This window comes from Chiloscyllium plagiosum, unplaced genomic scaffold, assembly GCF_037043375.1.
Source record: "Chiloscyllium plagiosum isolate Xiang-an unplaced genomic scaffold, Cpla_swu_hap1 HiC_scaffold_1, whole genome shotgun sequence".
Lineage (NCBI taxonomy): Eukaryota > Metazoa > Chordata > Chondrichthyes > Orectolobiformes > Hemiscylliidae > Chiloscyllium > Chiloscyllium plagiosum.
In genome coordinates this window covers 150,257,566-150,318,812 of record NW_028270139.1, presented here as the reverse complement: position 1 = coordinate 150,318,812, position 61,247 = coordinate 150,257,566, and the positions used below count along the sequence as shown (strand labels likewise).

The following is a 61,247-nucleotide window of genomic DNA, read 5'->3' as shown; positions in this document are numbered from 1 at the left end:
GGGATTGGTCAGTCATTCTCAGTGGGCGGGCTCTCTGCCCTGGGGTCCTGATACCGTTGTTGCTAGCCTCAACAAAGTCCAGTTGCTTTGGGTTCGGTGGGTTTTCCCAATAAGTTAGCAGCATGGATCTCTCACCTACTCATCAACCAATGGGGAGATACCCAAAATCCCAAGATACTGCCTACATCAGCCCCAATCCTTTATCAAAACTATTCATAATTTTGATTATGTCAATTAAAATGTTTAATCCTTTATTGGTGAACAATGTTGTGTTGGCTACTTAAAAGCCAAATCATGTGTGGCACGTTACTGTAGTGTAATGGTTATTGCGTTCGCCTAACACGCGAAAGGTCCCCAGTTCAGAAACAGCTTTGTTCTGGATGGCAGTTGCATGGGTTGATGTAAGTGGAGCTTTCTTTTTTTTAGGGAACTGACTCTGTGCTGGCTAGTGTTATAGTCAGTATGTTACTGTTAGTTTCTGCTTCCCTTTTTTTGGAAGAGGAAACTTGATTCCTGAACTGGCTGAATTATTTAGCCAGTTTGTTAACTGGCATTCCTTTTAGTGAGGACTGATTGTTACACTCCTGATGCACATAATGTGTTTCAGGTGTAAGTCAGTTCTCATTAGGGGGTTGTTGTTTCACTGGCTGGTTACAGCCTGTGTGTTACTCTCTTCTCTTTTTTTTTGAGAAAAGGATAATGTTAATTTTAGTGGTAGAGCTTAGCCCTTGGACTCTAGTTTCCTTTGTTTTTTTGTATGTGTCTTCACTTTTTTATTGGTGTTTGGACTGAGCTCTTGTGGAAGACATACATTTTACCAGAGGGGTTGTTCCAGTGGGGAGGCCTAGCCATGGGACTGGGCCTCTGAAGATTGAGCACCTGTGCGTGTGCTGGGAGGTGAGCACTTGCTGTATCCTGGAGTTTGGGAGAAGACCTTTGTTTCCGGAGTGGATCAAACCCCTGTGAGTTAACTGCACCTGTACAATGTACTATGTTCCTGTGAGTGGGCCTGGTTTTCCAAGGCTGGGCCAGGGCTCCATGGAGACTGAACACCTGTGTGCTGTGGGATGTGCATTTGCTGCCTTCAGGAGTAGTCTCTAGTTTGGAGTGGACTCCATTTTGGACAATGCACCTCAAAACCTGGAGTGGACTCCATTTCTGGGAATGGACTCTATATTTGAAGACTCTATTTGGACTGTGTACCAGAAAGGACTCTCTTTTTTTGGTAATTAACTGTATGTGATTTTTGTTGGGTCTATCACTTGCACTGTCTTGCGTGTCCCTGGGTCTGGCAGGCCTTACTGTGAGCTGGGAGGCTCATGGGTCGTCCTGAAAGCTGTCACCCCAAGAGCCGGAGGGTGGGTAGACCATCCTGTGAACCTGAAGGTTGGTAGGCTGTCCTGAAAGCCAGAGGGTGGGTAGGCCACCCTGATGCCAGTCGGCCCGAGAGCCAGATGGTGGGTAGGCCGTTCTGAGCGCTGTCGCCCTGAGAAGGGGTAATCGGGACGGGCCATCCTAGAGGTGGTCGAAAGTTGTCAGCGCAGCTGAGAGCCAGAAGGTGCGTAGGGGCAGTGTGAGATCTGGAAAGCTTGTGGGCTACCCTGCACGCTGTCATCCCAGGGAAGGGGACAGGCTGCTCTGGAGGTGGCCGGAAGGTGTGCCAGGATAGCCCACTAGCTGGAGGTGCATCGGGATGGGTGAGAGCCAATGGTATGTAGGGGCAGACCGAGAGCCAGAAGGCGGGTAGCCATCCTCAGCGCTGTCACCCCAGGCGAGTACCGGGGCGGGCTGTCCCAGAGGTGGTCGAAAGGTGCTGAGGGTGGTTAGTGAAGCTGGAAGGTGGGTAGCCTGTCCTGACTGCTGTCACCCCTGGTGGGTACCGGGCACCGGGCCGGGCTGTCCTAGAGGTGGTCAAAAGGTTTGTCAGGGCGGACCGAGAACTGGAAGGGGCATGGGGTGGACCGAGAGCTGGAAGGTGTGTAGGGGCGAGCTGCCTTAGACTGGTCGGAAGGTGGGAGGGACGGGGGCTTGCTGGGTCTGTATTGTCTGCACTTTTGTATGTAAGTTTTGTCTCATGTACAAATGTCATTGTCGCTATCTTTTATATGTAGAACTGGGATTTGAGGTTTGTCTTCATGTCCCTGTAAATTGGTTGAACGGTAGGGTTTGGGACCTGGCTTTGCTGCTCCTCTCCCTTGTCAAATTGCTGTTGTATACAGCTGTAAATGTTAACTCTTTTTTGTAAACTGTATATTTTATTAAACAAATTACAAAACATAAACAGGAAAAAAACATAAAAGCCAAATCTTCCCTGTGCTCACTGGGATATCTGACGTCTCCTGAAATAGATGGAATATACTTTTGAGGTAAAAACAATGACTGACTGCAGATGCTGGAAACCAGATTCTGGATTAGTGGTGCTGGAAGAGCACAGCAGTTCAGGCAGCATCCGAGGAGCTTCGAAATCGACGTTTCGGGCAAAAGCCCTTCATCAGGAATACACGCCGTGACGTGATTCCTGATGAAGGGCTTTTGCCCGAAACGTTGATTTCGCTGCTCCTTGGATGCTGCCTGAACTGCTGTGCTCTTCCAGCACCACTAATCCGGAATCTACTTTTGAATGAATGGGCTGCGGCCTTACCAGATGAGTGGGAACTCCATTTACTTCTGAATGCTTCAGTGTGGACATTCTCCATTGCTGAGTTAGATTTCACCCTCTGTCAAGTGCCAAGCTGAGCTAAGCAGAATAAACCAGTTAAAATCAGGTGCCAGCAATCTTTGACCCTGTAGTTTATATCCTGCTGAAACAGCTTGCCTTATCAATCAGTTTCCAACCGACTATCAGTTGGACATTGCCTCTGTGTCTTTTACAAACAGTTCAATGACCAATAACTGAAGGCACTACTGCACAATTATCATCCTGATTACTAGATCAAATGATTCTGCACGGAATGGTAAAAAACCTGGACCTGACCAATTCACTGATTAATTCCTATACTTATGAAGTCCCAAAAGGAGATTTTTAAAAAGAGTTGTCTTTATACTATTAAAAATAAAGATGCTTCATAAATATTTCATCTCCTTTTATGATCTCCAGGCTATCCCAAAGTGCTTTACAGCCAATTGAATACATTTTCAATTGCAGTGGGTGATGAATTTCCACAGGAGAAAGTGAGGACTGAGATAAGAGTCAAAAAGTGTGGTGCTGGAAAAGCACAGCTGCTCAGGTAGCATCCAATATGCAGGAGAGTCAACATTTCGGACATAAGCCATTGATCAGGAATTCCTGATGAAGAAGTTATTGAATTGAATTGAATCGAATTTATTGTCACGTGTACCGAGGCACAGTGAAAAGCTTTGTCTTGCGAGCAATACAGGCAGATCACAGAGTTAAGTAGCACAGATAAGTAAATAATAGGTAAACAGCAGCAAAAACAAAAACACAGGTACAGGCGAATGTTAAGTGTTTGTGAGTCCATTCAGTATTCTAACAACAGTAGGATATAAATTGTTTCGAAACCGGCTGGTTCGCGTGTTCAGGCTTCTGTACCTTCTCCCCGATGGTAGAGGTTGTAGAAAAACATTGCCAGGGTGGGATGAATCTTTGAGAATGTTGGTGGCCTTTCCTTGACAGCGGGCCTGGTAGATCGATTCTATAGATGGGAGGTTGACCTTTGTGATTGTCCAGGCCGAGTTCGCCACTCTCTGTAACCGTCTCCGATCTTGAATGGTACGGTTGGCATACCAGGTAGTGATACATCCAGACAGAATGCTCTCAATGGCACACCTATAAAAGTTGGCAAGGGTATTCACCGTCATGCTAAAGTTTCTCAGCTGCCTGAGGAAGAAGAGACGTGGTTGGGCCTTTGTAACTGGTGCATCCACGTGAAGGGTCCAAGAAAGCTTGTTGTGGATGACCACTCCCAGGAGCTTGACGCCCTCCACTCGTTCCACCTCAGTGCTGTTAATGTGTAGGAGGGCATGAGTAACATCCTGAGGAAAATCTATAATGAGTTCCTTGGTTGTGCCAGCATTGAGAGCTAAGTTGCTCTCAATGCACCATTTTTTCCAGGACTTCCACCTCCCATCTGTAGTCTGTTTCGTCACCAACTGAGATTTGACCGACTATGGTGGTGTCATCAATGAACTTGTAAATGGCAATCACCTGGTATTTGGCGACGCAATCATAGGTATACAGTGAGTACAGTAGGGGGCTGAGTATGCACCCATGAGGGGCTCCAGTGTTGAGTGTTAGTGAGGATGAAATATTGTCCCCATTCTTCACTGTGACCTATGGATCAGGAAACTGAGGATGCAGTTGCAGAGAGTGGGGCTTAGTCCGAGATCACTAAGTTTAGTAATCAGTCTTGAGGGGATAATAGTGTTGAAGGCTGAACTGTAGTCAATGAGTAGGATTCTTAAGTAGCTGTTCTTGGCGTCAAGGTCTTCTAGGGAAGAGTGAGGGGCAAGTGATAGGGCACCTGACGTAGATCTGTTGGTCTGATACGCAAATTAGAGTGGGTCAAGTGCAGTAGGGAGGCTGGAGTTCATTAATGCCATGACCAGGAGGAAGTGGGTACTGCAGATGCTGGAGATTAGAGTCTAGATTAGAGTGGTGCTGGAAAAGCACAGCAGGTCAGGCAGCATCCGAGGAGCAGGAAAAATCAACATTTCAGGCAAAAGCCATTCCTGATTAAAGGCTTTTGCCCGAAACAATGATTTTTCCTACTCCTCGGATGCTGCCTGACCTGCTGTACTTTTCCAGCACCACTCTAATCTTGACACTAATGCCATGACCAGCCTTTCAAAGCACTTCATGACCACTGAAGTTAGGGTCACTGGGCGGTAGTCATTGAGACATGCTGCATGAGCCTCCTTAGGCACAGGGATGATGTTGGCCCTCCCGAAACAGGCAGGGACTGTGGTCTGCTGCAGGGAGAGAGTGAAGATGTCCGAGAAGACCTCTGCCAGTTGATGTGCACATGCTCTGAGTGCACGGTCTGGTACTCTGTCTGGTCCTGTTGCTTTCCTGGGATTCACATGAAGGAAACCTGATTTGACCTCAGATGCAGTGACTGTTGGGATAGGTTCATCAGAACTTGTCGGAATAGGTGTTACCTCTCCGCCGAAATTCTGCTCAAAGCGAGCATAGAAGACGCTGAAACGATCTGGGAGGGAAGTGTCATCGTCTGCTATCTTGCCCTGTATCTTTTTAGATTCTGTGATGTCATTCAGTCCTTTCCATTGTCGCTGGGTGTCTGTCTGTGTCTCTAGTTTAGATCGGTATTGGTCCTTGGCTGTCTTAATGGCTCTGTGAGGGTCATACTCGGATTCCTTATATTTGAGTGGGTCTCCTGATCTGAAGGCCTCATGCCTGGTTTTTAGCAGGTTCTTTATGTCCTGATTCATTGAGGGTTTCCTGTTAGGGAACACCCGGATTGACTTCCTCGGTATGCAATCCTCCACACACTTGCTGATGAAGCCTGTGACGGTGGTGGCGTACCCGTCCAAGGTATCTGCGGACTGTTTGAACATGGCCCCAATCAGCCGATTCCACACAGCACCGGAGTTGATCCTCTCCTTCCTCCGACCAGCACTGGACCTGTATCCACGAGGGGGTCTCCTGTTTGAGCTTTTGCCTGTAAGTCGGGAGAAGATGCATGGCATTGTGGCTGGAGTTCTCGAAATGAGGGTGGGGGATGGAGCGGGAGGCATCCTTCACAGTGGTGTAGCAGTGGTCTGAAATGTTCAGGCCCCTGGTGGGGCAGGTAATGTTCTGGTGGTACTTGGGCAAGATTATGCTTGAAACGTTGACTCTCCTGCTCCTCAGATGCTGCCTGACTGGCTGTGTTTTTCCAGCACCACACTTTTTGACACTGACAATGAATTTCTGCAGCAAGCCATTCAGCCCATCATGTCTATTCTGTTATTAAATAAGGTCATGGCTGTTCTGATAGCCAGCAACTCCACTTTTCTGCCACTGGGAGAAGAATTACATTGACAAACAAATTTGGATTGTCAGTCAGGCTCGCATTATGGTGAATTGGTATATACTAGAAGTTACACATATGCATACACAGGGCATTGATCTTTGCAGTTAAAAAGAACATGTACACTCACGACGTCAGTTTTAGCTCAATAAAATAGCTGGCAGCCTTTCTTTGATTTATTTCACAGGGCAATGTCCTGACCAATCAGAGTCAACTTGCTTTTCTTTTAAGATTTAAACAAAACGTGGCAGTTTGCTGTCAGTCACAATTAACCCGTGCCTTCTCCATGGCAACAATCCTGCCAATCAGAGTCCACTTAGAGACAAAAAAAACCCTGCAGATGCTGGAATCCAAGGTGGACAAGCAGAAGGCTGGGAGAACACAGCCAGCCAGGCAGCATCTGGAGGTGGAGAAGTCGACGTTGCTGGGCCTTTGTAAGGAGGTGGAGAAATATTGACTTCTCCACCTCCTGATGTTGCCTGGCTTGCTGTGTTCTCTCAGCCTCCTGCTTGCCCACAACCAGAGTCCACTAGCCAACCAATTAGCACACTCCTCTCATACAGTATAACTGTGGCTGACCATTTACTTTGCCTATTATAAAATGTCCTGACGAGTGCAGAGTGAAAAGCTTCAAGATTTGTCTTTTTTTAAGCAATACTCCAGCTTAAAAGAATGACAGGTGGCCTTATTGAGATATATTAGATCCTGAGAGAACTTGACAGGTTGTTATGCAGAAAGGATATTTTCCAGTTCTGGAGCAGACTAGAACTAGGGACACAGTTAAATCTATTTAAGATTGCATGAGGAAAATGATTTCTCTCACAGGGACACGTGTCTTTGGAATGTGTCTCAAAGAATGTTGGAGTCACTGTTATTGAATAGTTTTAAGGCAGAGTTTGTGCACTCTTGACTAACAAGATTATTGGAGATAGATAGGAATGTAGAGTTGAGACCACAATTAAAATTTATTGAATGGGTTCCATGAACCAAATTCTTATGGTTATGTGTTTGCAATTCTACAGAGAATGACTCATCTCCAGAATCCTGAAAGCCTGTCCATCAGGGTGGTCTGGTGATTAGTACTGTTGCCAGGGACCTAGGTTCAATTTCACCCTCGGATAACTTGTGGAGTTTGCAAGTTCTCCCTGTGTCTGCGTCCGTTTTCTGTGGGTACTCTGGTTTCCTATCGCAGTCACAAAGACGTGCAGGTTAGGTAGATTGGTCATGCTAAATTACTCATGGCGGTCAGAGATGTGTGGATTAGTCATGGGAAATGCAGGGTTATAGAGGTAGGGATAGGATGGGATGCTCTTCAGAGGGTCAGTGTAGACTCGATGGGCTGAATGGCCTGCTTCCACACTGTAGAGGATTCTATGATTCATCATCTGCAAGGCCCAAGTCAGGAGAGTGACATAATACTCCTCTCTTGCCTAGTTGAATGTGCTTTAACAAAATTGAAGAAACACACATTTAGAAAAAAGCAGCTCACTTGAACAATATCCAATCCAAAATATTCAACATTTGCTCTCTCCACCAACTAACAGAAGTGTTTAGCATCAACAACTTCTTAAAAAATGCAATGAATGACCTGAGCACATGAGAACACAACATTAAGCAGGAGGACAAAAGGTGATATTATTGGAATTTTGACAAACCTAGCTCTCACGACAGTTGCAACAAAAATATTTTAATTGAAATAATTTAGAATCTCGCAGGTTAGGACCAACTATCCCACTTGCCCAAAAAATGCAGGTACGTAATCACACAAAATAAGCAGTATTCAGGCTCACCTGTCAATTTATTGATGGATGAACACCTTCATGTATGACTGAGACAAATAGATCTGAAGTCTGTAGATTTGATTCCTTAGCTGATTTTGAGAGCAGCTAATTGGTCGGCTTGAAGTTTTTTTTTGTTATTTATTCAGGGGATATGGGTTTCGCTGGATAAGTCATATTGTACAACCCCAGTTGATGTGATGGCGATGAGATGCACATTTCTGTGGGTCTGGAGTCACATGTAAGCCAGACCAGGTATGGATGGCAGATTTCTTTCAGTAAAGGACATTACAGAAGCAGGTAGACTCTTTTTTTTTTTCTCTCAAAAAATTAGGCTAGTTTTTAGTTCCAGACATTTATTGAACTCAAATGTAATCGTCTGACAAAGCCATGCCCTAGAGCATTAGTTTGGGACTCTGGATTGCTTGTCCTGTGACAATGCTATGACGCTGCCACCTCCTCTCACAGATTACTGCCCTATGGTGGAAATTGTCCATCTGTGAAAATGGCACAATGAAACTTGGTTGCAAAGCTACCTTTGGTAAAATGATCTGTCCATACACATTGTCGAGGTATATGCAATGGGAGAGCTGCAAAAGGGTTATTTTTTTTTTCTTTTTTTATTTTTTTTTTTAACCCCCACACTACCGCCTAAGTGCGGTAGTGCTTATTTTATCCCCAGCACCCATGGTGTGTGTGTGTGCAGGTGGGAGACACAGTGAAAGACACAAAGTGCACCAATCTTTATTCAAACTCCACCACCAGGAAGATAGGAAAACACCCGGGTGGCCAGTGACAAACACTGCCCTTCACATCAGAGGGCAGTGCTGTGTGCAAAAGGGTTATAAGTGAACAAGCTTAATTTAATTTATTCACCATTCAATAGCTTGTTCATTGCGCTTTTAAGTATCATATGTCAGTTTATTTATTATTTTCTTACTTGGGAAGACAATGGCCCTTGTGGTACTTTCACTGGACTGTTAATCTATAGACTGAAGTAATATTCTGGGGACCTAGGTATGAATCCCATCACAGACAGATGGTGGAATTGAATTCAAACAAAAATCTGGAATTAAGAGTCTAATGATAGCCCTGAAACCATTGCTGATTTATTGTGAAAACACAACCAGTTCATTAATGCACTTTAGGGAAGGAAATTGCCATCCTTACTGTCGAGACTACATGTGACTCCAGACCCAGAGCAATGTGGTCGGCTTTTAACTGGCCTCTGAACAATTGGGGATGGGTAATAAATGCTGGCCAGGACATCAATGCCTTCATCCTGCAAATGAATAAAAAAATTGATATTTATATGAGGACTTCAATCCAGTAACTGATAAAGCAGCAAATGGATCAAATCAGCCTCATTGAGATGTGTTTCATTCACTGTTTAGAAAGAGGTGATATCTCTCAGAACAAGTTAGCTTTCTGTGGAATAAATTGACAAAGCAAATGCTGCATCACAACATGGAATATATTTTAAATAAACTTTGGTTTATCATTATTTGGGCATATAGATTAGCTAAAGAATCACTGACCTTGCCAAAGAACTAAATTTAATATTCTGGTTATCTGATGCAAAAACCGATACTATGTCTGGATCAGCATCAGGTGACTGAAGTATTTTATGGTTACTGCAGGAGGTCAGTGTGATTTCTTTTGCCTATTTGTGGCTCAGAGTCACTAGGGGTTGCTAATCAAGAATTGTTGTCATTATCATAAAAGTGAAGAGCATGTCTGTCAGTCCAATTCTGGATCCACATTTTTTTGGACAGAGAGGACTATAAGTGCCTTTAAGAAAGGGAATGCATGATCCCTCTCTTCTGTTTTCATTACTTCTCTAAAATGCGGCATGGTGGCTCAGTGGTTAGCACTGCTGCCTCACAGCACCAGAGACCCGGGTTTGATTCCAGCCTTGGGCAACTGTCTATGTAGAGTTTGTATATTCTCGCTGCGTCTGTGTGGGTTTCCTCCACAGTCCAAAGATGTGCAGGTCAGGTGAATTGGTCATGCTGAATTGCCCGTAGTGTTAGGTGCATTAGTCAGAGGGAAATAGGTCTGGGTGGGTTACTCTTCGGAGGGTCGGTGTGAACGTTTTGGGCCGAAGGGCCTGTTTTCACACTGTAGTGAATCTAATCTAATAAAAATGCAATCAGTTTCTGACTATGTTAGAGCTCATAGGATAAGACACCACCAAATGGCATGGTTAATGGCAAGACTCTCTGACACGACAATGGCAATTTGTCTGTCCCCTTTGTCAGTTGAGAAATCCATGAGAAATGTTGCAAACAATGCCAGAGCTCTACATGACCTTTACTGAACCGAGTCTCAATGAATGCACAGTCCCTTGAGGATGGTCTTTCAGAAACCTGGATGTTGAGAAAAATCTGTTCCTTTCTTGAGTCTCTTGAGTGATGTTATGACATAACTGTCATTTGGAATGGAATAGTCCCCAATTCGATGTCTGCAGTTAGTCAGTGAGTTGCTCCCAGCTTTGAATCAACAGGTTGAGTGCTAAAGATCCCTTTCTTGAGACATGAACACCAAATCTAGGCTGAAGGAATGCTGCACACTCAGAGGTACTGTTGTTCAGGTGGGACTTAAAACTAAGGTTCTGCCTGCTGGATAGGAATGATGACTCGATTTTATTTTGAAAAGCTAGTGACCTCCGTCCAGTTTCCCAATTAATATGCATTTCGTAATCAAAAGAGGAGACCCGGTTTCATTTTTGGAAGCTTACTGCACATATACATACTGGTACTTTCCTACATTATGACACTTAAAAGGGATTTCATTGATTGTGTAGTGCTTTGAGTTATCCCAAGGCTGTGAAGATGTTATGTAAAAGCAACATTTTTTTCCCAACAATACTTCAGTACAACATAGAATGATCCAAATGATTGGAAAGGTTTTGATAAGATCTTGCCTGAAAAATTACAGTGTTAGTGATGTGTGGCAGTATGAATTTGTAAATCGGATATTGAGATTAGGAGACGTTTACACAATGGGTTGTGATTCTCCAGAACTCTCTGGTTGATTTGTAACCCTCTGTTACTTCATATAAACAACAATGCACCCCTTAATTTCCCAGTAATGTTGAAGAATTTTCTGGATTTGCACATTAATTGCCATATAAATTACTTGTGGAAAATTAGGGTTGGTGATTGCTAGCATAACTAGCTTTTAAAATGCACAAAAGTTGTTTTTAAATGCCTGTCCACCTCATTGAACTAGAAAGTGAGAATGGACTGTTGCTCTGTCAGGTCATGAATTGTCCTCCGAGATATTCAAAATATAAAAGTTCCGTCTTTCTTCCTTTCCATTTTTGTTCTCCAGAATCTTAAATAATTTTTCTTCCCATAATTTCTTTCTCTTTCTGTTCTTAATTTGACTCCATTTCAATCTATTTCCTTTCCTGTCATTCCTCTATTGAATTTTCAATCTTTAAATCTCATTTTTTAAGGACTCAACTGCTCACTAAGGTTACAGACTCACTATGGTAACTGCCCTTGGATGCCATTACCAGTTCCTAGTCCAATGGGTTTATTCCAGATGGTTTCAAGCTGAAGGATGCAGAATATGGTGAATGGTAGGGCCTTAAGGAGTGTAGTGGAACTGAGGGAACTTGGAGTTCAGGTCCACATTTCTGTGAAAGTGGAGTCACATGTAGACAGGGCAGTGAAGAAGGCTTTTGGCACACTAGCCTTCCTCAGCCAGGGCACTGAGTATAGAATTTAAGAAGTTATGTTGCAGTCGTACAGGATGTTGGTGAGGCCCTACTTGGAGTATTGTGTTCAGTTTTAGTCATTTTGCTGTAGGAAGGATGTAGTAAACTGGAAATAATGCAGAAGAAATTTACAAAGATGTTGCCAGGGCTCAAGGGACTGAGTTATAGGGAGTGGTTGGACAAGCTAGGACGTTTTTCTTCAGAGCATAGGAGACTGAGTGCAGATCTTGTAGAAGTGTATAAGATCATGAGAGGCACAGACAGGATCAAAGCATTAAGTTTTTTTTCCCAGGGTTGGGGAATCGAGGACTAGAGGGAATAAGTTTAAGGTAAGAGGGGAAAATAAAGGGTAACCTGAGGGGTAACCTTTCTACACAGAAGGTGGTATGCATATGGAATGACCTGCCAGTGGAAGTGGTTGAGGCAGGTTCATTAACAACATTTAAAAGACATTTGGACAAATGCATAGATAGGAAAGTTTTAGAAGGATATGAACCAAGTGCAGGGAAATGGGCTTAGCGTGGATGGACATTTTGGTAGGCATGGACCAGTTTGGGCTGAAGGGCCTGTTTCTGTGCTGTAGGACTCTGACTCTATAACTAATAAAGGTTAATGAGGAGGGTTAAGCTTAAGGTGCCCCACCCTATTGAGTCCCTATAGGTGAACCCAGGAGGCATTAAATCACGAAACATGCAGAAACACTACCTTTCTATTGCTTTCAATCAGCCTTTGAAACAGGAACAAAATGGTGATTTGGAACCGATTGGATATTCTGTCCAAGATGGAATAGGCTTCCTTTTTGTAATATGCATCCTGCTTTTGCTACTTTATTTTTGCAATAGAGTTCTTTATCCTGAAGTCCTGCATTAAGCTAAATTACTTTCAGAAAACTTCCAACTGTTTATCTGAAGGTTTACCCAATAACATTTATGAAGAGCTTACTCTTGTCACCCAAGTCCAATAAAGCATGCTGTCCCAGTATCAAGAAACCTAGCAATAGTGTTGAGGTACTCTTTTTCAAATCATTTGTGATCAGGTAAGGAGAAGGAAACAGCTCTACTCTTTTAACTCCTTACTGGGTGGTTGACACACAGTGTTTAAATAGTCGAGAGTGTGGTGCTGGAAAAGCACAACAGGTCAAGCAGCATCCGAGGAGCAGGAGAATTGATGTTTTGGGTCTAAGCCCTTCATCAGTAATGATGAAGCCCTTCCTGATGAAGACCGTATGCCTGAAACATTGATTCTCCTGCTCCTTGAATACTGCCTGACCTGCTGTTGCTTTTCCAGCACCACACTCGACTCTGATCTTCAGCATCTGCAGTCCTCACTTTCTCCTCGTTTTTGAATAGCCATTTGGAAGTATTGAGTCATAGAATTTTACAGCGTGGAAGCAGACCCTTCAGTCCAACTCATTCATATTGGAGAAACTGGGGTGTTGCAGATATAAAGATAAACTTTGTTGAAGGTTTCCATCTTGCACTCAGAATCACAGAGTCATGGAAGTGTACAGCACGGAAACAGACCCTTTGGTCCAACTCGTCCATGCTGACCAGATATCCTAAATTAATTAAGTCCCCATTTGCCAGCACTTGGCCCCTATCCCTCTAAGGTGAAAGCAGATGCTGATGATCAGAGTCAAGATTAGAGTGGTGTTGGAAAAGTACAGCTGGTCAGGCAGCATCCGAGGAGCAGGACAATCGACATTTTGGGCATAAGCCCTTCATCAAGAAGGGCTTTTGCCAGAAACATTGATTTTCCTGCTCCTCAGATGCTGCTTGATCTGCTGTACTTTTCCAACACCACTCTAATCTTGACCATATTCCGCTAAACCCTTGCTATTCATATAGCCATCCAGATGCCTTTTAAATGCTGTAATTGTACCAGCCTCCACCACTTCCTCTGGCAGCCTAATCTACACACATACCACCCTCTCTGTAAAAAGGTTGCCCCTTAAGTCCATTTTATATCTTTCCGCTCTCACTCTAAACCTATGCCCTCTAGTTCTGAACTCCCTCACCCCAGGGAAAAGATCTTGTCTATTTACCCTATCCATGCCCCTCATGATTTTATAAACCTCTATAAGGTCACCCCTCAGCCTCCGACGCTCCAGGGAAAACAGTCCCAGCCTATTCAGCCTCTCCCTATAGCTCAAACCCTCCAACCCTGGCAACATCCCTGTAAATCTTTTCTCTACCCTTTCAAGTTTCACAACATCCTGCTTATACCAGGGAGACCAGATTTGAATGCAGATATGAAAAGTGGCCTTAATAATGTTCTGTACAGCCACAATATGACCTCCCAACTCCTCTACTCAGTGCACTTACCAAGCATAATGGCTAGCATACCAAACACTTTCTTCACTATCCTGTCTACTTGCAACTCCATTTTCAAGGAACTATGAACCTGCACTCCAAATTCTCTTTGTTCAACAACACTCCCCAGGACCTTACCATTAAGAGTACACATCCTGCCCTGATTTGTCCTACCAAAATGCAGCACCTCACATTTTATCGAGATTACTCTGTACTCTGAGGCAACCTTCTTCAATGTCCACTATACCAGTTGCCTGCCACTTTAACACAGTGCCATGTTCCTTGGCCAACATCTCTGTCTCAGGCTTTCTGCCGTGCTCCAATGAATCTCATAGCAAGCTGGAAGAAGAGCATCTCATTTTCCGTCTGGGAATTTTACAGCCTTCAGGACTCAATATCATGTTCAATAATTTTAGGACTTAGGCCATATTCTTAACCCAAGCCCATTACATCAAGCGTTGGCATCACATGGGTTAGTACCACACACAGCCCATTATTAGCTACTAATAACCCAATTGACCACTCCTATGTCTGTCCAACTTGTTCTTTCCCTTTAGGCTGTATTTCCACCCTCAACCCATCTTCTGCATATGGTAGGTGTCTTTTCCCTAGGGTGGGATTTCAAGATTGGGGGCATATTTTTAAGGTGAAAGGAGAAAGATTTTAAAAACATGTAAGGGGGAAACTTTTTAGATCTTAGAACATAGAACATATGGATGTATGTAAGGCATTCGACAACGTTCCTCATGGTAGACTGGTTAGCGAGGTTAGATCTCATGGAATACAGGGAGAACTAGCCATGTGGATACAAAACTGGCTCAAAGGTAGAAGACAGAGGATGGTGATGGAGGGTTATTTTTCAGACTGGAGGCCTGTGACCAGTGGAGTGCCATTGGTGCTAGGTCCACTACTTTTCATCATTTATATAAATGATTTGGATGTGAGCATAAGAGGTATAGTTAGTAAGTTTGCAGATGACACCAAAATTGGAGGTGTAGTGGACAGCGAAGGGGGATACCTCAGATTACAACGGGATCTTGACCAGATGGGCCAATGGGCAGAGAAGTGGCAGATGGAGTTTAATTTAGATAAATGCGAGGTGCTGCAGTTTGGAAAAGCAAATCTTAGCAGGACTTATACACTTAATGGTAAGGTCCTAGGGAGTGTTGGTGAACAAAGAGACCTTGGAGTGCAGGTTCATAGCTCCTTGAAAGTGGAGTTGTATGTAGACAGGATAGTGAAGAAGATGTTTGGTATGCTTTCTTTTATTGGTCAGAATATTGAGTACAGGAGTTGGGAGGTCATGTTGCGGCTGTACAGGACATTGGTTAGGCCACTGTTGGAATATTGCATGCAATTCTGGTCTCTATCCTATTGGAAAGATGTTGTGAAACTTGAAAGGGTTCAGAAAAGATTTACTAGGATATTGCTAGGGTTGGAGGATTAGAGCTATAGGGAGAGGTTGAATAAGCTAGGGCTGTTTTCTCTTGACTGTCGAAAGCTGAGGGGTGACCTTATAGAGATTTACAAAATCATGAGGGGCATGGATAGGGTAAATAGACAAAATCTTTTCCCTGGGGTGGGGGAGTCCAGAACTAGAGGGCATAGGTTTAGGGTGAGAGGGGAAAGATATAAAAGAGACCTAAGTGGCAACATTTGCGCACAGAGGTGATACGTGTATGGAATGAGCTGCCAGAGGAAGTGGTGGAAGCTAGTACAATTACAACATTTAAAAGGTAACTGGATAGGTATATGAATAGGAAGGGTTTGGAGGGATATAGACTGGGTGCTGGCAGGTGGGACGAGATTGGGTTGGGATATCTGGACAAGTTGGACCGAAGGGTCTGTTTCCATGCTGTACATCTCTGTGACTCTATGAATATCACCCAGTATCCTGCAAGATCTCCATCCCATTCTCCCAATTCCTCAGCTTCCTCCACTGTTGCTCAGATGAGGATACGTGCACTCACCAACTTCCCAGGTGCCCATCTATTTTGAACAGTATGCTTTTCCTCTCTCCGTCCTCCAGATTGCCCTCCACTGCACCGCCTCTATTCCCCGTTCCACTGCTCTACACACATCTCTTTCCCATCGCAGTCCCCTTGTCCTCACCTACCACGCCACCAATCTTCACATCCAATGCATCATCTTTAAGCACTTCTTCAACTCCAACTAGACGCCACCACCATGTATGTCTTCCCCTACCGACCCATCTCTGCCTTCTGCAAGGACTATTCCCTTTGACAATCTTTGGATTATGCCACTCCCCCGACCCCCAGGTACATTTTCCTGCAACCAGAAAAGATGCAAAACCTGCTGGTACGCCACCCTCCTCACCTCCATCTAGGGCCCCAAACACTCCTTCCAGGTGAGACGGACATTCACCTGCCTCTGTTCCAACCTCCTTTACTGCATCAGGTGCTCCCGATGTGGTCTTCTCTACATCGGGGAGACCGAACATAAACTCAGGGAACGGTTCACCGAGCATCGCAGCTGGACCCGCAGTCACCGCCCATTCCCTAAAACCACTCCCTTTCCAGCATTACCATCCTTGACCTCCTTCATTGTCAAAATGAACCACAGCGCAAATTAGAGGAACAAAATCTCATCTTATCTTATGCTTGGGCAACCAACAGCCCAGAGGACTCAACACTGAGTTCTCCAATTTCAAATAACTTCCCTTCCCACCCCCTCCTCCTCCCTTCCACTGCTCCCTGCCACCAACCAGATTTATTCCTCCCATTCATCAACCAGGCCGTACCCTATTCCCACTACACCAAGAAGCCCCTGCCAGCCCCTTTATCTGCAGCTCCCCACAAGCCCACCTCTAGTCCTGAAGAAGGGTTACACCTAAAAAGCCCACTTCCCCACCTCCTGATGCTGCCTGGCTTACAGTGTTCTTCCAGCCTCCTGCCTGTCTATTTTGGATTCCAGCATTTGCAGTTGTTTTGTCTCCACAAACACTTCAGCTATCTTGCTCAGAACTCTGGCTGTAGTCCATCTGGTCTGGTTGGTTCTAACTGGTCTTTTCTGGGTGTGATAAGGGGGAGCTGAGGGGGAGAATCTCTCTCCATTCATTTACGTACAAAGAAAAACTAACATTTACCACCTTTCATAATCTCAGGGCATTCCAAAGCTCTTTACAAATGACGAACTTTCTTGGCTACATGGACACAGTTGTAATGCAGGAAATAATGCATCCCGATTGCATACCAAGAGGATTCAGAAACTGTAATAACTTGTTCATTTTTATTTTAGCGATGACAACTCCTCTGTTCTTCTCTAATTCCTGCTGTGATCTTCCACAGCCGTCTGAGAGCAAATGTATTAGATTAGATTAGATTAGATTCCCTACAGTGTGGAAACATGCCCTTCGGTCCAACCAGTCCACACCAACCCTCCGAAGAGTAACCCACCCAGACCCATTTCCCTCTGACTAATGTACCTAACACACTATGGGCAATTTAGCATGACATCTTTGGAATGTGGGAGGAAACCGAAGCACCCAGAGGAAACCCATGCAGACACGGAGAATGTGCAAACTCCACACAGACAGTCACCCGAGGCTGGAATCGAACCTGGGACCCTAGTGCTGTGAGGCAGCAGTGCCAACCACTGAGCCACCATGCCGCCCTAATCTCCATTTAAAGTCTCCAAGTGATAACACCTCTGATAATATGGCATTTCTTAAGTATGACATTGGACTAACAACAAAAACAAAAAGTAGAAATTGTTGGAAAAACTCAATAGGTCTGGCAACATCTGTGGAGAGAAATCAGAGTTAATGTTTCTTGTCCAGTGACCCTTCTTCATAAATGATAGTAACGAGGAAAATATTGATATTTTAGACTCATAGGGTCATACAGCACAAATAAACTCCTCCGGTCCAACTTGTCCATGCTGAAATAACCCCAGGCTGAAGTAGTCCCACCTCCCTGCTCCTGGTCCATATCCCTCCAACCTTTCCTATTCTTATTCTTATCTAAGTGCCTTTTAAATGTTGTAACTGTGCCCATTTCCACCACTTCCTCAGGAAGTTCATTATACATGCGAACCATGTAAAAACCATGGGAGGCTATTGGAGATAATCCTTAGGGATAGGATTTATGTCCATTTAGAAAAGCCTGGCCTAATTCAGGACACTCAACATGACTGTGCAGAGCAGGTCATACCTTACGAATTTGATTGAATTTTTTGAGGAGGTGACAAAGATGATTGATGAAGATAGAGTGGATGGAGTTTACATGGATTTTAGTAAGGCTTTCCACAAGGTCCCTCATGGTAGGCTCATCCAGAAGATTAAGATGCACGGTGACCTAGCCGCTTGGATTCAGAATCAGCTTGCCCACAGAAGGCAGAAGGTGGAAGGTTGTTTTTCAGGCTGGAGTTCTGTGACTAGTGGTGTTCCAAAGGTATCTGTACTGAGACCCCTCCTGTTTGTAATATATATAATGACTTGGATGAAAGTGTCGATGGGTGGTTTATTAAGTTTGCAGATTATACGAAGATCAATGGAATTGTGGATAGTATAAAAGGTTGTCTAAGGATACAGCGCGATATAGGTCAGTTGCAGATCTGGGAGGAGAAATGAAGTTTATTCTGGGTAAGTGTGAGGTGCTGCACTTTTGGAGATCTAATGTTAAGGAAAAGTATACAGTTAATGGCAGGACTCTGAAGAGCATTGACGTACAGAGGGATCTAGGGGTTCAAGTCCATAGCACCCTGAAAGTGGCCACGCAAGTAAATACAGTGAGAAAGAAGACATAAGGTGGGCTTGCCCTTATTGGTCGGGGAATTGAGTACAAGAATTGGGATGTCATGTTGCAGTTTTATAAGACTTTGGTTAGGCTGCACTTGGAGTGTTGTGTTCATTTCTGGTCACCACATTGCAGGAAGGATGTGGAGGCTTTGGAGGGGGTGCAGAACAGGTTAACCAGGATGCTGCTTGGATTAGTGGATATGAGCTATCAGGAGAGGCTAGAATAACTCTGGTTGTTGTCTCTGGAGCTGCAGAGGCTGAGGGGAGACTTGATAGAAGTCTAAATTATGAGATGCATGGATAGAGTTGATGATCAGAATCTTTTTCCCAGAGTTGGAATGTCTATTACTGGGGGGAATGTATTTAATGTGAGAGGGGGAAAGTTTAAAGGAGATGTGAGGGGTAAGTGTTTTACACAGAGGGTGGTAGGAGTCTGGAATATGCTGCCAGACGTGGGGCATATAAGGGACTTTTAGATAAGCACATGAATATGAAAGGAATGGAGGGATATGGACCAAAGGCAGAAGGGATTAGTTTAATTTGGCATCTTGTTTGGCACAACATTGTAGGCCGAAGGGCACGTTCCTCTGCCCTCATCAATCCTCTTTGTTACTTCTTCAAAAAACTCAATCAAGTTTGTGAGATATGATTTTCCAAGCACAAAGCCATGTTGACTATCCTGAATCAGTCCTTGCCTTTCCAAATACATGCACATCCTGTCCCTCAGGATTCCCTCCAACAACTTGCCCACCACCGAGATCAGGCTCACTGGTCTACAGTTCCCTGGCTTGTCTTTACTGCCGTTCTTAAACAGTGTCACCACGTTAGCCAACCTCCAGTCTTCTGGCACCTCACCTGTGACTATCGATGATACAAATATCTCAGCAAGAGGCCCAACAATCATTTCTCTGGCTTCCCACAGAGTTCTAGGGTAAACCTGACCAAGGTCCTGATGATTTATCCACTTTTATGCATTTCAAGACCTCCAGCACTTCCTCCTTTGTAATATGGACATTTTTCAAAATGTCACCATCTATTTCCCTACATTCAATATCTTCCATTTCCTTTTCCACAGTAAATACTGATGCAAAATACTGGTTTAGTATCTCCGCTATCCCCTGTGGCTTCACACAAAGGCCACCTTGCTGATCTTTGAGGGGCCCTATTCTCTCCCTAGTTACCCGTTTGTCCTTAATGTATTTGTAAAAACCCTTTGGATTCTCCTTAACTCTATTTGCCAAAGTTATCTCATGTCCCCTTTTTGCCCTCCTGATATCTCTCTTAAGTATACTCCTACTACCTTTGTACTCTTCTAAGGATTCACTCGATCTATCCTGTCTATACCTGATGTACGCTTCCTTCTTTTTCTTAGCCAAATCCTCAATTTCTTTCATCATCCAGCATTCCCTATTACTACCAGCCTTTCCTTTCACCCTAACAGGAATATACTTTCTCTGGACTCTCGTTATTTCATTTCTGAAGGTTTCCCATTTTCCAGCCGTCACTTTACCTGTGAACATCTGTGCCCAATCAGCTTTTGAAAGTACTTGCCTAATACCATCAAAATTAGCCATTTTCCACTTAGAGCTTCAACTTTTAGATCTGGTCTATCCTTTTCCATCACCATTTTAGAACTAATAGAGGAGGTGTAGTCCAGGTCGTGATGAGAGTCAGTGGGTTTGTAATAAAAGTCTGTCTGGATACTGTTGCCAGAGATGGAAATGAAGAGGTCAAGAAAGGAGATGGAGGTATCTGAGATGGACCAAGTGAATTTGAGGGTGGGTTGGAAGTTTTGGGCAAAGTTGGTGAACTGCTCCAGCTCAGCCTGGGTGCAGGACGCTGCACCAATACAGTCATCGATGTAACGGCAGAAGAGTTGGGGCACAGCGTCTGTGTAGGTACTGAGGAGGGACTGTTTGATCTAGGCAGGTGTAACTGGGGCCCATTCGGGTGCCCATGGCCTCACCTTTTGATTTGGAGGAAATGGGAGGAGTTAAAGGAAAAGTTATTGAGGGTGAAGACCAGTTCAGTGAGGCGGAGGAAGGTATGGGTGGAGGGGGACTGGATGGGTCTATTGGAGAGGAAAAAGCAGAGGGCCTGGAGGCCATCCTTGTGGGATATGGATGTGTATAAGGGCTGCACATCCAGAGTGTAGATAAAGCGCTAGGGGCCAGGCAACTGGAAGTTGCTGAAGGGATGGAGGACGTGGTTGGTGTAGCGGATGTGGGTGGGAAGTGCCTGAACCAAGGGGAGAGGATGGAGTTGAGGTAGAATGAGGTGAGATTGGTGGGGCAGGAGCATGCTGAGACAATGGATTGTGGATCTTGGCGAGCAGGTAGAACTGGTCAGTACGGGGCTGGGACATCACCAGAGGCAATGAGGGCACAGAGCATTTGAATTTGGCCTGATGGGTTGCGGTGGGATCGTGTGAAAGGGGGATGTAGGACGTGGTGACGGAGAGCTGGTGTTTGGCCTCTGTGGAACAGAGTCATTTCTCCAAACTACCACTGCCCCTTTGTCAGTGGGTTTGATAGTGAACTGGTGGTTGTTGCGGAGTGAGTGGGGTGCTGCACATTCGGAGGGGGTGATGTTGGAGTGGGTGGGGGGGGTGGATTGAGGCAGCTGATGTCACGTCAGCAGTCTGCATTGAAGAGGTCTAGGGATGGTAGGAGGCCTTCAGGTGGTTACCAAATCGAGGAGGAAGGTAAGAGGTGGGAGAAGGGGTCATCCGAGGGAGGTTGAGAGTTTTTGTCAAAGAGGTGGCATGAGGCGGAGGCAGTGGAAGAAGAGTTCCACATCATGGCGGATTTTGAATTCGTTGAGGTGGGCATGGAGGGATACGAACGTGGCATTAATGGTGATCTTTCAGGAATTACTGGAGTCAGGGAGGGTCCAAGAGAACTGGAAAATGGCTAATGTGATAGCCCTGTTTAAGAAGGGCAGGAGGCAGGAAGCAGGGAGGCTGCAGAAGGACTTGGACAAGCTAAGAGAGAGTGGCAGATGAAATTCAATGTAGTCAAGTGTGAGGTCATGCACTTAGAATAGAATAGCCTTTACTGTCACACGCACTTGAACAAGTGCAGTGAAAAGTTTATAATGTCACTGCTTTGGTGCCACATTAAGATTGGGGTACTTAGGTACAGAATACTTCACTGTTTGTTGTTGATTTGTGCAGAGAAACATAAATAAAGTTTGGTATTAGAACAAAGATAGAGAAGGTTTCTTTTTAACAAATCCTCGATTTGTAGTCAATATACCAAGTCCTTGGGACCCTCCTGGACCCACCGCCCCCATGCTGGCCTGGCCTGGGACTGGCCTCCAAGACTCACCTGGACTCATCGTCTCTACACTGGTCTGGCCTCGTACAGGCCTCCGAGACTCACCTGGACTCATCGTCTCTACACTGGCCTGGCCTCGTACAGGCCTCCGAGACTCACCTGGACTCACTGCCCCCATGCTGGCCTGGCCTGGGACAGGCCTCCTAGACTCACCTGGACTCACCGCCCCATGCTGGCCTGGCCTGGGACAGGCCTTCTAGACTCACCTGGACTCGCTACTTCCATGCTGGCCTGGCCTGGGACAGGCCTCCTAGACTCACCTGGACTCACCGCCCCCATGCTGGCCTGGTCTGGGACTGGCCTCCACGACACATCTGGACTCATCGCCCCTACACTGGCCTAGCCTGGGACAGGCCTCTGGGTCTCACCTGGACTCATTGCCCCTACACCAGCCTAGCCTGGGACTGGTCTCCAAGACTCACCTGGACTCATCGTCTCTACACTGCCCTGGCCTCGTACAGGCCTCCGAGACTCACCTGGACTCACTGCCCCCATGCTGGCCTGGCCGGGGACAGGCCTCCTAGACTCACCTGGACTCACCGCCCCCATACTGGCCTGGCCTGGGACAGGCCTCTGAGACTCACCTGGACTCACTACCTCTATGCTGGCCTGGCCTGGGACAGGCCTTCTAGACTCACCTGGACTCACTACTTCCATGCTGGCCTGGCCTGGGACAGGCCTCCTAGACTCACTGGACTCACTGCCCCCATGCTGGTCTGGGACTGGCCTCCACGACACATCTGGACTCATCGCCCCTACACTGGCCTAGCCTGGGACTGGCCTCCAGGTCTCACCTGGATTCATTGCCCCTACACCAGCCTAACCTGGGACTGGCCTCCGGGTCTCACCTGGACTTGCTGCCCCTACACCAGCCTAGCCTGGGACTGGCCTCTGGGTCTCACCTGGACTCATTGCCCCTACACCAGCCTAGCCTGGGACAGGCCTCTGGGTCTCACTTGGACCCATTACCCCTACACCAGCCTAGCCTGAGACTGGCCTCCGGGTCTCACCTGGACTTGCTGCCCCTATGCAGACCAGGTCTGGGACAAGCTTCTGGACTTTGCCTGGACTCACTGGGACTCGCCATGGCCTCCGGGCTCCTCCATTTGTCTGGTAAGGTGAAGTCATAAGTTTGAAAAGAAAGGGATAAAAAGGAAAAGAATGGGTGGAGCAAAGGAGCTCTGCCTAGAATGTCTTACTCTTCTGTCACTTTGCTGGAACAGCAAAATGGCAGCATACCTTTGATCGGAAGAATAGAGGCAGAAACTATTATTTAAACAGAGAAAGGCTTCAGAAATATGAAGCAAAACATGCCTTAGGAGGCCCAGTTCAGGACTTTTTTAAAGTTGACATTCAGGTTCAGTTGGCGATTAGAAGGCAAATACAGTATTTGCATTCATTTTGGAGATGACAGGAATACAAAAGCAGGAATGTACGACTGAGTCAGTATAAGGCTTTGGTCAGACTCATTTAGAATATTGTGAGCAGTTTGGGAACCTCATGTTGGGAAGGATGTGCGTCCAGAGGTGGTTTACAAGAGTGATTATGGGAATAAAGGGTTTGGCAAATGAGGAGCAGTTGGGGACTCTGGGTCTGTACTTGATGGAGTTTAGAAGTACAAAAGGGGATCTGATTGAAACTTACAGAATACTGAGATGTTTCAACTAATAGGACTCAGAATGAGGAGAGCCTCTTTGAAACTGAGATGAGGAAGTATTTCTTCAGTAAGAGGGTAGTGAATCTGTGGAACCCATTGCTGCAGAGGGCTGTGGAAGCCAAGTCAATGAGTCTATTTAAGACAGAGATAGATGGATTCTTCACTGGCAAGGGGATCAAGGGCTACAGGGAGAAGGCAGTAGAATGGAATTGAGAACCAATCGGCCATGGTTGAATGGCAGAAAGTCTCAATGGGCTGAATGGCCTAATGCAGCTCCTGTCTTTTGGAATGCTGATTACTTTCAGTACAATGATGTCTTTCCAGACAGCAGTCATACGACCATTCACAATTTTGAAACTCCATCCTTTTAACTTGTCCTTTTAACTCTATCCTTTCCTCACTGATAAATAACAAAAATATTTAATGGAACAACTGTGGTGTGAGACCAAACCTCTGCTGTTAGGAGGATAGGGGAGGAAATTCATGAGGTGGAGAGTAGGAAGGGTCTGTGCAGGAAGGTCTTCAGATTGAAATCTGGACATAGTTTGTGAATTGGCAGACGATAAAGGCTTTCAGCCCACACAATCTTATCACAGTTATTACTATCAGACTACACATCATAGAAATCTAATTGCAAAGGTAAAAGGTACATAAACTAAGCTAGGCAAAGTACAACCCAGTGTACTTTGCCTTCTGGGGGTAGATGAACAAGTAGCAAATTGTTAATTAATGACCAAAAATTTGAGTCTTTTCAAAAGAGGACACTGATGAAATGGCATGTCTGATACAGTTAACACAAGAATTTTTTAAACGGTCAGTCTCTTCCAAGGGAGATGCAGGGTAAATGTAATACATTCTGCCACAGCTTCACAGAACATTCGTGAGACCACACCTAGAGTACAGTGTACAATTTCAGACTCCTTACTTAAGGGGAGAGATAGACTTGCATATTTGGCAATTTCACTCCTGGGACGAAGAGGTGTCTTGAGAGGAAAGGCAGAGCAGGCTCGATCTATACTTGTTGTCGTTTAGAAGAACGAGTGATGATCTTGTTCTGAAATAAGGTTCAAAGCAAGCCTGATAAAGTAGATACTGAGAGACTACTTCCTGTCAAGTTCAATGGGTAATCGGGAAAGCAAATGGAATGTTAGCCTTTATTTCAAAGGGAATGAAGTATATAAAAGTAGGAAGGTTTTGGTAAAATGTGCAAGGCGAAAGTGGGTACTGCAGATGCTGGAGATTAGAGTCAAGATCAGAGTGGTGCTGGAAAAGCACAGCAGGTCAGGCTGCATCAGAGGAGTGGGAAAATCAACGTTTTGGGCAAAAGCCCTTCATCAGGAAAGATTAAGGGCTTTTGCCCGAAACGCTGATTTTCTTGCTCCTCGGATGCTGTCTGACCTGATGTGCTTTTTCAGCACCACTCTAATCTTGACACTAAAACATGCAAGGTACAGCCAGGCCACAGCTGGAATACTGTGAACACTTTTATCTAAGGAAAGATATACTGGCATTGGAGGCAGTCCAGAGAAGGTTCATAGAAGCCCTCTTATGGGCTGTCTCCTCCTAAACTGAGTGAAAGGGAGAAAGTACTGAAATGAAAGTGTTTGTCACAGCTGTTGGTGCTGGTGCTGAGAGTCATTGAGTCATGCAGCATAGAAACACGCCCTTTAGTCCAAATAGTCCATACTAACCAGGTTCCCAAACTAAACCAGATCCACTTGCCTGTGTTTAGCTCATATCCTTTCAAACTTTTCCTATTCATGTACTTATCCAAGTGTCTTTTAAAAGTTGTAACTGCACCCTCAGCCATTACTTCTTCTAGCAGTTCATTCCACAAGAACCACTCTCTGTACAAAAAAAAAACGCCCCTCGCCTCCTTTTTAAATCTTTCTCTTCTCACCTTAAAAATATGCCTGCCAGTTTGGAACTCCCCCACCTTCGGTAAAGACCTTTACTATTCACCTTATCTATACCCCTCCTGATTTTTATAAGTCTCTATGTCCCTCAATCTCCTACGCTCCGATGAAAAATGTCCAAGCCTGTCCAGCCCATTTTCATTACTCAAACTGTTTCTATTCTGATAAATCTTTTCTGAACACTCTCCGGTTTAATAATATCCTTTCTAAAATAGGGCAATCAGAGCACATTGTAGACACCCTAACTATAATATTTCAGTATTCCCTAGATATACGGAATTGGATTGGAAACTTTCATGTCGTTCCACTTTTTAAGAACATTGAAAATCAGGGAATTATAGACCAGGGAAAATTGTTCGAGTCTATAATCAAGGATAGGTGTACATGAACACCTTGTTTGGGGAACGCTAATCTACAAATGACAGTGAATGCGAGATCCGCTGTTAATTTATATTCACTGGTTGGATGTCGGCATTGCTGGCTGGGCCAACATTTATTGCCTGCCCCTAGTTGCCCTTGAGAAGGTGGAGGTGAGCTGTCTTCCTGAACTGCTGCAGTCCTCATGCTGTAGGTACACCACAATGTCACCAGGGAAAGAATTCCAGGATTTTGATGCAGCAATAGTAAAGATACAGGAATATATTTCCAAGTCAGAACAGTAAGTGGGTTGGAGGGGACATTGTAGGAGTGCTGTTCCCAGAATTCTACTGCCCTTGTCCTTCCAGGAAATGGTCATGGTCTTGGAAGATTCTGTCTAAGGATTTTTAGTGACTTTCTGATGTGCATCGTTTAGATAGTATTCGCTATTGTTATTGAGCATTGGTGGTGCGGAGGGTGTGAATGCTTGTGGATGTAGTGCTAATCAAGTGGGCTGCTTTGTCCTGGATGGTGTTCAGTTTCTTGAGTGTTGCTGAACTGCACCCATCCAGGCAAGTGGGGAGATTCCATCACGTTCCTGACTTGTGCCTTGTGGATGGTGGAGAGGCTTTGGAGAGTCAGGAGGTGAGTTACACACCATTGTATTCCTAGCCTCTGGACTGCTCCTGTAGCCATTGTGTTTATGTGGTGAGTCCAATTGTCAACCCAAGTCTGGATATTGTCCAGATCTTGTTGCATTTGAATATGGACTGTTTCAGAGTCATAAATGGTGCTGAACACTGTGAAATCATTGGCAAACATTCCCACTTCTGGTCCTATGTTGGAGCGAAGGTCATTGATGAAGAAGTTGAAGATGATTGGGCCTAAGACACTAACGTGAGGAACTCCTGCAGAGGTGTCCTGGAGCTGAGATGACTGACTCCAACAACCACAACCATCTTCCTATCTGTCAGGTATGGCCTGAACCAGTGGATAGTTTGCTGCCTAAAATCAATTAATTTCAGTTTTTCTAGGACTGCTTCATGCCACATTCAGTCCAAAGCAGTCTTCATGTCAAGGGCTGTGAATCTCATCTTACCTCCCGAATTCAACTCTTTTGTCCATGTTTGAACCAAGGCTGTAGTGAGGTCAAGAGCTGAGTGGCCCTGATGGAACCCAAACTGGGTGTCACTGAGCAGGTTATTGCTGAGCAGGTACTGCTTGATAGCACTGTTGATGACCCCTTCCATCACTTTACCGATGATCGAGAATAGACTGATGACCCAGTAATTGGCCAGGTTGGATTTGTCCAGCTTTTTGTATGCAGGACATACCTGGGCAATATTGTCAAGTAGATGACAGTTGTGTGACTGCACTGGAAGAGCTTGGCTAGTGGAGCAGCAAGTTCCTGAACGTAAGTCTTCAGTACTGTTGCCGGAATATTGTCAGGGCCCATAGTCTTTGCTGTATCTAGTGCTTCAAGCCATTTCTTGATACCGTGTGGAGTGAATCAAATTGGCTGAAGACTGGCCTGTGCAATTGGAGGAGGCTAATATCGACAGGATTACACTAAGTCAGAATAGATTTATGTAAAGGAAATTGGGTTCGATAAACCTCCTGGCATTTTTTTAAGGACTTAATTAGCAGAATAGAAAAAGGAGAATCAATAGCTGCAGTACATTTGGATTTTTCAAAAGCTTTTGGATAGTCCAACATAAGACATTTAATGCAAAATCAAAGTGGGTGATAGTAATAGGAATAAATGGGTTGTTTAAGGTTTTTGTGAAGATCTGTAGCCTGGATTGTGGATGAGGTAGCTGGTGAGCTCACCAAGCTGTTGGGTTTGATTACCATACTGGATAACATCATCAGTACCACTTCTGTGAAGTGCTGTTGTTCTAACACTAAAGACCAACCAACTTACAGACGAGACACAGCAGGCAATCCGATAAGCCATACTCTCCACACTAACCTGGAGAAATGAGTGGAACACCCTTGGCACACCAGAAAGAAAAGCACTGTAAGGACTCAAAGCGGACAAAAATATCATTATACTACCAGCAGACAATAGACGTACAACAATTATAATGAACAGACAGCACTACATTGAGAAAGCACTGACACTGCTGGACAATACCAAAATGTACCAACAGATGGAGAAAGAACCAACACCACTCCAGGCTATTGGGTTACATACACGCTGCACAAACTTAAACAAACAGGACAGATAACCAAAACAGACTACCTCCGGATGAAACCAGGAAACAACCCCAGCCTTTAGTACACAAACCAAACATCCCACTCAGACCCATAGTCTCCCTCCCAGGCATACCAGGGCACAAACTATCCAAGGAACTACAACGCCAGTTGATCAATCCACTCCATTCAATCAGCCCAGGAATTCATTGACAACCTCAGTATCACTAAATTGACGAGGATGAAATCATGGTTTCATTTGATGTCACGGCCCTACTCACCTCCATTGACATATCACTAGCCAAGGAAACGATTGCCACACTGTTAGAGGACCCGGTCACAATGACCACCAGCAACACCTATCAGCATAGCCGACATGCTCAAGCTACTAGACTATGAAGACCTTTGTCTTCAACGGCCAGACATCCCAACAGGTCAACGGCACACTATCGTCTCTCCTGTCTCATGGTCATGCAGAGACTTGAAAACACAGCTCTTTCTCTGATCCAACCAAAACTATGGATATGGCATGTGGATGACACATCTGTCTTCATCAAATGTACTAGACTGGAAGAAACACACCACCTCATCAACAATATACTCACTGGTATCAAGTTTACCAGCGAGGAAGAAAGCAACAATCAACTCCCATTCCTAGATATCATGGTAGAACAGATGACCAATGGAGGATTTACATGCAAAATATAGAGGTACCCCACCCACATGGACCAGATCCTCAATTACCATAGCAACCACTGCAACGTCCACAAATGGAGCTGTGTCAAGACGCTACTCAAAAGAGCTGTGACACACAGCAACACACCAGAACTGCACAAAGAAGAAGAGGAACACTTATACAAAGTCTCTGCTAACAACAGATACCCCATCGGCTTCGTCCACCGATGCCTGTCCAGCAGACAACACCAAGAAGGCACTGCACTTACCAACTTAATTAAGTGTCTGCATGATAACCCAACAGGGAGAAAGTGAGGATCGCAGATGCTGGAGATCAGAGTCGAAGATTGTGGTGCTAGAAAAGCACAGCCAGTCAGACAGCATCTGAGGAGCAGGAGAATCGATGTCTTGGGCATAAGCCCTACATCAGGAATCTTTCCTGATGAAGGACTTATGCCTGAGACATCAAGTCTCCTGCTTCTCAGATGCTGCCTGACCAGCTGCGCTTTTCCAGCACCACACCCTTCAGCGATAACCCAATAGCTTGGTGAGCTAACCAACTACCTTATCAATGGGGTGTTTTTGACTAATGGGGTACCACAGGATTCAGTGTCTGAGCCCCAGCTATTTACAATATATATCAGAGGCAAACAACCATCATATTTCCAAGTTTGATGACACAAATATAGTGGGATTGAGTGGTGAGGAGGGTACAAAGGTAAATGGAGGATGTATGTTCCTGATGACTAAGGGGTCCAGAACCAAGGGTCACAGTCTAAGGCTATGAGGTGGGCCATTTAGCCTGAAATATGGAGAAATTTCTTCACCCAGAGAGTGGTGAGCCTGTGGCATTCTCTGCCAAAGACAGCAGTTAAGCCCAAATATTGAATGTTTTGAAGAAGAGGTTCGATGTTGTACTTATCGTTAGATTTCGTACTGTATCCAATGGGATCAAAGGGAAGAGAGAGAAAGCAAGAACTGGATTGGATGATTGGCCATGATCATATTGAGTGGCAGAGCATGCTCTGAATGGACTGAATGGCCTACTCCGGTTCCTATTTCCTATGTTTCTAAAGAGGTTTGAGGGTGACTTAGACATATTGAGTGAGAAGGCAAATGCAAGGCAGACGCATTCCAAAGTTGATAAGTCTGACATTGTCCACTTCAAAGTAATGTCAGAGGAACGGTGTGGGGATCAACATTGCTCCTCTGATTTGCTTGACCTGCTGTAGTTTGTCTAGCTCCATACTTTACCAACCCTGACATTCCAGCATCTTCAGTCCTCACTAGCTCCTAGTTGGTGAAATCCGAATTCCAAGACTCTGCCAAGGATGCCCACCTTGAAGAAGTTTTCCTCCTCCCTCCACAAAGATCTCAGTGAGCTTCTCTCTCCCACTGTAACCCCCCAGGTCATTTCGTCGGCCCTAAAGTTCTTTGAGTACATCCTGAAACAATCCTTCTACTACAGTCACATCTCCTTCCTCAGCATCTGCCTACGTAGCCAGTTTATTCCTCCATGGACTCCAGACAAATTCAGACCGTCTAAGTGGTCCTGATGAAAGATCCCAACCTGAAATGTCGACTCCCCGCTCCTCTGTTGCTGCTTGACCAGTTGTGCCTTTTTCCAGCTCCACACTTTATCGACACCCACTTAAAAGCAACGAGCTAGTAGCTTTATTGCTGAGCTAATAATCCTAAGAGCCAAGAAATGTTCTGGGGACCCAGATTCAAATTCAGCCATGGCAAATGGTGGAATTTGAAGTCGATAAAAATCTGGAATTAAGAGTCTAATGATGACTATAAAACTATTGCCAATTGCCACAAAACCCATCTGTTTCACTAATGTGCTTTAGTCAAGGAAAATGCCATTCATACGTGGCATGATGATTTTGGCTGATCCTTTATCACACTGCTATCCTCACACTCTCTCTCACTCTCCCTTCATATGTCTTGACACCTTTAGCTTCAAGAAATCTATTTATTTCTTCAATATATTTAGTGACTTGGCCTCCACAGCCAAGCTAGAGAATTCCACAGAATCATAACCCACTGAGTGAAGATATTGTAGTCTAAAATGGTGTACTGCATATCCTGACACTGTGACCTGTTGATGTGGACACATCCTAAGCCAGGGAAACATCATCCGGTCAGCCTAACCCTGTTAGAATCTAATGCGTTTCAGTATCTTAGGATATGACCATGGGGTGGTCCGCATTCAGCAGTTAGCACTGCTGCCTCACAGCACCAGGGACTCGGGTTTAATTCCATCCTCAGGTGACTGTCTGTGTTGAGTTTGCATGTTCTCCCCGTGTCTGCGTGGGTTTCCTCGTGGTGCTCCGGTTTCCTCCCCCAGTCCAAAGATGTGCAGATTAGTGTGAATTGGCCATGGGAAATGCAGGGACAGGGTGGATCTGTGCAGGATGATTTTTGGAGGGTCAGTGTGGACTCAAATGGCCTGCTGTAGGGATTCTATGATTGAATTGAATGATAGACCAAGTCAGTGGGCTGAATGGCGACTTGTTGATCACCAGTCCAGTGTGATTACACCATCAGCTCTCCCATTTGTTATAAATCAATGTCCCATTCACTTAAATCCTCTGCCATTTATTGACTCTTGACACAGATGATGGTGGTAAAATGAGGATTGTTGCTGAAAATAAACAGCCAAGATTTGGAAGACTTACATTGCTATTTCAGGAGAGTGATCTCAGAGCTTGGTTGAGGCGTATCCTCTGTAGAGGGTGCTGTGCGGGGAGTTTTGCGAAGGGACAGAGAGATTAGTTGTTCTGCTTTGCAGCTGTCGCTGAAAAGTTGTGCTACCGGTGAAAGTTTGGACAGTATCTCCTATTTGACTGCTGTGCGTAAGGACTGTACAAAAGGGAAAATTCAAACCATTGACTTGAACTGAGGTCCAAGAAGCAGGGAGGCAATCGTGAGTTCAAGCTAGCAACATTGTAAGCAATGTCTGTGTGTTACAAGTTAGAACTCCGCACGCTTGTGCGAGACAGAGACTGACATATTGATAGAGTGAGCAGTATTCGCTGCAGCCTGCCACTGTCTTTGGCGTCGGATTGACATCTGCGCCTTGCTGACAGTCAGTGTCCCTGAACGTTAACTACTGTCACCGCCGACCTTCCAAAATCCCAAAAGGAATTCAGGATAAAATCTCCACTGAACAGAAGTTTTAAAATAGCTAACTCACTTCCATATGGGAGGTTACAGTTTAAGTCCATTAAAGGGAGCAGATTAAAAGGAAAAGATGATGAACCAGAAGGATAGGCTGGCAGTATGAGAGCAGGCGTTTATGAAACATAATTACGAATATAGAACAGTTTATCTGGGAGAGTTGATAATGTAATCACACTGGCCTGGTGATCAACAGCCACAGACTATGGAGCCAGGATATTAGATTGAATCCTGGCGTGGGAAGTGGTTAGAGGCTATTGCGATGCAGTGGTAGTGTCCCTACCTATGAACTAGGACATCCGGGTTCGTGGCCCACATTTTCCAGGGGTGTGTAAGATCTCTGAGCAGGTTGATTGGAAAAAATCGACCCCGGAAAACTCAACGGGCTTGTGTGGCATAGTGGTAGTGTCTCTCCCTGTGAGCCAGGAGATCTCGGTTCAAGTCTCATTCTATAACAACATCTCATGAGCAAGTTGATTCGAAAATATCTAGGCTAGTTGGGTTGAATGGCCTGTTTAGGTGCTGCTGTGAGAAACAGAGCTCACTCTCAAATCAATCAGCCTGAGACAAAGCCTTGAAAACGAGAACAATTTATTACAGGCTTGCAAGCACCGGACGCTTCTGCAATCAAACAGAAATGCGCGCATAAACAGAGCATGTAAGCAATCTTATTCATTTACAAGTTGTGGAATCACGCCTCCCTTTTCCCATCCTATCATAAGCCGATTACCTCACTTGTTTTTCTCTCTCGTTATATTCTGATCTGGCCATCCTGCTGTCCTTGTATGTCTGCATTCTTTGTTCCTTGTTTGTTACAGCTTGTTCTTTTTATCCAGTTTCTCTTATCGTACTATAAGCTTTATTGTGAAATGTCCCTGCTGCTTCTTTTTGTGGTCAACTACAACACTTTAAATTTATTTCCTAGCTTAAAACTATTTTCTTTAAAAGACCCTCTATATTCATTAAGTCTTAACCTTAAGTATGCAACATGCTACAAGAATTCCACTTGTATAATGTTCCCCTTCCCCTCCTCCCACTACACCCCCTCACCCATCTGCAAAAACAACATTTCTAATCTCCCACAATGCCAATTCTATTTAACGTGATTTACTATGTCTTACTGCTTGCCCCTCCTGTTTGGAGCTGGGGACTGTGCCTTCCTGTGTTGGTTGTCTCTGTAAAGATCCTTTGATGCTGCCAGGTGACCCAGGTACAGGTGGATGAGTGATCCTGCAGGAGATCAGTGACTGGAGTAAAGCACTATTTGATGCTGATAGCGTGAAGATCACCATGAGACCTAGAGTAAGGTGGAAGCAGTTTTGCTCGGGCTCCTTGAGGCCACCCTCAGTCGAATGCAGTCATGATGTAATGGGCTGTCACTCTCCCCTCTGGAATTCAGCTCTTTTTTTTTCCATGTTTGAAGCAAGGCTGTAGTGAGGTCAGGAGGTGAGTGGGCCTGGTGGAACCCAAACTGGGCATCGCTGAGCTGGTGCTGCTTGATAGCTCTGTTGATGACACCTTCCATCACGTTACTGATGATTGAGAGTAGACTGATGGGTTGGATTTGTCTTGCTTTCTATGCACAGGACATGACTGGGCATTTTTTCCACATTGTCGGGTAGATGCCAGTGTTGTAACTGTACTGGGAGAGCTTGCCTGGAGAGCATCTCATTCTGGAGAATATGTTTGATTGATTTGCTTTGTATATTTTTAACCTTGAACAGAGTGTTGGAACCACAAAGCTGGCTTGCTGCTCAGTCTACACTGGGACCTGGCAGCTACTTTGGCTCTTCCTGGGTCACCCTACGGCCCCACATGGACAGGAAACAGCAGCCAGCCAATTCTTGAAGGTCAAGTTTGCAGATCCTTACCTGGGAACTAAATTCAGGGAATTAGTGTCCCTCCACACACAGCCTGATGTGTGATCACCTCACTGAGTGTGGAATGTAAGGGAATGATACATTGCTGGGGTGTCGTTTCGCCCAGTTGTTTAGGTGGATAGAGATGGAAGCTAACAGTTCCCATTCAGACCCTGTGCCAGCTGTGGACATTCATGGAGACTTGCCTCCTCAGTTTAACTTGTGTCTGTAGAGGAGTTACTCTTTAACAGTACATTGTGTGTGTGTGTTTGTGTGTGTGTGTGTGTCCTGTAGAGAAAGACATCTCTGGTCCTTTGTTGACTATGGCTTTGCCTTTGCCTTCCAATGCCACAGATGTGAGTGAACAAGCACGCAGAAAGCAGGCGGCACGGTGGCTCAGTGGTTAGCACTGCTGCCTCATGGTGCCATGGTCTCCAGGTGCTCCGGTCTCCTTCCACAGTCCAAAGATGTGCAGGTTAGGAGGATTGGCCATGCTAAACTACCCTATAGTGTCCAGGGATGTGTAGGCTAGGTAGATTGGCCATGCTAAACTACCCCATGGTGTCCAGGGATATGTAAGCTAGGTGGATTAGCAATGGGAAATCCAGGGTTTCAGGGAGAGAATAGGCAGCTGGATCTGGTGGGATGCTCTTTGGAGGGTTGGTGCAGACTTGATGGGCCAAATGGCCTCTTTTTGCTTTGTAGGGATTCAGAGATTGTATGAAAGCAAAATCTGAAATGTCCCTGAGCCTGCCATTGTCTCCTTGGGCAGTGCTTTCAGGCTAGTGCTGCTCCAGTGCACCAACTTTAACAGGGCTTTGAAATCTTTAAGGAAGGCAGTTCCGTGTGCTGTTCTCCATTTTCCATCTCCTTTCTATCTGCCTTCATCCTCATTCCAGTATCTCTACTGCAACCCGAGCTTCAGCCCACTCTTTTCTCAAGACAGATGCAAGGTTTTCCAAGTGCTGCATCATGGTAGCTGGAAACAGGTTTCAGCCTGCGCTAACACCTTTCCCATGTTGTTCTCAGTTTTGTCCTTCTAACCTCCTTGTCATACAGGAAGAATGGAATGAAATACACAAGTACACGGGGTGGATTGACCGGCGTGAACTTTGAGCAGGTCCTTTTCTCTGGCTATGCCCCAGATGGTGGCCTTTTCATGCCTGAAGAAATCCCAAGCCTTGACACGGCCATCCTGCAGACGTGGAGCACTTACAGTTACCCCCGGCTGGTCGAGGAGATTTGCTCACTGTTCATTTCCAGAGATGATTTGCCGAGGGAAGACTTAAGGGGTAAGCTTTTCTTTCCTTCTTCTCCTTACCTCACTGACCCATGATGGAGACAGAATTATCACTGCCAGGCAGTGTCAAACTTGTGTGCCCATTCTTCCAGTGACGGGGATTGGGTGGTTTATAGAATGCGACAGGTGATCATTCTGCCAATTATGCCTTTACTGGCTCTTTTAAACAGACACCCTTCAAATCGTTCTTGAAGTTACCATAATTTCTTTCCTTTTGACCATTAAATCTGTATCCGCAAGCCTTTCAGTTACTGCATTCTCAATCTGAACTGTATTTTGAGTGAGAAAAATGTATCTTCCTCAAATCTCCTTTGGTAGTTTATCCAAACATTTTTAAATCTGTGACCTTTGATTATTGACCCTGTACACAATTGGAAACTTTTCATTATTTACTCTGTTGAAACACTTTTGTGATTTCAAATACATCATAAAATCTCTTCACATTACATGTTATTCCTTGAGCTTGCAATCTGCTTCGTTGGAACATTGCAATAAGCCAAATACTCTTCAGTTCTGAAGAAGAGTCATACTGTTTTTCTGCCCACAGATGCTGCCAGACCTGTTGAGTTTCTCCAGTATTCTGAGTTTGTTCCAGATTCCTAGTGTCCACTGTATTTTTTCTTTATTTGAAGATACAGGTAAACAACCTTTTATCCAAAACACCTGGGACCAGCTAGGCTTCAGAATTCAGAATTTTTCAAATTTCAGAATAAGTGGAAGTATGACGGTGAAATTTTTAAACACCTTACCGAAAAGCAGACTCACTGTGAATACTACAGGCCCTGAGACAGAATTGAGGCCTGCCAGTGCTGGGCCAAGCCCACCCACGTCGCATCTGAGTGACACGCATTGTGTGGGTATGGAGTTGGGTTTACTGTTTGCATGCCAAGTAACCCTGTTAATGAGAAAAAACCTTCGGATTTCGGATAAAGGGTTGACTACCTGTACTAATCAATTTGAAAAGAGGAAAATAGAAGTTTTTCAGATCTCAGAAGAGCATCTGAGAAGGAACCACTTTAGGAGGGATCATGAAAGGGTGAAGGGTGGTTTGGCCATTAGCTGGAGAGTAGGTGAGAGACCCACACTATCTCCCCCTGAGATATCTGGCCTTTTCTAGAACACTGTGTCCAGTTCTGGTCACCCAGTTATAGAAAGGATATTATTAAGCTAGAGAGGATTCAAAAGAGATTTACCAGGATGCTGCCGGTATGGAAGGTTTGAGTTATAAAGAAAGACTGGGTAGCCTAGAATTTTTTTTCACTGGAGTATAGGAGGTTGAGAGGTGACCTTCTAAAGGTTTATAAAATTATAAATGTTATGGATAGGGTTAATGGTAGCTGTCTTTTCACTCAGATGGCGAATTCAAGAGTAGGGGGCAAATGTTTAAGGTGAGAGGAGAGAGATTTTAAAAGATGATGAGGGGCAGTTTTTTTACACAGAGGGTGGTTCACGTGTGGAGTGAACTTCCTGAGGAGGTGGTGGATGTGGGCACAGTGACAACATTTAAAACATACTGGGATAAGTACATGAATAGGAAATGTTTAATAATATGGGCCAGGAGCAGGCAGCTGGGACTAGTTTAGTTTGGGATTATGTTCGGCATGGGCTGGTTGGACCGAATGGTCTGTTTCCGTGCTGTATGATTCTTGACCCAAGATCATCTTGACTTGAAATGTTTGCTTTATTTCTTTTCTTTCTCTTTTCATTCATGCTGTTGACCTGTCAGGTATTTCCAGCGATTGGTTTTCCCTGTTTTTTTTTACATTTTTATCTCAGTTTAAAATGGCTCACTTTGCAATTTTCAGATCTGATTAGCCAGGCCTTCATGAGATTCCGACACCAGGACGTTGTGAAATTAGCCAAACTGAAAAATGAATTGTATGTGTTGGAGCTGTGGCATGGTGTGACCTTCGCTTTTAAGGACCTCGCAATGTCATGTGTGGGACAATTACTCCAGTACTTCCTAAGAAAGAAACAGAAGCATGTCACTATTCTAGTCGGTAAGTGGGATGCAAAGAGAGCGATTCTTCTGCCTGATCACCTGAGACACTTGTCGAGTTGCTTTATAAATCACTAATTGGGCCTCAGCTATAGTGTTATGCTCTGTGCTGGATATGAGGGCCCTGAACAGAGTGAAGATGATATTTATTAGAGGGGTACTAATGATGCAAGATGTTAAACAAAGATCTCAGACAGAGTAAGGTTAAGTATTGAGTGAGTAAATAAAAATATTGAAAATATTACGATGTTTTTGTAAGTGTTGTTGGGAAAGGATGAATAGGAAGGGTTTGGAGGGATATGGGCCAGGTGCTGGCAGGTGGGACTCGATTGGATTGGGATATCTGGTCGGAATGGACGGGCTGGACAGCTGTTTCCGTGCTGTTCATCTCTATGATTTTATGACTGTCTCCAGTGGACATTAGGTTGGTATTAAGAGATTAATTCAGATCTTTATGTAGCTAAGTGATAGACTGTTGCATTTGTCAACCGTTTACATCCCCACTTACCTTAATATGTTTGGATGCATCTCATCCAGTCCTTCTAATATTCATAATCTATCCAATACCTGCTGCAGCCAATATAGATTGTCAAGAACAGCATTAGTGAGTGAGCAGGACTTTTTAAAATTTATTTTTTAAGAGGAGTGGTAGTCCCTGTCAAGACTTTGATGCCCAACACTCCTGTACTCGATTTAAGTGGCTAGCTAGGCTGTTTCAGAGGGCAGCTAGCAATCAAGCACTTTACTACAGGCCTGGAGTCACACGTAGGCCAGAACACACAAGGACAGCAGATTTCTTTCCCTGAAGAGTAATAGGCCGCAATGAGCTGAGGACAATGCCAGAGGTTTAGATACGTGTTTGTGATCCTTGATCTATTGGAATTGTACTGGCTTATGTGGCTTGACATCATCTTCAACGAAGAGAAAAATAACCAACTTCATCTCAACCACAGGGACATCAGGAGACACCGGCAGCTCAGCCATAGAGAGCATCCGAGGAATGGAGAACATGGATATCATTGTGTTGCTTCCACGTGGCCGCTGCAGCCCGATCCAGGAGCTGCAGATGACAACGGTTATTGAGGACAACGTTCACGTTTTTGCAGGTTTGTGACATTTTCCATTCCTCTAGTTAGACACTTTAAGGTTAACCCCACAGGTCCTTTTGCTTCAGCAGGACCTCAGATAAAGTCATCACTTACTGAAAAATGGGGAGCAGCCCATCGAGAGTTGGGCAAATGGAAAGACACGGGCAAGTATTCCTGGCTTTTCCAATGTGCACTGGCTAATGGTGGCATCCTGCCAATGGCACGGAGCCATGTAACATCCAAACTCCTAACGTGTGAAGGTGAGCAAACTGACATCTTTCAAACTCCAAAGCACTTTATAATGGATATAAGTTTTGAAATATTCATAGTGCTAAGAGAGAAGGTGGTGAGTGGAATAAATTACTGGCATATCAGTTGACAGAAAGTTGGGGCGGTATGGTGGCCCCATGGTTAACACTGCTACCTCACAGTGCCAGGGACCTGGGTTTGTTTCTACCCTTGGATGCCTGTCTGTATTTGCACGTTCTCCCCGTGTCTGTGTGGGTTTCCTCCAGATGGTCCGGTTTCCTACCATAGTCCAAAGATGTGCAGGTTAGGTGGCATTTGGCCATGCTAAATTACCCATAGAGCTTAGGAACGAGTAGGTTAGGTACATTATCCATGGGGAAATACAGGGTTCCAGAGATAGGGTAGTGGGTGGATCTGGGTGGGATGCTCTTCAGGCAGTCAGCGTACATTCGTTGGGCCAAATGGCCTGTTTCCACACTGTAGGGATTCTATAGAAGCCCCAGGAAAGTTGCTGAAAGATACTGTTTCATTGGAGGCAATTCAGAGAAGATTGACTAGGATGACCCCTGGCTGGGAGGGATTGTCTTATGAACAAAAGCTAAACAGGTTGGAACTCTACTCACTGGGATTTAGAAGAATGAGAGGTGATCTTATGAAAACATATAGGATTCTTAAGGGGCTGGACAGGGTAAATGCAGAAAGAATATTTCCCCTCATAGGAGAATCTAGGTCCAGAGGGCATTGTCTCAGAACAAAGGAGCAGCAATTTAAGGCAGATGAGGAGGAATTTCTTTCTTCAGCGGGTTGAGAGTCTTTGGAATTCCTTGACACAGAGAGTAGTGGGGAAGAGTCTTTGTGTATACTGTATTTAAGGTTGTGATAGATAGATAGATTCTTGATCAGTAGGGGAATCTAGGGTTACAAGGAAAGGGCAGGATAGTGGACGTGAGGAGTGTTAGATCAGCTATGATCCCATTGAATGGTAGAGCGGGCTTGAGGGGCCAAATGGTCTACTCTTGTTCCCAGACCATAATGCTGTACGGCTGTCTTCTACGCTGTGTAATTCTGTGGGTGTAATGTTGATCTGTGCCTGCCCTACTAAGCGTGCTCCTAGTCTTGGACAGTTTGTCACTCACTCCATCAGAGCTTATTTTCCATTGGCTTGGAGAAGCTTGCCAAGATTTCTAACATCCAACCAAGTTAAAACAGCAGTGAGATCAGGAAACAAATGTCCACAAAGAGTTTGGACATAGCATGGTGAACTTGTCGAAACAAAATCCGGTGCAGTGGAAAGTTCAACGAATTTGCTACTGCAATCTGCAGACCCCTTTACATCCTGCTATTTGCTCTGAATTGAGACAGCAGTAACAGCAGAGACCTGGTTCTGCATTTGCCTACAGTGACCCACCTGCATGTGGGTCATTAAAACCAGGACTCAATTCATTTTCCTTTTGTTGGAAGCACTGACAAATTATGCCATACAATTGGTCTGGTGATGGGATGTTGCAAATTTCCCTGGATGACCAAATGTGGAAGGAAGAGATGGACATGTGGCAGAGAATGGATGGGAGAAGGCTCATGGGCAGAACAGAGCACTTGGGCTGATTTTACATGGTTTTGAACAGAAAGTTTTACTTGATAAAATTCTGTGCAATGGATGGAAAGCAAAGCTGTAAGGTGTGTTTGAATTTCATTTTTAATTTGTTTGTTTAATGGTGAGTAATGATTTAACTCAACCCCAAACATCCTTGGGTAAAATTTAATGTAGGCGGCTGACTTGCTGGCTCTGGTTTCCCTGCTCAACTGGATTCAGCACAATACCTATGCATGAAGATGCATAATAATTTCTTCAATGGACCGTTGAAAATGATATTGTAGAGTGCAACCATGACTATGTTAATCAGGCAAAAGTGAGGACTGCAGATGCTGGAAATCAGAGTCTAGACTAGAGTGGTACTGGTAAAGCACAGCAGGTTAGGCAGCATCTGAGGAGCAGGAAAATCAACGTTTCAAGCAAAAGTCCTTCAGTCCATTCTGTTCAGCTCTTGTATGTGGCTGAGGCAGAACGTGTGTCACCATTACAAACGTGATTGGATAAGATGGATGAAACTATATGTGACTGGGTGGGTGTATGTGATTACGGTTCTCTGCTTGTGCTGCATTTCCCGTTTCTGTGTGTACAGCTGAAAAAAAGATGCATTTCATTCTGAGCTCATCAGGATAATTAGCAAAAATACCAACTTAAAAAGAAAAGCAACGATTGTATGAGAGCAGAGTGTTGATTAGTTCCAGTCAGAGTCCATTGCCAACCTATCAGCCGTCTCCTCTCTCATACAATTTTTGGTTTTCCTCAAAAATTTGTATTCTTTCAAATTGTCCTGGTGAGTGCAAAATAAATCACTTCAACAATACGTGCCTCAATTTCAGTAATACTCAACTAGGTTATGTATGTACATAGATCCCTGAAAGTTGCCACCCAGGCTGATAGTGCCGTTAAGAAGGCATACGGTGTGTTAGGTTTTATTGGTAGATGCTGCAACGATACAAAATGCTAGTGTAGCCCACTAGGAGTATTATGTGCAGTTCTGGTTGTCCCATTACAGGAAGGATGTGGAAGCATTGGAAAAGGTGCAGAGGAGATTTACCAGGATGTTGCCTGGTCTGGAGGAAAGGCTGAGGGACGGGTCTGTCCTCATTGGAAAGAAGAAGTCTAAGAGAGGATTTAATAGAGACACACAAGATGATCAGAGGACTAAAGAGGATGAACAGTGAGAGTCTTTTTCCTAGGATGGTGACGTCGGCTTGTATGAGGGGGCATAGTTACAAATTGGGGGGTGATAGATTTAAGACAGATGTCAGAGGCAGGTTCTTTACTCAGAGAGTGGTAAGGGTGTGGAATACCCTGCCTGTCAATGTAGTTAACTCAGCCAAATTAGGGAGATTTAAACAATCCTTGGATAAGTACATGGATGATGATGGGATAGTGGAGGCGGATAGGCTTATATTAATTCACAGGTCAGTACAACATCAAGGACCGAAGGGCCTGTTCTGCGCTGTATTGTTCTGTGTTCTATGTATTATGAAACACTTCGTTGTAACTCCTGTATATTTCTATGTTTTGTTTTATCTGCCCTGTGCTTATCATTCAGTTGATGGCACAAGTGATGAGCTGGACGAACCAATCCGGAATGTGTTTGCTGACCCTGAGTTTGTGAAGAGACACAACATAATGAGCTTAAACTCCATCAACTGGGCCCGCATCATGGTGCAGATTGCGCACTATTTCTACGCTTACTTCCAGTGTAGCCCGTCAATGCAGAACATTCCCCTTCCTTTGGTAGAGGTTGTTGTACCAACCGGAGCAGCGGGTAACATCACAGGTAAGAACAGGGCAGAATATCCTGCACACACACACACAGCTGCTCTGGTTCCCTCCATAGTCACAGTCTTTGACATGATGCCATTCCTTTCACATCCATCCACCTGCGAAAGCAGACGGGGCCCCAGTTTAAATTCTCGAGTTGAACAGGGCAGCCTCTGACAGTACGGCTCTCCTTCCGCTCAGATTAGAATAAGTGCTCGGGTCTCTGAGCATAAGACTACAAGAAATAGAAACAGGAGGAGACCATTTGGCCCCTTGAGCCTGCTTCACCATTCAATAGGATCATGGCTGATCAAACATTCCTCATGACCACTCTCCTGCCCTTTCCCAATAACCCTTGATTCCCTGACTGATCAAGAATCTATCTATCTCTGCCTTAAATATACACAAGGACTCTGCCCCCACCACTCTCTGTCGCAAGGAGTTCCAAAGACACTCAAACCTCTCAGAGAAGAGATTCCTCCTCATTCTAGACTTAAATTAGGGCCCCTTTATTCTGAGACTAAGCCCTCTGGTCTTCGACTCGCAAACATCCTCTCAGCATTTACTCTGTCAAGCCCCTTAAGAATCTGACAATGAGATCACCTCTAATTCTTCTAAACACCAGTGAGTAGAATCCAAACCTGTTTAACCTTTGCTCCGAAGACAGTCCCTCCAGGCGAGGATCATCCTTGTGAACCTTCTCCAAACTACCTCCAATGAAACAATATCTTTCCTTAAGTAAGGAGATCAAAACTGCTCACTGTACTCCAGATATGGTCTCACCAGCACCTTGTCCAGTTGCCTAAGACTTCCCTGCTCTTATAGTCCTACTCTCTGGACATGAGGGCCAGCATTCCATTAGCCTTCCTGGTTACCTGCTGCACCTGGGTGCTAGCTTTCTGTGATTTGTGCACAGGTGCCTTCAAGTTCCTTGCAACCTTTTTCCATCTAAATAATATTAGAGTCATAGAGATATACAGCATAGAAACAGACCAACCTGTCCATGTCGACCAGATATCCCAGACCAATCTAGTCCCTTTCCATACACGTACCACCCTCTGCGTGAAAAGGTTGCCCCTTAGGTCTCTTTTATATCTTCCCCTCTCACCCTAAACCTATGCCCTCTAGTTCTGGATTCCCGGACCCCAGGGAAAAGACTTTGTCTATTTATCCTATCCGTGCCCCTCATAATTTTGTAAACCTCTATAAGGTCACCCCTCAGCCTCCAATGCTCCATGGGAAACAGCCCCAGCCTGTTCAACCTCTCCCTATAGCTCAAATCCTCCAATCCTGGCAACATCCTTGTAAATCTTTTCTGAACCCTTTCAAGTTTCACCACATCTTTTCTGATAGGAAGGAGACCAGAATTGCACGCAATATTCCAACAGTGGCCTAACCAATGTCCTGTACAGCCGCAAAATGACCTCCCACCTCCTGTACTCAATACTCTGACCAATAAAGGAAAGTATACCAAACGCCTTCTTCACTATCCTATCTACCTGTGACTCCATTTTCAAGGAGCTATGAACCTGCACTTTCTTTGGTTTTCTTTCCCAAAATGAACACCTTCATATTTTCCCACATTATACTCCATTGGCCAACTTTTTGCCTATCTTAACCTATCAATATCTCTCTTTAAACTGTTTGTATCTCTCTCACAACTTGGGTTTCACCAATTTTATGTTGTCTGAAAATTTGGCTCCAGTCCTAGCACTGATCCCAAAGAAGCTCTCCTTGTCAGTTTTGATGTTTCTCACTGGTTTACTCTTATGGTTTATTTTCTCTGTCTTTATTATCTTTTAAATTTTCTCTTGCTGGCTTCTGAATTTATCCCAGTCTTCGGGGCTAGCGTTGACTTTTACCTCAATTGTTCGGGAGTAGGACTTGAACTCACCACCAGAGGTGTTCTTGCAATCATTGTAGGATAAGATTGCGATTGCTCCAGCAAAATGCTAGCATGTGATGGGCCATCTGAACTCTTCCAATATTTGTGCATGGCCATCCTCCAACTATCAAGCTCCCAACCTTCGTTCATCTATCTAGGCACGACATGTCATTCAGACCGGTACGCGCCTGGTTCGTATGGAACACAGGCTGACACAGACATGATGATTTTCTGAGGTTGCCATGCAATTTTTATGTTTCCTTAAATTTCTCTGTTATTTAATTGGGTGTTTTATCTCATTCAATTCCATCACGCTCTTTCTCAGCTGGAAGTATCGCTCAGATGATGGGTCTCCCAATTCGATTAGTTGCAGTGGTCAATGAAAATGACATCATACACAGAACCATTCAGAACGGTGACTTCTCCTTGGCTGATTCAATTAAAGCTTCCTTAGCGCCATCCATTGATATCCAGGTATGCTGTTGTTCGTTAACGAGCTGTTCCAACGGTACAAAATTGCTTTGACATCCTAATGTCCAGTTGTACAGGTGCATGTGCACCCATCTTTCAACCTTGGGGATGAAAGAGAGGTTGTGGGTGACTGGAGGATGGAAAGCTTCCAAGTACTGAAATCCCAACCTCTCAAGTTTAATCTCTTAAGGTCATAGAAACGCGTCCTTCTGTCCAACATGTCCATGCTGACCAGATATCCTAAATTAATCTAGTCCCATTTGCCACCATTTTGTCCATATCCCTCTAAATCTTTCCTATTCATGTACCCATCCAATGTCTTTTAAATGTTCTAATTGTACCAGCCTCCTCCGCTTCCTCTGGCAGCTCATTCCATACATGTACCACCCTCTGTGTGAAAACGTTGCTCCTTAGGTCCTTTTTATATTTTTCCCCTTCGCCTTAAACCTAGCCTTTTAGTTTTGGACTCCTCTACCCTGGGGAAAAGACCTTGACTATTCACCCTATACATGCCCCTCATGATTTTATAAACCTTTATAAAGTCACCCCTCATCCTCTGATGTTCCATAGACAAATATCCCCAGCCTATTCAGCCTCTCCCTATATCTCAAATCCTACAACCCTGGCAACATCATTGTAAATCTTTTCTGCACCCTTTCACAGCATCCTTCCTATAGCAGGGAGACCAGAATTGAATGTAATATTCTAAAAGTGGCCTAACCAATGTCCTCTACAGTCACAAGGTGACCTCCCAACTCCTATACTCAATGCACTGACCAATAAAGGCTGTGAGAACTGAGCAGCTCCTGCCCAGTCAGGCAACAAATAATAAAAGGGAAAGGAATATTATATTTACAGAGGGTCTTTCACAATGTTCCAAAGCGATTTGCAGCTGATTCAGCATCTTTGAACCTTTTTTTTTGCTTTTTCCTTTTCTCTAACCCCCACACTACCGCCTAACTGCGGTAATGCTTATTTTTACCCCCGCACCCATGTGTGTGTGCAGGTGTGAGACACAGTGAGAGACACAAGGTGCACGAATCTTTGAACTCTTTATTTTTTTTTGCAGTCAAGGAGGAGAGTCCTTGCAGTACACACACACTGGTCCAGCTCCCTCAAGAGCCAGCTCTGAGTGAACAGGATGTCTGACACTCCTGTTTATTTTTTTTCCTACCCCCACACTACTGCCTAACCTGAAGGCTCAGGTTGTGGGGCACAGGCTCCCGTGGGAAGTACGGGACCTTGGGGCCAATGTGAAATTCCGTGCGGGCTGGGGTAAGCGCAGACGGGATCCCACTGCACACCTGAGCATCCTCCAACTGGTGCACTACGTCGGGTCCGAGCACCGCCATTTTAAGGCGCCGTATGTCTACCGCTGCTCTGCTCGCTATATCCTGCGGCAGCGTCTTTGAACTCTTTTTTTTTCCCTTTGAACTATTTATTTTTTATCTCCTGTTTTTTTTAACCCCCACACTACCGCCTAACTGCAGTAGTGCTTAATTTTCCCCCTGCACCCATGGTGTGTGTGTGCAGGTGTGAGACACAGTGAAAGACACAAAGTGAACAAATCTTTATTCAGTTTCCACCACCAGAAAGATAGGAAACACCCGAGTGGCCAGTGACAAGCACTGCCCTTCACATCAAAGGGCAGTGCTGTGTGATCAAAACAGTGAGGGGGAGGGCAGGGATTAATTCAAAATAGAGTTGGAGGGGGAAATAATGCACTCCACTCCCTGCAGCGCCCACCTCTCCCTGAACAACTCCAGGGTGTTTGTGGACACCATGTGCTCCTTCTCCAAGGACACCCGGGCCCTAACGTAACCACGGAAGAGGGGCAGTCAGTCGGCCCTAACGACCCCCTCCACGTCTCGCTACCTGGACCTGTTGATGGCCAGTTTGGCCAGGCCCAGGAGCAGACCCACGAGGAGGTCTTCAGACCTGCCCTCCCTCCTCCGTACCGGGTGCCCGAAGATCAGGAGTGTAGAACTGAAGTGCAACCAAAAGCAGAGGAGGAGGTTTTTAAGAAAATCAAAAAGGGAGTGCAAACGCCCACACCCAATATATACGTGGTCCACAGACTCCACAGCGCCACAGAACAAGCAGTTGGGCTGGGAGTCCGTTAACCACCGCAATCTGCGGTTACAATAGACAATAGGTGCAGGAGTAGGCCATTCAGCCCTTCGAGCCTGCACCGCCATTCAATATAATCATGGCTGATCATTCCTAATCAGTATCCTGTTCCTGCCTTATCTCCATAACCCTTGATTCCACTATCTTTGAGAGCTCCATCCAACTCTTTCTTAAATGAATCCAGAGAGTGGGCCTCCACTGCCCTCTGGGGCAGAGCATTCCACACAGTCACCATTCTCTGGGTGAAGAAGTTTCTCCTGAGCTCTGTCCTAAATGGTCTACCCCGTATTTTTAAGCTGTGTCTTCTGGTTCGGCACTCACACATCAGTGGAAATATATTTCCTACTGCCAGAGTGTCCAATCCTTTCATAATCTTATACGTCTCAATCAGATCCCCTCTCAATCTTCGAAACTCAAGGGTATACAAGCCCAGTCGCTTCAGTCTTTCAGTGTAAGGTAATCCTGCCATTCCAGGAATTGACCTCGTGAACCTACGCTGCACTCCCTCAATAGCCAGAATGTCTTTTCTCAAATTTGGAGACCAGAACTGCACACAGTACTCCAGGCGTGGTCTCACCAGGGCCCTGTACAGCTGCAGAAGCACCTCTTTGCTTCTATACTCAATTCCTCTTGTTATGAAGGCCAGCATGCTATTAGCCTTCTTCACTACCTGCTGTACCTGCATGCTTGCCTTCATTGACTGGTGTACAAGAACACCCAGATCTCTCTGTACTGCCCCTTTACATAAATTGATTCCATTGAGGTAGTAGTCTGCCTTCCTGTTCTTGCTACCAAAGTGGATAACCATACATTTATCCACATTAAACTGCATCTGCCATGCATCTGCCCACTCACCTAACTTGTCCAGGTCACCCTGTAATCTCCTAACATCCTCATCACATTTCACCCTGCCACCCAGCTTTGTATCATCAGCAAATTTGCTAATGTTATTGCTCATACCATCTTCTATATCATTAACATATATTGTAAAAAGATGCGGTCCCAGCACGGATCCCTGCAGTACCCCACTGGTCACTGCCTGCCATTCTGAAATGGAGCCGTTTATCACTACCCTTTGTTTCCTATTAGCCAACCAATTTTCAATCCAATCTAGTACTTTGCCCTCAATACCATGCGCCCTAATTTTACTCACTAACCTCCTGTGTGGGACTTTATCAAAAGCTTTCTGAAAGTCCAGGTACACTACATCTACTGGATTTTCCTCGTCCAACTTCATAGTTACATCCTCAAAAAATTCAAGAAGATTAGTCAAGCATGATTTCCCCTTCATAAATCCATGCTGACTCTGTCCTATCCTGTTACTACTATCCAGATGTGCAGTAATTTCATTCTTTATAATAGACTCCAGCATCTTTCCCACCAATGAGGTCAGACTAACTGGTCTATAATTTCCTGCTTTCTCTCGCCCATCTTTCTTAAAAAGGTGGCGAGCAGCACCCTTCCCCCCCCCCCCACATCCCCGAGAGAAAGGGGGAGGACTCCCACACAGAGAGCCCTCCACTGGGGATCCCCACCGCCCGGTGGCAAATGGGCACGCCAAGGCGTGTCTGGACGGTGGATGAGGGAGAAGAGGTGGACGGTGTGCAGCAGCAGTCGATACAGGGCCCGCCTTTTTATGTCCTTAAAAGGGACAAAACTAAAATTCCGGAGGTGGCTCAGGTTGTGGAGCACAGGCTCCCGCGGGAAGTACGGGACCTTGGGGCCAATGTGAAATTCCGTCCGGGCTGGGGTAAGCACGGACGGGATCCCACCGCACATGTGAGCAAGCTACAACTGGTGCACTACGTCGGGTCCGAGCACCGCCGTTTTAAGGCGCCGGACGTCTACCGCTGCCCTGCTCGCTGTATCCTGCGGCAGCGTCTTTGAACTCTTTGTTGTATTGAGCTAATTTACTATTTATCTTCCACCTAATTTGCTTACAAACTAGCTCCTGCAAAGTGCTAATGACCAGATAATCTACTTTTAGGAGTTTGATTCAGGGCTAAATATTGATCAGGAGACCAGGAATAACTACCTTGATCTTCAAAACAATCCTGTTGGATCATCACCAACGTAAAAGGGGCAGGAATCCCAGCGGCACGGTGGCACAGTGGTTAGCACTGCTGCCTCGCAGCGCCACGGACCCGGGTTCAATTCCCACCTCAGGCAACTGTCTGTGTGGAGTTTTCACATTCTCCCTGTGTCTGCATGGGTTAACCTGTCCAAAAATGTGCAGGTTAGGTGAATTGGCCATGCTAAAAATAGGTGAAGGGGTAAATGTAGGGGAATGGGTCTGGGTGGGTTGGTCTTTGGAGGGTCGGTGTTGGGCCAAAGGGCCTGTTTCCACACTGTAAGTAATCTAATCTAATCTAATCTAAAAAAAGATGCCAATACCAACAGTGCAACACTTACTCAGTGCTCACTTTGTCAGACTTGATGTTTATACTGCATGCCTGGATTGGAACTCATGTCCACCACCCTGTGATTGCAAGGTGATGGGACTCCTAGCACACAACATGATCGAACTTGTCTTATTTCTGTAGGAACCCTATAACATGGAGAGAATATTTTGGTTGTTGTCTGACAAGGATAGCACCTTGATCAAAACACTGATGGAGGAATTCCAGAAACTGGGCAAAGCTAACGTGCCAGATATCTTGTCCACAAAGGTCAGTACTTGGCCTTGTTGATATTTGATTAGTATTTGTGCAAATTTGTTCTCCGTAGCCAAGGACTGGTGCTGGTCATTCACCTCACTGACAACTACCCATTGATAATACATGGGCTTGTCAGAGGATATTTCCAACTGTCTCCATATAGTGCCTTATACAATAGGTGTCATGCAACTATGGACAGGGCAGATAACAGTGAGACATATCTTACCTACTCATTTAAGTTCCAGCACCAAGGTATAGACAGACCAATCTAGGAAATATAAAGCAGGGAATGTAAGTTTGTTTTTAATGATGTATAGAAGGTAAAATGATGACTGTGAAATACAGGTGGAATTAGGGGGAAGAAATTGAAATAGATAAATAGAAAATGTAAACAGCTTTTTCTTTCAAAATAAAGTTACATCATTAACCTTCCTGTGCAGAAATGAGAATCCACACTTGTAAAATTAACTTTTCAGGTCTAAAGGGGTGGTTCCATAATAATGATCATCTATTAGTCTGTTTAAGTGCTCCTACATGTGACATCTTTGAACATTCAACCATATTTGGTGGTGACTTGATGGACAAATCGGCCAAATTCACACTCTCACTATTTTAGGGCTGAGTTTATTTACGAGGTTTGCAACTGTGAATGTTGTGAAGGAACAAGTTATCATCGAAGGACACTAGAGGTTGCAATCCCACAGGATTTTGCAAAAGTATCTTATTTCATGACCCATATCTTTTGGCAACATAGCTGTTAGCCTGGGAATTACATTTGAAGCATAAGATAATGCAAGCCCCTGGTGAGGAGCTAGTAAACAGACCTGAAGTAATTACCATTCAAAGGGTGACCTGTACTAATTTAGTAACATCAGATTTGGTCGCAGGAATACATTAGAAAATGAATGGTCTCTTTCTGGGTTTCTGAGTGGAAATGAAATGCCACAGTGTTCAATACAGTGTTTAAATTATTCACGTTTTCCTAGAACAAACACAATGTTTTGGAAGGTGAAGTTAATTTGTTGAAATTCCTGTCGAGGGTACCTCTAGCTTAGTACAAGATGATGGTTGTGAAGGGGTTACATTTGCTCCATCCATTGTAATGCTGTCACTCACTGTCTGCAGGCAGAAGCAATCAGTTCTACGTGAGGTTCAGTGGGAGCAGATTCATTTTTACTAGTACCTGAAGGCCCTAGTGATTATTCCTAACCGAATGTAGTCGTACTTAATGCTGTATGTTATCTAAGAGCAGTACCTCTTCTGTAGATGCGGAATTGTGATGTACCCTCCACCACTAATCGATAGACTGGCCCAAAGCAAACGAGGATTGGTGGTAGCAACCTCCTTCAACAACCCTTACCCAGTATCACATATTGGTTGAGGTGATAAATACTGTAAGGGATGAGAAGTGATCATCAGGGAAACATATAGAACATAGAAGAATACAGCGCAGTACAGGCCCTTTGGCCCTCGATGTTGCGCCGATCCAAGCCCACCTAACCTACACTAGCCCACTATCCTCCATATGCCTATCCAATGCCCGTTTAAATGCCCATAAAAAGGGAGAGTCCACCACTGCTACTGGCAGGGCATCCCATGAACTCACGACTTGCTGAGTAAAGAATCGACCCCAACATCTGTCCCATACCTACCCCCCCTTAATTTAAAGCTATGCCCCCTCGTAATAGTTGACTCCATACGTGGAAAAAGGTTCTCATGGTCAACTCTATCTAAACCCCTAATCATCTTGTACACCTCTATCAAGTCACCCCTAAACCTTCTTTTCTCCAATGAAAACAGCCCCAAGTGCCTCAGCCTTTCCTCATACGATCTTCCTACCATACCAGGCAACATCCTGGTAAACCTCCTCTGCACCCGTTCCAGTGCCTCCACATCCTTCCTATAGTATGGCGACCAAAACTGCACACAATACTCCAGATGCGGCCGCACCAGAGTTTTATACAACTGCAACATGACCTCAGGGCTCCGGAACTCAACTCCTCTACCAATAAAAGCCAGTACGCCATATGCCTTCATTACCGCACTATTTACCTGGGTGGCAACTTTCAGAGATCATGGACGCCAAGATCCCTCTGCTCATCCACACTACCAAGTATCTGACCATTAGCCCAGTACCCCATCTTTTTGTTACTCTTACCAAAGTGAATCACCTCACACTTAGCTACATTGAACTCCATTTGCCACCTTTCTGCCCAGCTCTGCAACTTATCTATATCCCGCTGTAACCTGACACATCCTTCCTCACTGTCAACCACTCCACCGACTTTCGTATCATCTGCAAACTTGCTCACCCAACCGTCTAGCCCCTCCTCCAGGTCATTTATAAAAATGACAAACAGCAATGGTCCCAAAACAGATCCTTGCAGAACACCGCTAGCAACTGCACTCCACGATGAACCTTTACCATCAACTACTACCCTCTGTCTTCTTCCAGCCAGTCAATTCCTAATCCAAACTTCCAAATCACCCTCAATGCCATACCTCCGTATTTTTTGCAGTAGCCTACCATAGGGAACCTTATCAAACGCCTTACTAAAATCCCTATACACCACATCTACCGCTTTACCCTCGTCTACCTCTTTAGTCACCTTCTCAAAGAATTCAATAAGGTTTGTGAGGCACAACCTGCCGTTCACAAAACCATGCTGACTATCCTTGATCACATGATTCCTATCCAGATGTTCATAAATCCTATCCCTTACAATTCTCTCTAAGACTTTGCCCACAACAGAAGTGAGACTCACCGGCCTTTAGTTACTCGGGTTATCCCTACTCCCCTTTTTGAACAAGGGAACCACATTTGCTATCCTGCAGTCTTCTGGCACTACTCCTGTAGACAACGAGGACATAAAAATCAAGGCCAATGGCTCTGCAATCTCCTCCCTTGCTTCCCAGAGAATCCGAGGATAAATGCTATCAGGCCCAGGGGACTTATCTATTTTCACCCTTTCCAGAATTTCCAACACCTCTTCCCTACATACCTCAAAGCCGTCCATTCTAATTAATTGTGACTCAATATTCACATCGGCAACAATGTCCTGTTCCTGAGTGAATACTGACGAAAAGTATTCATTCAGTGTCTCCCCAATCTCTTCAGCCTCCACACGCAACTTCCCACTACTATCCTTGACTGGACCTATTCCTACCCTAGTCATTCTTTTATTCCTGACATACCTATAGAAAGCCTTAGGGTTTTCCCTAATCCTACCAACTAAGGACCTTTCATGTCCCCTCCTTGCTGCTCTTAGCTCTCTCTTCAGATCCTTCCTGGCTACCTTATAACTCTCAATTGCCCCAATTGAACCTTCACGCCTCATCTTTACATAGGCCGCCCTCTTCCATTTAACAAGGGATTCCAATTCTTTATTAAACCACGGCTCCCTCACACGACCCTTTCCTCCCTGCCTGACAGGTACATACTTATCAAGGACACTCAATAGTTGCTCCTTGAACAAGCTCCACATATCAATTGTGCCCATGCCTTGAAGCCTACTTTTCCAAGCCACGCATCCTAGGTCGTGCCTCACCGCATCATAATTTCCCTGCCCCCAGCTATAACTCTTGCCCTGCAGTGCACACTTATCCCTCTCCATCACTAGAGTAAAAGTCACCGAATTGTGGTCACTGTCCCCAAAGTGCTCACCTACCTCTAATTCTAACACTTGGCCTGGTTCGTTACCCAGAACCAAATCCAGTATGGCCTCACCTCTTGTTGGCCTGTCTACATATTGTGTCAGGAAACCCTCCTGCACACATTGGACAAACACCGACCCATCTAACGAACTAGAGCTATAGCTTTCCCAATCAATATCTGGAAAGTTAAAGTCCCCCATAACAACCACCCTATTACTTTCACTCTTCTCCTGAATGATCCTCGCAATCCTTTCTTCTAGTCTCTAGGACTATTCGGAGGCCTGTAGAAAACTCCTAACAGGGTGACCTCACCTTTCCAATTCCTAACCTCAGCCCAAACTGCCTCAGATGTCGAGTCTTCATCCATCGTCCTTTCCACCGCAGTAATACTATCTTTGACAAGCGATGCCACACCTCCCCCCTCTTTTATCCCCACCTCTGACCCTACTAAAACATTTAAACCCTGGAACCTGCAACAGCCAATCCTGTCCCTGTTCAATCCATGTCTCCGTAATAGCCACAACATCGAAGTCCCAGGTACCAACCCACGCTGCAAGTTCACCTACCTTATTTTGTATACTTCTTGCATTGAAGTATACACACTTCAAGCCACTTTCCTGTTTACAGGCACCCTCCTTTCAGATTGATGCCATGTTCCTAACCTCCCTACACTCCAGGTCCTGCACCCTAAAGCTACAGTCTAGGTTCCCATGCCCCTGCAGAGTTAGTTTAAACCCCCCCCCAAGAGCACTAGCAAACCTCCCGCCAAGGATACTGGTGCCCCTCAGGTTCAGGTGTCGACCATCCTGTGTATAGAGGTCCCACCTTCCCCAGAAAGAACCCCAGTTATCCAGATACCGGAATCCCTCCCTCCTGCACCATCCCTGTAGCCACGCATTTAACTGTTCTCTCTCCCTCTTCCTCGACTCTCTATCACTTGGTATAGTACCAAACTATTGTGCCACGTTGCCATGCAGCTAGAACAGGCCCTTCTATTTTGAATTTATGGGTGTGACTTTTCACAGAAAACATCTGGGGCTAGAACAGCTTGTCAACAGACTGAGAGCGAAAGCAGTCAGCATTTGCCATTAGAGACTGGAAGTTGCTTTCAGATAAGCAGAGAGAGAAATCTGCCATAAGGTTATCCCACCATGCAATATTAACTTTATTTCTCTCCAGAGGTACTGCTGAGTTTTCCACCACCTAATGTTTAAGCAGGTATTGAGTGTCTTCCATTTGGGTTGGGGCACATTGGTCATCAATGGAACCCTTGAAGGAACTTAAAGAATTTCAGTATCCATCAGGGCCTTCATAGCAAATTCCAAACTTTCTCCATTCAATGTTTGCGCATCCAAAATCAGACCTTACTTCTGTTTTTCACATTCTCATGGATGTCTGAAATGCTTCACAACCAATGTAGCACTTTAGAAATATAATCCTTGCTTTACTGTACGGTTCAGCAGATCCTACAAGAGCAAAGTAATGCTGACCACATAATTTGTCTCTATAGTAATGAGCGATTAATGGTTCTTTCGTTAATGTATTTTGAGTAACTGAGGTAGAAATTCTTCACCAATTTCAGCAGGGCAAGCATCCTCCATGGTTTTGGGTCCATTGTGCAATGGAAGTGTAGTACAGTGAGGGTCACTGTCTTTGAACTCTTTATTTCATCTTTTTACATTCACAAACCCCTGAGCGGAAGTTGGACTTAGATTTATCCAGTACATCAGTTGGCAGGGTTAGCCGCGAGGAGTTTGACTCATGATTTCTACAGGAAGCAGCATGTTTTGCTGTGGTTCCAAATTGCCTTGACCAATGTAGGCTTGCTTCTCGCTGCTTGTGATGCATTGAGACCAGCAGGAAGTGTTCACTCAGTGTCCTCATGCTGAACCATCCACACTGAGCACTTCCTGGTATGATTCCTCATGGAGCAACAGAGCAAGATGTAACAGAGAGCCCTGGGGATCTGCCCCGCTGGCTTTTACAGAATACATAAGCATAGCAGGTTAATTTCAGGGCCTTAGTAAAGTCTACAGGAAGAGTGAAATTCACCAGAGACGCAATGGAGCAAAGCTGCAGTCTATCACTGTGAGGATCTCCTGCTGCATTCAAATGCCTGCCGTGCTCTGAGGCTACAAAGGTGACACCACATTCAGCATTTCCGAGCAAGCTCATTTTAGGTATCTACGATGGATCTCTGGAACCCAAGTCAAATTACTTGCGCCCAATGTCTGCCTCCATTATGGTACTGCCATGTTCTGGGAACCTGCTGGTTGTACGTTGTTTAGATCCTCACAGATAGAGTGGCTTCTCAGTGAGATATCCTCGAAGAGAACATGGTAAGTGCCAATTGGTTAGCACTGCTGCCTCACAGTGCCAGGGACCCAGATTCGATTCCGGGTTTTGGGTGATGGTCTGTGTGCGTTTCCTCTGGATGTTCCGGTTTCCGCCACAATCCAAAGCTGTGTGGTTAGGGTGGATTGGCCATGGAAATTATCCCATAGTGTCCAGGGATGTGCAGGTTAGGTAGATTGGCCATGCTAAATTGTCCATAGTGTCCAGGGATGTGTAGGTTAGGTGGATTGGCCATGCTAAATTGTCCATAGTGTTCAGGGATGTGTAGGTTAGGTAGATTGGCCAGGCTAAATTGTCCATAGTGCCCAGGGATGTGTAGGTTAGGTGCATTGGCCAGGCTAAATTGTCCATAGTGCCCAGGGATGTGTAGGTTAGGGTGGATTGGCCAGGCTAAATTGTCCATTGTGTCCAGGGATGTGCAGGTTAGGTGGATTAGCCATGGGAAATGCAGGGTTACCAGTGTAAGGGTCTGGGTCTGTGTAGGATGCTCTTTGGAGGGTCAGTGCAGATTTGATGGGCCAAATGGCCTCTTTCCACTCTGCAGGGATTCCATGCAGCCAACAGCAATGTAACAGTCTCCCTGCAGAAAGTTTGAAGCCTTCTGCACCCAGAGGATTTTGTCCTGAAGATCAACATGCTCTCATTCCTCAATGGGTGATTGACCTGCAAGCCTGCTAGACCCCTGGGAGAACCCCCTTTTCCACCAATAACGCACCCACTCCTAAAGAAGGATTGGTGACGTGGCACTATACCAGATGGTGAGCATTTTGCTGCAATTTGCAGTTAGAATGAGGGAGTTTCGATGTTGCTATGACAATTGCTGAGATGACCTTTAACCTGTTGCCATTCTTGTTCCCATGCAGCTGTCACAAACATTTGATTCATACACCGTGAACGATGACTATGTGATTGTGACAATGCTCCGTTGTTGGAAGGAGAATGAGTATTTGCTTTGTCCTCACTCTGCTGTCGCTGTCGCGTACCACTATCAAGAAATGGACCTGGACACCAGGAGGTAATGGGATTAGCCTGTTGGTCAAACGTTCGCACATGCAACAATCCAACTTGTGTCACAGCACCGAACGTGTGGGAGCTGTTGAGAGTGAAAAGCAATGTGCTGTATCCCACCAACAAGGCTAAACAGATATATCCCAAAGGTGGATCCAAAGAATGTGTTTGTGATAACTATTTATCTCAAGAAAAATAACTTAGTTTTATGTCTCAGCTTATTACACATGGAAGAAACCTCTGAGTGCTCAGCATAACATAACGGGGAAGTGATGGCCTCGAGGTATCATTGCTGACTATTAATCCAGAGACCCTGATAATGTTCTGAGGACCTGGGTTTGAATCCTGTCATGGAGATAGTAGAATCTGAATTCAATAAAAATCTGAATTAGGAGTCTAATGATGACCATCGTAGATTGTCAGGAAACGAACCTATCTGGTTCACTTATGCCGTTTCAGGATGGAAACTGCCATTCTTACCTGGTCTGACCTACACATGACTCCAGACCCACAGCAATGTGGTTGACATTTAACTGCCCCTTGGGCAATTAGAAATGGGCAATGAATGGCCAGTAACATCCACATCCCATGAATAAATTTTTTTTAATCGCTTTGATGAATATTAATGCAGCAAATAAACCATTCAATTTGTCACACAGCAAGATTCCAGAGACAACAATTAGATCTAATTGATGTTGTTGGAAGAATTCAATGGGGAAAGTCTTTTCGTCATGTCGGAAGAGTCAATAACAAAAACCACGTTAATGCTAGAACAAAACCGTTTGGTCCTGATGGTCAGAAGCAATTTATCATACACAGGAAACCTAGTACTCACACTCTCCAAAAACTGTCGTGATTGTGGCAGACAGGGGGCCCAATCATTGGTCAGTTGAAAATTAGGAGATTTTTGTGAGGTAAAATTAGTAAAGGTTATGGAACCAAGGATGGTAGAGAGAAGTAAGCTAGAGGTCAGGTTTGATATAGAATAGAATCCCTACAGTGTGGAACCAGGCCCTTTGGCCCAACAATTCCACACCAACCCTCTGAAGAGTAACCTGCCCACACATTTAGCCCTGACTAATGCACAAAATCTACACATCCCTGAACACTATGGGGCAATTTAGCTTGGCCAATTCACCTAACCTGTACATCTTTTGATTGTGTGGGGAAGCTGACGTACCCAGAGGAAACCCGCGCAGATATTGGGAGAATGTGCAAACCCCACGCAGACAGTTGCCCGAGGCTGGAATTGAACCCTGGGGCTGTGAGGCAGCAGTGCTAACTACTGAGTCACCATGCCACCCTAATATAATTAGGAGTTAGGATAGACTTGGGGGCTGAATGGTTTGTTCCTGTCCAGTTGTAAGTCTAGTTGGTCACCGTTGGTTATATGAGTTTCAGGAGGACTTTTGACCAGCAGTGAAGATTCTCGGTAATTCTTGGATTATAACAGCATAGGAAATGGGAGCAGATATAGGCTATTCAGTCTTCTGAACCAGCTCTATCATTCAACAGTGTGTGGCTTAACCAGTAGATGTATGTCATTGTTTGATATCTCATCCAAACTGGAAAGCTGTGTCGAAGGAGGATGGTGGGTGTTTGTGGGTGTCACGCATGGGGTGGTGTGGGGAGGGGGAAGAAGTGGGGGAGAGCAGAAAAAGAATAGTTTTTTGTGAAGTATGGGGACTAAGCGATAATTTGGCATTGGCCTTTTTTTGCAGTGTCGTTTTGCAATGTTGTCCTTTTGCAATGTTTTCCTTTGTTGTCATTGTCCAGGAGTAAGTAAACAGAGCAACCTAACCCCTAATGCTTTCCATCTGTCTGCACTTAGCGTTCCCAGATGTTGCCTAGCAACTGCTGCTGCTGCTAAGTTTCCGGAGGCCGTGCTGAAGGCTGGACTAACTCCGGAGATTCCACCCGAAATCCGTGCTTTGGAGACCATGGATACACGGTGTACGGCAGTGAAGAGAGGAGAAGACTGGGAAAAGATCCTCTACCATAAAATCGAGGAAGTTAATATGCGCAGAAAAACATGAATACCTTACCAGAACATGTCAATGTCGTTGGTTTCACCAAAGTAGATACTTCGATAGTGGAAGGTCACATTTTCTAATTCTACATGGATGTGTTTAGAGATTCCTGTCCAAATCTCAAGGATGTTCCAAATCTCATGAGACCTGCTGTTGATATGAGATTGGGTTCAGATGAATTAACTTACCGTCTTCATCAGCTCAGCTTCTTCCCTGCTCATTTGTTCTAGACAGTACATGAGTTAATTGTCTTTTTTGTCAGGGAGTTAGTTATTACTGAATCAATACTGACTGACATTGAGGTTGTCAATCAGAGAAAACCTCCAGAGCCAGAATGGCAGCATATGGCAGTGCTACAGGATGCTGTCAGTCTGGGTCTATCCCTGTCCTAGTCACTTCCTTCTCTCTAGTCCATATGACCTATCTCTGGGCAGAGTGTGGTTCAGGACTGGAGGGGTTGTCCTGAGCTGCTAACTACATTGTGTTTCTCTTTTTTTGCAATTTGCCATTTTTTCACCTTCAAAACACCTCATCTTCCTAGTCTTCTTCAATCCTGATTTTCTCTTAGAAATGTTGAAATCTCCTCTCTTTGTCTCTCTCAGCACCTTATTAAGGGTTCATTGAGTCTCTTTATAAGCAGTAAAAACAACTGGTCCCTCCTGCCCCATGGTGCATCCATTGGAGACTACATCTTGACAATTATTTTCAATGTCGAAAAGTGTGGCGCTGGAAAAGCACAGCAGGTCAGGCAGTATCAGAGGAACAGGAGAGTTGACATTTCCACATAAGGCCTTCAGGCATTCCTGAAGAAGGACTTAAGCCTGAAACGTCGATTGTCCTGCTCCTTGGATGCTGCCTGACCAGCTGTGCTTTTCCAACGCCACACTTTTCGAATGTGATCTCCAGCATCTGCAGTGCTCACTTTGTCCCAATTATCTTCGATGCCCAACTCACTGCAAGTTTCAATCCTAGCCCTGCGGACTTTCTCAGTGGTTTAGCTGTCTCCATCCCCCTCCTCATGTCCCTCCAGATGTCTGTTCGCTCCCGAATGATGTCCTTTCTATCCGTGACCTTATTAAGGACGATTGCTTGGACATTTTGGCCTCATCTAGCTGACAGGTAGTGATTCATTCCCTCAAATTGCAGCTTTCTCACCTGAACCAACAGGGCCTGTACCAGCAGCTAATCATATTTCCAATCTCTTTTTGTGCTATGCTATTTTCTCCTCTTTGACCGTTCCATCTTGTTCCATGTTCTCACCTCTCATTCAAAATTCCTATTCTCTATGGCCCATCGATGTGCTATGCCATATTAGAACCTGAGATACCTTCACTATTGATGTCCTCAGCTTCTGCGCCAAATGATTTCTTCATACTTGGTGATTTCAACCTTCATTTCTGTGGTGCATCATGCACTGCTGTTACTGAGCAGTGGTGCAGTCGGTGGTGGAGGGAGTGGATGTTTGTGGAAGTAGTGTCAATCAAGTGCGCTGCTTTGTCCTGGTTGGTGTCGAGCCTCTTGGGTGGTGTTGGAGTTGTACTCATCCAGGCAATTGGGGAATATTCCATCATATTCCTGTCTTCCATTCCTCAGAAGATTCAGGTCTTGATGTATTGAGGTGGAAGTGTAAATTAGATATCTTTTGAAAGTCTGAATCTCTTTCAACTTGGAATTAGTGAGCAGTTTAATTAATGCTCCTTACAACCCAATACCTTGAAAACCTTTCTAGGCTTTTGGGAGACTCTGAGATGACCCCTTATGAACTCGGAGAGTTCAATTTTCATCACACTTGCTTTGTGTCCTGTCTTTGGCTGTGAATTCCTTCCCTTGACTTCTTTGCCTCACTCTCATTCATTTACTGCTGTTCAGCATCAAATGTAGTTGCATGTTATCACTCTCATATCTTGTGGTGTTTCATAACATTAAAGGCACTATATGTTATCAAGTTGTTGATTCACGTGGTGTCCCAATTTCTGGCAAGGGATAGTCAACATCTTTAGTTGCAACCATGATGCACGTGCTCTGGTAGTATCTGATAATTTCCCAGTCTATTATAGTTTATTAAATCCCTCCTCAGAGGCTGTTTGCTCATATTTACCCTCTACTTTAATTGACAATGTGCCTTGAACTGACATGTCAGTGTCCTCCGCTCCCAGTGTGCATGCGAGTAGCTGGAGTAGTAGGTAATTGTCCCAATACAAATTCCGAAGATAAGAGAAGGGATGCACTGTATGTGTTTCCCACTGTATGTGTTTCCCACATCTGCTGAGGCTAGCCTATCAAGAACAATTGAATGTGAACCTATAGTTCCCAAAGCTCTACACTACTGGATGTCCTCATTTCATGCCTGCTTCAGTTGTAGATTAATTAATAGAGTTTAATTACATTCATTATTTTAGCAAATCCTTCATCATTATGTAATGGGTGATAGAAGGTGAGTTAGATTGATCATTGTCTTTTTTGTTAGACTAGGAGTTCCTCCTTTTTTTTAATAAAAATCCAGCACTTGGAAAATTGAGTTCAAATAGCACACTGACCCCCACTGACTCAATGTTGAATATCTTAAAATCTCACTGTGTGAACTATAGTGTATGGAACAGTATATTTGCATTAAAATTCTTGTTACCATTTCACCCTGAAGGTTTCTAAATCATTCATTTCTGATTCAGAAAAGCACAATGTGGTATACAGCTGAATTCTCTCAAACCTTTTGTACAAGTTCAGGAAATAAATTATAAACCAGAAAAATAACAGGATGCACTGATATCTGCATGTGTCAATGAGAACTCTAACCCTTTATGTTTTGGCACAATGCCATCATCTCCTCCAGTCCTACAAAGAATTGAGATCTCTCAATATTAGCACAGAAGAAATACGAGCAGGAGTAGGCCATTCAGTTCATTAAGCAAGGCGAACGTGAGTACCGCATACGCTGGAGATTAGAGTCAAGAGTGTGGTGCTGGAAAAGCACAGCAGGTCAGGCAGCATCCGAGGAGCATGAGAATCAATGTTTCAGGCAAAAACTCTTCATCAGGCCTGCCCCAGTCCTGATGAAGGGCTTCTGCCCGAAATATCGATTCTCCTGCTCCTCAGATGCTGCCTGACCGGCTGTGTTTTTCTAGCACCACACTCTTGACATTCAGTCCATTAAGCCTGCTCCACCGTTTGTGAGACCTTGGCTCATTGGATCATGGCATTAATCCCACTTTATTACCAATCTCCCTAATCCTTGAATTTCTTAAATTAGAAATGATTCTACTCTAGCTATGTACAGAGTCAACCATCCAGTAGGAAATTCAGAATGTCC

At 44.9% G+C, this 61,247-nt stretch overlaps 1 protein-coding gene across 4 annotated transcripts; it reads left to right on the top strand.

Moving 5' to 3' along the window:
- The first annotated feature begins 31,510 nt into the window (after positions 1-31,510).
- Positions 31,511-60,429, top strand: thnsl2 (threonine synthase-like 2). Of its 4 annotated transcripts, none has more exons than XM_043694669.2 (10): positions 31,526-31,659; positions 32,492-32,549; positions 34,810-35,042; positions 36,856-37,050; positions 38,003-38,155; positions 41,536-41,766; positions 43,961-44,109; positions 48,780-48,905; positions 55,766-55,917; positions 57,742-60,429. In XM_043694669.2, coding segments are annotated over exons 2-10 (1,446 nt in total). In that variant the 5' UTR covers positions 31,526-31,659; positions 32,492-32,547; the 3' UTR covers positions 57,947-60,429. The 4 variants fall into 4 exon arrangements, with proteins under 4 accessions (XP_043550938.1, XP_043550856.1, XP_043550604.1 ...); XM_043694757.2 differs by having other exon boundaries at positions 31,584-31,637; XM_043695003.2 differs by lacking the exon at positions 32,492-32,549 and having other exon boundaries at positions 31,511-31,637.
- Positions 60,430-61,247: the final 818 nt, after the last annotated feature.

Excerpts from the sequence above, each read along its gene's own strand:
- thnsl2 (XM_043694669.2), top strand. Across the intron at positions 38,156-41,535 it reads CAACGTTCACGTTTTTGCAG|TTGATGGCACAAGTGATGAG; the intron begins GTTTGTGACATT and ends CTTATCATTCAG. Across the intron at positions 48,906-55,765 it reads CAGATATCTTGTCCACAAAG|CTGTCACAAACATTTGATTC; the intron begins GTCAGTACTTGG and ends GTTCCCATGCAG.